The 72089-nt window shown below is 39.3% G+C and overlaps 1 protein-coding gene across 1 annotated transcript; it reads left to right on the forward strand.

Annotated features, from left to right (window-relative positions):
• Window positions 1-8333: 8333 nt before the first annotated feature.
• Window positions 8334-55446, forward strand: nrn1la (neuritin 1-like a). The gene is made up of 3 exons (XM_062420650.1): window positions 8334-8370; window positions 33288-33438; window positions 55152-55446. Exons 1-3 carry the CDS (start codon window positions 8334-8336, stop codon window positions 55444-55446), a joined length of 483 nt encoding a protein of 160 aa, XP_062276634.1.
• Window positions 55447-72089: the final 16643 nt, after the last annotated feature.

The raw sequence follows: 72089 nt of genomic DNA on the forward strand, positions 1-72089 counted from the left end.
CAGGTTTTTTCGTCCTCATCGTCAGTGGACTCTCCTTCCAGCAGCCAGAAACTAGCATCGTGATCTATATTCTATTACATTAGGCATCTGTTGCCTCAAACATGTTAATTATTGTAAATCAATAGTCTGTGTCTCATGGGTAAATGTCAAAAAGGTGGATGGTGGCTGTAATGACTCTGAGGAGAGTTACTAAGGTCATACTTACAAGCAGGGGCGGGGGCAGATCTGGGTATATTTGGTAAATGTTTAAATAACGTGGCTTACTTCTTTCAAAATATATTGATATTGAGTGACTAACAGATCAGCTGGGCCACAGAGTCATAGGTAGGTGATCTCACAATGACCTGGCACAAGTATATGAAATACAGGGGATCTCAAACTCCTTTAATTAATACCTTAGGGTACTTTGAAATTCCCCAGAATCAAAAATTGGGCTAATTATTGCCTCATAAAGTCGATTGGTTGTCTTATTTACACATCAAGCAGACTCAGAGCAACATTCCCAATCTTCCTTTTTACTTTACTATTTGAATCTCTTATTTACACAAAACTCCTTCTAGGCTAGCATCTACTATAAATACTTTGATACTAATTCAGGGTTGTGTTTATGTCCACCTGATGAATCCATATCCAGTATTCACACTCCTTTTAGTTCTGTTTTCTCATGAGAGAAACTCTGTCTCTTTCACTGCTAAATGCTTAACTATGTTCACCAGCTAGTTGCTAACTTTGTCTGTCGATGGGTTTGGGCAGGTAGTGTATAATGAGGTGTTAGAGAGGTGAGTGAGAACCAAAATAGTGAAGTTGTGGGCTGTAAAACCAAAACAATGAGCTGAATAGAACCTAAAATGTTCAGTAACACCTTTTACATTACACAGTCATCTTTTTCTTTCGTGGGATTTAGGATATTTAATTGCACCGTGTTGTCGAGGAGCTGATATAGGCCTCAATTGTTCTGTTGACTCCCCCAGTTGTCATGGAGTGTTCATACTTCCTGTCACACCCTGTTTTACTGTATTTTGTCTGTACTGTATACTGGAGTGGCACATTGGTTAGATTTGCTTTCCACACTATGCTGGTGAGATCAAATTTCACTTTATCTATTTGATAATATCAGTAAAATACTTTCTTTGTTCCCATTAGCTGGTCCTCCAGGTCTGACACCATAGTACTCAGTACGGTGGGCTAGCTACTTCAGGTTGCCTCACTCCAGTTCATGTACCTTGAGGTCCTGTTCATGAGGATGAATTGGACCGTGAGATTGACAGGCAGATTGGTGTAAACTGTGACCGTGTTATTGTACTGTATAGACAATTGTGGTGGAGTTGGTCATGAGTTCACTGATGCACACGGCATCAAAACAAAATGAGTTTCCTCAACCTTTGGGACGAGCTGAGGAGCTTGAACGTCTGAAGTGGACCTCAGAGTAGAACAACTGCTCTTTACACGTCGATGTGGTCCAGACATGTGATTACAGACGCCACCTGGATGCATCCCTGGGGAGGTAGTCCAGGCATGTCCGACTGGAAGGAGACTCTGGGACAGACTCACAATGCTCTTGAGGGATTACACATTTCATCTGGCCTGGGAATGCTTTCGTATCCCCCAGGAGGAGCTGGACCACACGCCTGGGGATAGGAACATCTGGGCTTCCTCACGTAGGCAACTTCCACTGACTCCGACTGGAGAAAAGGAGGCTTATAGTCGTCAGTTCAGGGTTTACAGCATAGCTTTTTGAGTCTATGCACATAGCCACTGTAGCAATGCTTTAGGACGTGACATAGCTCACGTTCGACACTTGTCTAAAACGTAACTTTACGTAAAGGTTACAGTGAGTACGAAGATACCACATGGATGCTGCAAGAACTGTGATTGGTTGGCTTGAGCTGCTTGTTTTCTCTTCTATAATGTTCTTCATGCTGGTCAACACGGCAGTAGACGCTCTGTCACATTTGCTGCTTTTAAGACGTTATACAAGTTACAGACCGCAACAATATTTGTTTTGAAAATGAATCAGTTACCAAGAGGATCATCTTACTCTCTGCTAATGTCAAAAGCCAGTTAGCGCGGCTGTCATAAACATAAACGTAATCTGCTCTCTGTGTCAACAGACGAGGTATCATCTCTGCACAGTATAGTCTGGAGCATTATTTGTGCCATTTCAGTGCTCTCTGATTGGCTGTTATGTAATGTTGTGTATTCCTACACACAAGAAAACTCATAATGCTGCATGGGCACTTATGAATAAAGCAGGCACTGTAACTGTGCATAATCTTGACAGAAACTGTGATAATTATTTTTGGAGCGCGGCTAAATTTGCATAAGCTTTGAGTAGAATCAGAAATGACCGCAGCCAGAAGATTATAAACAAGGTAATTATCTCCGGGTTTTTTGGCGTGAAGGAGTAAAAAACAAAAATCCTACTAAAGTGAAGTGATTCTGCTTACAGACACTTTGTGTTTGTCTTCTTGTGCTTAATGAACTTCCCAGAGGTGAAGTCAGTCAGCTCACATTTTTTTAAATTGTAGATTTAGCAACTAATGTTTTTGTTAGTTTCTCTCTTTTTTAATGTTACCATCAGAGTTTACTTCTCAGCAGGTTGCAGTTTAACACCCACAGAGCCGACAGTCATCAGACAAGACAACCAAAAACAACTGGAATGACTCGGAGAGAAAGTTCACTTAAGTCGTTTTTAATTACCGGTGGTCAAAAACTGACAAAAGGTGGTGCATAAGCAAGTGAGGGTCGTGAGGTCCATGCAGTCCAAAGGTGAGGACTACAATGCATCAGTGATGGTTTTATCTTTATCAATCCAAAAATGTTTTTACTTGTAAGCTCCAAAAAATATCATCTATATTCCATGATGAGATGTACTTTTTCCAAGAAACAGCCTTTGATTTTGATTTTGGAAGAAAACTTTTCCTCATGGCTCCCCCCTGGTCTCCTGTGACCGGGTGCGTTTGTTTTATTGTCAGACCCCGTCCTGACATGCACAGGGCTGATGGGAGCAAGTCTGTTGAATAAAACACCGGTACCGATGTTAAAAGCTTCCTGCCAAAATGATTAGATCCTCCACCTCCTGAGATGCAACAGTCACCGAGGTGTGTGTATGTGTGTGTGTGTGTGTATGGAAAGTTTTTAAACGCCTGGAGGATCCCCAACCACTTTTCGCTAACACACACGCGCCCATGCCTCTTTTGAAAGGTGAACAGACATTCCTCAACAAACGCCATTTGTTCAAAGGTCTTTTTAATCAGCCCAGCGTTGCTCTGAGGGGACTGAAACTCAGGCAATTTGTGTGTGTGTATATGTGTGTGTGTTGTCAGGAGGAGGCCCGTCACTTACTGGGGTGTGTGTGTGTGTGTGTGAGAGAGACCAGCAGGGAAATCACCAAGAACAATCATGGCAACACATCGCTGCCTTCTTTGTTTTAAAGGAGAGATTGACAGATATTTACCACAGCAGAACGACTTTGTTTCCGTCTCATTTTCTGTATCTCTTTCTCTTTCCTTTCATTACTTCTTTCTCTACTCTGTCTTATACTCTTCTGGCACTTTTCCCCCTTCCTTCCTGTGCAGCATTACTAACTTCCTAAAATTCCTCTTCTCTCTCTGTCTCAAGGTGTCCTCTTTACCACCGATCCTACCCCTCTCTCAACCTTTTTTATCCTTTCTTCCTCACGCCGTCGTCCCAACTTTCCCCCAGAGCTCCCTCTAACTTTCCTCCCGTTTTTCTTTGTCCTCTCTTAAAACTCTTTCCAGCTACCCCTCTCTCGCTCTCTCTTTCCGTTTCTCAGATAAGTGCATCAGTCGCTCCCGCTCGGAGGATTGTAGCCCTTAGATCGTCTAGTGTGAGTGTTAGGTTGTACTCATCAGAGTCGGTCTCACGAGGAATCCACTGTACACATGTGCTGCAGTAGTTCAAACTGAGCCTTATACATATCCAAAGACATAACTCAGAATATTTCCAAAAGCCTGATGTGTTTCTGTCCGATGTTATCAGGCTACGATATGTTCAACTCATCCTGCTGAGACGATGCAGATGAAGCAGTACTGGGGATTTTAAGTGGAGGGTAAACTCACCTAAACTCAATTTTTTACTCCCAAGTTTCATTTGTATTTCAAGCTGAGCGAAAGCATCAGGAATACTGTAAATGTATTGTTGATCGGCATCAGTGACAGCATGTTTTATTGACTAAAAGTAATCTATAAAAACAAAAGTTATGACTGAAAATGTGTCACAGAATTTTGGCACCAAATAAAAACTAAATAATAATGTGAAAGTGACAATGGACACATGAACTGGCCTAATGATAATGTTTTAAGGCAAAGTCTTATTTAACCACGTGGGTGCATCTGCAGAGTCACGCATTGTGTTCTCCTAATTAGTAAAACAGTATCCTTCTCAGCCCAATTAACTCCTTTTCCATGTTCAGAATTAATTAAGCTGCTTGACCTTTTGCACTCATGTAAATGGCAACATGTAGCACTCCAGTAATGTTATGTCTCTACCAGAAAATTAGATAATGTTATAAGTTCTTGGGAGGAAAAAAAATCAGGACTGCTATAGGGCTGGGTATCAATTAAAAAATTACGATACCATTACCAATCCAAGTACACTTAAAATGATACCGATACCAATTGAATACTTCATTCAATATACCCATTCCACATTTTTGTTTACTTGCTTTTATCTGGTGTAACAGGCGTGTAGTTAACCTTCGTGTCGTCCTCCCGGGTCAAATTGACCCCGTCTGTTTTGCCTGTTCCCTCTTTCCTCCCTTCCTTCCATCCGTCTGTCCTTCTTCCCTCCCTCCTTCTCTCTTTCTTTCCTTCCTCTCTCTTTCCTCCCTTACTTCTGTCCTTCCTTCCTCCCTCCCTCCCTCCTTCTTTCCTTCCTCTCTTCGTTCTTTCCTCCCTCCTTCTCTTTCTTTCCTCCCCCCTAGCTTCCTTCCTTCCTTCCACCCTTCCTCTTTTCCTTTCTCCCTCCCTCCTTCTCTCTTTCTTTCCTCCCTCCTTTCTTCCTTCCTTCCTCTCTCCTTTCCGTCCTTCCTCCCTCCCTCCTTTCCTTCCTTCTTCCTCCCTTTCTTCCTTCCTTCCTTCCTTCCTCCCTCTTTTCCTTCCTTCTTCATCCCTTCCTTCCTTCCTTCCTCCCTCCCTCCTTTCCTTCCTTCTTCCTCCCTTCCTTCCTCCCTCTTTTCCTTCCTTGACTCGAGGACAACAGGAGGGTTTGGGTGGCATCTTGGCTGCTGAACTGCTGAGTGCGCTAACTCAAATTCACTGCGACTTCACCACTACAGACGGGTTGTAGCTGCTGTGGCAGTGGGCCAATCACGTCGCATTAAATCAAAGAATGCTTGTGTTGATTGGCTGTGAGCAAGTCCATACAAATAGTCATATTTTTTAGCTCTGGGTGCGAAAAGGATCAACTTCAGCTATCGTTTGAAGGGAGACGTTTCCATATTACTTGGTATCGATTTATTCGGTCGACATTTTAAAGGTATCGAGTACCAATACCCAGCCCTAGACTGCTATCTCTCCCGCATTGACCGTTAGACTCACACAATTGATACTTTTCACATGTTCTAATGCCAAATGTTAATTTTCTTACACAGACAATTCATCTGTTAACATGGTGGCGCTAAAGGAGGTTAAAACAATAGTGAGTTATTCAGACCATCAGGGAGAAAGGGAGAAATATACTCAAATCTATTATATTGTAATGTATTCATGCATGCTGCTCACAGTCATCTCAGTCAGCAGCTCTTCTGGAAGCAGCATCTGAGAGGAGATGGAGGAGTGAGAGTGAGTCAGTATAGTCACAAGAACACTTGTGACTATACACACACTTTTGTGATTCACAATTATATATTGTTCTTGATTCATTTTTGGTGTTCATAGCACATTCAATCTAACTAATCTAGACTAGTGCAGGTGGCTGTTTCTCAACTTAATCCAAAAGGTTAGGTGGACTAGACATGCAGGAAATTTGTTTTATATTACATTTTGTTGGGGTGGACATAGACCTGTTTGTGAAATGAGAGTGGTAAATTATACAGTCTGACTGTTCCAGATTTGTCCCTGCTGTTTTTGTTCTTCATATTGTATATATTGTATTCTTTCAGACCTGAGAAACTAAAGTGGGTAGTGTTGGATGATAGGAGCGACTTGGTGAGGGGCATAGATCTGTCTAGAAGAAATATATGTGTAATATCTGGAGTGTGTATGAGAAATGCTACCCAATAAACACAAATTAGCAAAGAGGAAAGTCTTATGAAAAAGGTGTTGGTTCATAAGGCCAGAGAGAGGAATTATGACCCCCCCCCCCTAATCTTCCACCTCACAGGAACAAATCTCACACCAAGCTGAAGTCAAAAGCTGGCAGCCCTGAAGATTTGTGGACATAATTCAACAAAAATTCATCAAGAAGCAGCAACTAAATAGTTGCGACAACCATTAAAACTGCTAATGACCCCAATGATGTTACTTTCAGTCATCTATCTTTGTGTTTATTTAGCTATCAGCAGGGATAAGTGGAGGATTGATTTTGCCTGTCACTCATCTGAACGTTCCTCTAGATGTCCATTAAGGAACTATAACTTCTATAATGTTATGTGATGTTTTGGCAGCTTGTCAGAAGCTAAACTGAACAGTAGTTTAGTGAACAGGTGACTGATGAACCACTCTACTCTGCAGTGGAGAGCACAAGATAGGAAAATTAAAATGTACCACAAAAAGTAGACCAATCAAATCAAAATCAGGTGCAGAAGTTCAGACCAAACTGAGGGTGCTTATTTTCTTTATAAAGGAGAGCATAGTTTTTAACTGAGTTACATGTTGGGTGTAAAAATGTATCCAGGGAGTGAAATGCACCTCATGTCCACAGGCTGTACTAGAGTTGTAGATTAAATCAGCCTAACGTACGACTGCCTTCAATCATTTAAACACATTTTTATCACTTATCTTTTTCCACTAATCAACTTGTAGGTTGGTTATCTGCCAAAAGTGGCTGATTGAGACAGTCAACATGCCAAAATCCACCGGCTGGGTGTTCATTTCAGGCTCCCTCTGATCTGTCCAACTTTGTTAGCAGAGGTGCCGGCCTGTCTGGGCTTCAACCCACCTTAATCACGCTCTCGATGTTTGTTTGTCAGTGGGCAATATAGGTTTGGCAGTCAGTCAGAGTAATTGGCTATGCACCAGCAACTTAAAGCCAAGATAGAGCCTCATTACGCAGCTATTCCTCAGTAAATCCTACACCAAATTGGGATTTCATCCAGTGATAGGGGGATACACAGTACAGGATTTTGTTGTTCGGAATGAATAAGTAAATAAATGCAAAAATTTGCATGCGCATGAATTAAAGAATAGATAAAACAATAAACAAGTACATGAATTGGTAAAGACATAACTGAATACATCAACAGTTTTTTGAATGAGCAAAGGAAAAGGAAAAAAAACAGGAGTTGTACTCGAGGCTCTCGCTCCAGCAGTTAACTCACACTTATTGATCCGTATGCCACAGACATATAGTGTATCGCCCGGTGGAGACACAGTACACCCATCAGCAACATACAGTCACCTGAGTGATCTTTATCGCGCTGAGCCGCAGTCGTTTCACTCTGTTGAATGGCAGCCTAATGTTGTCTGGAACAGACGGGAACGGATAAGACCTCAGTGCAGCAGATTTGCCTGGTGAACTGAGAGGGAGCGCAGAGTAAAAAAGCAGAGAGAGGGGATGGAAGACGTTGCGGGGCTAATGCAGCACAGTGAGTGCGGTGTTAATGGCAGAGAGACCCGGGCCGCTGCATTTGTAAATACAGCAATTTCATCTTCTCTGTGTGAAAGGGACCAGAAACCCTTGTCAATGACGTCATTAAGAGACACTTTGTGAAGCTGCTTCATTTAAATTTAATGACTTCCTGCTCATTCTCTGTAAGAAGAAATTCTTTGAACATAATGAATTAGTAGATAGATAGATAGATAGATAGATAGATAGATAGATAGATAGATAGATAGATAGATAGATAGATAGATAGATAGATAGATAGATAGATAGTCTTCGAGGCATTACAGGAAAGTACATCAGACATCAGAGGAATATCAACTTATTTAATTGGACGTTACTAGGAAGCTAGTCGAATGATATCAGTAAGCTAATGCAACCGTAGCTTCAATGCTCTGCTGAATTTATGGTATGCCTCATAATTGCAAGAACACATTTCAGCTGTCAGATGTTTATATTTCCAATATCTGGATCAACCGACCTGTTTTTGGCCCTGTCCAACCGAGCCAAAGGGCTGTTTTATTCACACAGAGCTGATGTCGGTCTAAATGCCGTTCAAGCCTGGATCGAAGCTGTTAATTGAGGGTCAGTGGCAGTGGAAGAATGGCGTTCCTTGGTCGAGAGCGACAACTAAATGAAAGCGGGTTAAAAGACGTGTTGCACATGTTACAGCAGATCAGAGTGAGACGAGCGCCTGTTGTCCTGTTTAGTCGGCCTCCTGTGATAACTGTGAATAACACCTACTTTACACAACTAGTGCCAAATACCAGCAAAAGCAGAGTTTTGGAGTCGTGGCCCAGAGAGCAGCACAGTGGAGCGGAAAGAGTTGTGACAAGCCACGAAGCAATGAAGATATCAGCCCATCCGTCATGGAAAATATTGACTGACAGCAGCAGAACATCAATTAAGTGAAGTAGAAGCTTAGACTCGGAGTCTAGAGAAGCAGTGAGCCGCCCTCATTTACTCCACAGAGCGAACAGCAGCAACCACCTGCTGTGTGCCTGCATATGTGACGAGACTGACGGTGTTGATATTGGTGGTTCAGGGGTTCCACTTGTTGGCTACATGCTACTGAGAGTCAGTGAGAGTGCAGTAATCGTAACGCACCTGTTTGCAAAAGCAGGTCCAGCGAGCAGGAGATGGTTAAACTGGAGTAGATCTGAGTGCATACCTGGTGTAGAGTGGAATTGATTTTTCTGAGGAAATGTTGCTGTGGAACACAAAGGAACAACTACAACAGCATACAAAGTGGAAGCGGATGTTCTGCTGACCTAGCGTATTGAGTGTAACTATGCATGCCGTAACCATAGCAACATTCATTTTAGAGCGAAGACAGCAAATGCCTCGTTGTAATATCTCGTCCCTAACTTTCTTTGGCGTTTCAGTTGACGAACTCCCCACATATGCAGCGAGTGGAAAATGGCTTTGATCGTTGAGCTTTTGTCATATCATATTATAACATCATATTAAGAGTGTTGAGCTACTGATCCGGAGCTCCTCTGGTACATACTGCAGAGATCATCTGAATCAGCACTTCATGTTCGCCCTGATAGTAGAGTTGTCACTCTGGCTCATTAGCATGTGTAAAGGATTTAAAGTGTCCCATGAGGAGAATGAGGAGAAAACCAGCCATATTTCACTGCAGGGTAAATGAAGCCTGTGTGTTCTGGCTGCTCCGAGGATAAACTCCAGCTGCGACCTCAGATGTGTGGTATATCGATGAATATTCATGCACCTGCAGTCACGCAGCGCCAGCCAGCAGGGGCCAAAACTTGTCTCCTAGTACTTCCTTGTTCCGCCCTTTACCTTCAAATAGAGCTCCAAGTTCATCCAGAGGTGGCGACAAGGGTGAAGAGCATCTGGTTACTGAGCGAAGAGGGGAGAGGATTGACATCAGTGATAAAAAGTCAAACTTTTTTTTTCTTTTCAAATAGTTTTTCTTTCAGAGCACCTGCACTGCACTGCAGCGAGAGATGTAAATACAGCCTCAAGCTCCAATTTGACCAATTTATATCAAACCAGAGGAACACACAAACACTCACACATACACCCACACATATATGCTCAGACCTCCCTGCTATTAAAGCCAATTTAATCACTGATCACAAGCCTTATCAGACTTAAAAGTGTGTAAACTCTGAGACTCATTTCATTTCATCTCTGCTTTAGAAGGAAAGTCGTGCTCATCTGCCTTGTTGGTATTAAACAACTCGCTCCTGCCAACTATCTAATGCACCAGACGTATTAAGATCAGAGCTGGATCTGTCTGCCAGAGCAGTAACTTGCACAGAGTTATGCTGACGGCTTGTTGGTATAAATACAACATTTGGCCCAGTTGTGAGAAAGAAATTCTTCCTGCTGTTTGCGGTACTAATAATATTTCTGGTGGAGAGAGAGGGGAAAAGTGGGATAAAGGGAAGATTTTCAGCAATCGTAAGCGATATTTGATTTGATTTTTATAAGGAGCTCTAGTAAATACACACTTGGCTCCGCTGCTTCAGTGTTGATGGTGTCTGCTGTTAACAAGCCGTTCATCACAGTTTCTCCCCTTTTATTATTATCACAGTCAGTGTTAATCACTCATTTAAAAATCGCTCTGTGGGTAGTCTGCAGCACAGCAATCGATTTTTTTTTTTTTTTTTTTTGAAGGTGTGAGGTTGTTTTCAGCATCTTGTGATTGTGCCGAGTTGCCACTCACAGCTTATTGGGCGATGTGAAAACATGGATACACAGTGATACATATGCGTGTGTGTGTGTGTGTGTGTTGACTGACTCACTGTGATGAAACCACGGCGCAAATAGTTCAATCGACCGCCTGCACTGACAGTACTGCCTGTCACAGAATCATACATGTTGCCGGCTTTCGTTTCGATTGTCTGTGTGTGTGTGTGTGTGTGCGTGTATAGTTGTAGGTCCAATTACCCTTATGCCAGCATGTGTGTCAAAGTGTATCTATTGATTTAGATCCATAGCACACAAGCAAGAAAACTTTATACATCACTTTTTGAAAGAAGTGCTTTACAGGAAGATGAAAAGGAGAAAGATGAAGATAAAAAAGAGATGTATAGAAAACAGGCAGAATGAAGGGAACAATGAGGGTAAAGAAAAGGTATTAAGTAAAGAATAAGCCAAAGGAAATAAAAAAGGTTTTTAGATGGATTTTTTTAAGGTGTGGGCAGGTTGGCAGGGTTGTTTTTTTTATTTTTTACCTTGGAACAGCCAGAGGTTTCTGCTTAAAAGAGCTTCTGTTCTTCCCAGAGGTCAGACAGCACAGCAGCTCTGAGTATATAGGGTGTGACCATGTAATGCCTTTTACTGTATGTCAAGAATAACATTATAAAATCAGTCCTACATTATACGTAACACAGAGACAATGGAGAGAAGATAAAACTGGAGTTTAATCAAGGTTTTCTGGGCAGCCGTTGAGGCGTATTGCAATAAATGCTTTTATGATTCTACATCAAATTTGCATACCGATGCGTTTAAATATTCACAAGTGTTTACATCGCTTCTATGGGTTTGATAAACAGAAAGCTATTGCAAGGAAGGAAAAATGCAAGAAGTTGTCTCCTTCCATCAGTGACCCTGAAGCACTTTAACAAGTAACAGCTCTGAGCAGATACACAAATGCATCATGTGAACAAGCCCACAGCAAAAACCCCAGAACCAGTGAAACAGGTTGACAGAAAGAGGAACTTATATAAAAATGAATAACTATCAGCTTTAAATGTATTTATGTATCTAAGTAACATCACTCATATTGAGAAATGACTTCTTTGGAAGCATTAAACTGTTAATGTGTTCAAGTATAAGCAGCATTGTAATGAGTTTTCTTTTTTTTTGTATTTGAGGAGAAGATTTATTAGATAGCAAGAAGGATGACAGGAAATGAGGGGAGAGAGAATAATATGCAGGAAAGTTCACCTTAACCTCTAGGCCACCAGGCAGCACATACGCATTGTAATGTTGATCCAAGAGGTGAAACTATTTCACAAATACTTGGGCAGTTGTAAAGCAATAAATGTTAAAATCTTAAGGTCTTACAAGTTAAATCTGAAGCTGCAAAGTAACTAGTAACACACTATCAAGTAAAAGTAATGGAAAAACTACAAACGTCTGGTCTTGAAATAAACTCATGTAAAGATCTATCTTTTTATCAATATCATTATACTGTAGCACAATACTAGGTTCAATCAGGAGAGACCAGAGAATGAAGTAAAATAATGTTTATTATGCAGATGATATTAATGATTAGGTATTGTCGTAGTCTTTGGCGCTTGGACTCTGCATCAGCATGATAGATCCCCCCATGGAGTCCAGACACTGGTGGTGGTAGCTGATGACTTCGATCAATCAATCTCGGGCCAAATCACAACTAAGTCATCTTGAGGCTGAAACTGATCGGGCTGATGAAGTTGAAGTGTTGCTTTGAGGAATCTGAAGACTGAGTGGTGATGGGGAGGAGGTGGGTCGCGCAAAAACAGCATCAAGAAAGCAGCTGAGCAGAGAGGGAGAACATTTAAAAAGACAGCTGCAATATGATAGGCTGGCAATGAAGGTGTGTCACTGTGATATTGGTTAGACTTGACCAGGTGATGTGAACAGCTGATGTGTCAATTGATGCTCCAGAAATAACAGCAAAGGAAAATATGAGCTTTGACAGAGATCAATATGAGCTGTGAGAAGGATCAGGATGACTAAAGAATGAGAAATAAAACTATGACGTGAGCATACAAAAAGGTGGTCTTCCTGTCTGAACTTTCGCTAAGCTTCATTAGTAAGAATGTGCTGTTGCTCTGTGATTGGAGAGCGGTACTCTCTACCTTTTAAGGTATCAACCTAAATAAATCGATATCAAGTAGTATGGAAACATCTCCCGTCAAACGATACATGCAATCGATCCTTTTCACACCCAGAGCTAGAAAATATGACTGTTCATATGGACTTGCTCACAGCCAATCAATGCAAGCTTTCTTCGATTTAATGCAACATGTGATTGGCCCACTGCCACAGCAGCTACAACCTGTCTGTGGTGGTGAAGTCACAATTGAAAATTAATGATGTGTATCGAATGAAGTAGTCAGTTGGTATCAGTATCAGTAAAAGAGTAGTTGGATTGGTACTGGTATCGTCATTTTTTAAATGATACCCAGCCCTAATTAATAGTGTAACGTGAATAAAACTTTGGTTCATAGATATAATCAAAGAAACCTTGTGTTTAAACGTACTGGCCCCTTATCTCAAGTCATAGTCCCACGATTGAGCCGGTCTATCTTTGAAATAGTTAACAAAACTCTGAGGGTGGTTTAACATCGCATTGGACATCAGGGTTTTGGTCACCTAGAAAGTAGACTGGTGAGGGCATAGCTGTCACGGTTTGTAAAATAATTGGGAAACCCCAGACGAAGCTGAGTCACTTTAGGATGAGAGATAAAGCCCGGAGCATCCCGAGAGACAGCTCCCAGCCTTTATCTCCTCAATTTGAGACTGAACTCTGGTAGACATTGCAAGATGTCTTTGGTAACCATACTTTTTTTTTTTTTTTTGTTAAAGCTAAGCCTCAAATCTTTTTATTCTACAGTTTAATATTTTATTTGTGTATGTATTTCATTCCCGTAGTTTATCATAGTTACATGTGTGCTGCTTTCATGCTTTGGTGGGCTAAAAAGGGGAAATAAAATTCTGTTCTGTTCCATATGTTGAAGTTGAAGAATGTGTGAAGACACAGCAGAAATACCAAAATGGGATGAAGGCAAAATATTTAAAAAGAAGAGCTTTCTTATTAAACCCTCAACCATGACTACATTCATAATACATTCATTTATACATTACTTTTCTTAAAGTTGTTACAGAACCCTTCAGAAATCCTTTCCGAATCAAACTATCATGTACAATAGAATAAGAACAATCATCAGTAGTCGACAGAGGGAAACTTAAAGGATTCATACGTCTCATTTACAGATATTGGCCTCGTTGACGTCGGTGTGGCTCGATTGGGGTCGGCATAGTTTATACATGAATAACTTTTTAACTCTGCGGAACATTCCTGCGTGGATAAAGCACGAGCCTTAATTTAAACAGTTGTCATCTGAGGAGGAGGAAAGGGGTCCTGTGTGGGAGGAACTTCAGCGCTGCAGAATGAGGCTTCAAACGACTGGAAAATTAAGTTTACGAGGAATCCTCCCCCTCTCTCTGTATCTCTCTCTCGCTATCTTTTCATGTTAACAAGTGTTTTGAACTTTCCCAAACAGGCTCTGCACACTTTTCTCCCTTTTTTCACATTTTACACACCCCTCCAAGCCTTTTACTAATGATGGACCTGCTGATTGGACGCCTTTCTTTCCTTCTATACGTCCTTTCTTTCTTTTCTTTTTCCTTCCTTTCATCTTTTTTCCCTTTCTCACTTTCATTTCCACTCCATTCTACTCTCTTGTGGTAACAACCCCCCCCCCCAACAGAGACAACAGGCACTAGGCAAACACACACACACACACACACACACACACACACACACACACACACACACACACACACACACACACACACACACACACACAGAGGTGTTAATGGAAAGGTACTCTAGAGCAGGTTTCCCAGTCACAGTGAAGAGTCACCTGACCTGGACTGGTCTAATTATAAGGTGTTGTTGTTCACTTCTGGTCCTACTCACATACACACACACACACACACACACACACACACACACACACGCACGCACGCACGCACGCACGCACGCACGCACGCACGCACGCACGCACACACACACACACGTCAGATCATGGTCACTTCTGGGGACAGAAGATATAGACTTACATTAATCTCGTAGAGATTTATACTAACAATAACCACTGACACAAATATCAGCTTTTTTTGGCCGTAATCTGAAATTTGTCCCCAAAAATAGCCTATGACAGACTACACACACACACACACACACACACACACACACACACACACACACACACACACACACACACACACACACACACACACATTATTATGCATGCAGGAATATACTTTAAATTTGTTTATGTGCATATACATACATACATTAATTTGCCCTCTTCTTTGTATTTATAATGATTTACATGATACACACACACAAATGTGCCACACACTAGCCCACACACATATACACATATTGTAAACAGTCTCAATGGGACGTTGTTTCTCACGCTATGAGACCCATCACCCTGAGTGCCGTCATTAGTCCTACATGTGTTTTCAAGTGGATGAGGTATGTCAGAGGCCAAAGTTTCCATAGTGAAAGTTACCATAGCATCACATAAAAAACACTCACTGCAATATAATGTGTGCCTGTGTGCGTGTCTGTTTTTGTGTGTGTGTGTGTGTCTGTGTGTGTGCGTGTGGATGTAGAGTAGGCGGGTCGGGTCACAGGGAGCAGTGTGCATCACTCAGGGATGGATTGACACCTGAAGAAAAATAGCTGCAGGTCTAATCAATTTGAATGTGTTCCCCTGAGATACTGCCCTGTGTGTGCATGTGTGTGTGTGCATGCATGCGTACGTGTGTGTGTGTTTGTTTGTCAGGTGAGGTGAGCAGCAGGCATCAGCAGCATTTCAGTCCAGTCAGCAGTGATCTTGCCAGCCTCTGCACGACCAGACTCATGAATAGATCAGGACAGTGTGTGTGTGTGTGTGTGTGTGTGTGTGTGTGTGTGTGTGTGTGTGTGTGTGTGTGTGCGTGTGCGTGTGCGGTCCAGGTATTGCTAATGTTGTGGGGACGTAAATCTGTTTATACAGTCATGTTGTGGGAACTCGCCTCCCTTATGGGAACAAAAAGCAAATCCCCTTAACCTAAATCATTCATTTTAGGGTGAAGACTCAGTTTAAAGTTAAGGTTAGTTTAGGGTTATAATAAGATTAGTTAAAGGGTTAGGTATGTGGTGGTTAAGGTTTAGATAGGACTGATTAAATGAATGTTAGTCAGTGTAATGTCCTCTGAAGTGATGAAAACAGGACACTGTGTGTGTATGTGTGTGTGTGTGTTTGTGTATGTGTATCTGGATGCCCATGTTTTCTGTGGGACCATCTCATGTATTGGACCATTCAGCATAAACACGACAGCAGCGCTCAGCCATCCTCCGAACACTGTGCTGTCAGCAGGGCATCACTGTGTTCTTGCTGCTCCACTCAGCTGTTTCTTCACCACACACGCACAAATGTAAACAACACCTAAGCTGAAACACGCTATAACACAAACACTGGTAGAGTCTGTAGAGCAGCAGAGGTTTATAGAAACAGTGTGACACCCTGACGTATCTCACTTTTAGTCCTCTTAGCCCACGTACAGGGAGCACCTCCTGCGCTACTGCTCGCCAACAGCACATTTTGCATTCATTCACTAGCTGGTTGAATCACTAGCTAACATGAACCATATTGGTGTGATGCCTTTTCCAACTCCTGCTTTTGGGAAACTTACTTTTTAAAGATAATGAACACTATATCAGGCTTTTTCTTGCAGGAGTTATATAATATTGCCGCTTTTGTCTTGTAAAAGTGAAATACTTAATTTGTGTTGCATGTTTAGTATTGTATGTTGTAGACACTTTTGACTGTTGTTCAATCATGATCGGTCAGAAACGGGTTAGGGTTAGGGTGCCAACTGACCACTTTTAGGGCTGATTAAGTCTGAAAGATACACTAAGAGGTAAGAACAATCCATAATGCATTCCAAGTTAATATAACATGCTCATCCTGGGTCCCCACTAACACATTTCCTTCAAATGTGACTGATATGTATGTCTAATATCCAGGAAACATTGTCCTACAGAGCCAATATGCTGTTTTGCATGCCATATTTAGTCCTGTAGGTCATTTGAAAACACCTGTTGTCGGGGTGCAGTCTTGTGTATTTGTGTCTTGTCAAGAAACAACAAATAAGTTCTGCTCTTCATTTTGACTTTACAGAATAATGATGTGTTTGCACATTGCTATTGTGGGACAGCTTCGGGGACTGCGAGCGAACCAGATGTTCATAAAGCTCAGGCCATGTAGATTGCTATTTTTATTTTACATTATTTTTTGAATCAGTAAATCCATTCCATGGAACTCTGTATGAGTTATGGACGAGGAGCTTTGAGTTTTGCAAACAACTAAACTGTGTAAAGACAAAATGAGCCATGGAGGATTGTTTACAGGCTTCAGCGTTGCCTCAGGGGCTGATGGTGATGCCTGTTGTCTGATGGCTGTAACAGAGATGAGCAGTTAGTCTCATGAGTAACAGAGGTATGAAGAAGCCGGCATCTGTACCAGTTCAGATTTTGTTTTTTTAGTGTGTCACACATCATAGTCATTTTGTGAAATCAATTTGTCAGCTTCACACATTTCAGGAGAGAATTTTCAGGTTGACTGGTGGATTGTCTTGCTTAGTCTGGTGTGAAACACAGCATGCTGCTGCTCGTTTGATCATTTGATTTGTTTCAAATTAAACCAAATGTGCAATTTAGAGTAAGTCTCTCCAGGCAGAAAGCCTTGCTTTGATCAGGAACTTAATTCGATAGATATGCAAACAAAATTAACATTGACCTTCAAGCTTATCTGATCACTCTTAACCACAGAAAACAAGTTTTAATCAAAGCCATTATCATGAAGGTTTCTCATTCGATAGCTTTCTTAAACTTTTTGCCCTGGTAGTGGTGGTGTGTTAGTCTATCCACCTGTGCAAAAACTTGACAACTAGTGGTTTCTGTGAACTTGTCTGTGGATATTCACGGTCCCCAGAGGATAAGTCCTAATTATTTTAATGACCTCTTAATCTTTCATTAAAGCACTGGTCAAAACATCTACTTGTACACAAGAAATGTCAACATCTTGCACCATTGTTATGAAATGAACAAGCATATTCATGTTCCCTAGAGGATTAACCTTTTCTATTCGGAGGCCAGAAATGTCAACTTTCAAGACATCTAATGACTGTATTGCAATAGATGTGGATGTTCATGGTTCCCAGAGAAGGACATCTTCTCATTGCAGTAACCCTCTTGAGCATAACTGTCTATTATAGGCAAGGCAAGTTTATTTATATCGTTAATTTCAACAAGGCAATTCAAAGTGCAAGACAAAATGTATAGAAAACACATTAAAAACACGTTTAAATATAATTTAAAAGAGTTAAATAGAAAATATAAATAAGCTAAAAAGGTTCAAATTAAGAGAATCAAATTTACAGTGCAGTGTACTATATTAATCAAAAGCCTCAAATTTGATTCAATAAAAGGCAGCAGCAAAGTCTTCAGCCTTGACTTGAAAGAACTGAAAGTTGCAGTTTTATGGGAGTTTGTTCCAGATAGGTGGTGCATAAAACCTCTCCATGTTTAGTTTTGCCTCTGGGGACAGAAAGCAGACCTGTTCCAGACGACCTGAGAGGTGTAGCAGTAGATCAGAATTGTATTTTGGACCTAAACCATTTAGTGCTTTGTAAACCAACAGCATTATTTTAAAATCAAATCTTTGACAGACAGGAAGCCAGTGTAAAGATCTGAGAACTGGATATGATATGATCCACTTTATTGGTCTCTGGGCGTTTTCACACCTGTCGTGTTTAGTTCGATTGAATCAAACTCTAGTGTGTTTTCCCCCTTGGTGTGGTTCATTTGGTTCACATATTGGCAGCCTGGTATATGGCCCAAATGATGACCACAACTATACAGAGATGCTAATTCTGCTGGTCCATTTTGGAAAGCTATCCTGTAGTAAAAACAAACTCTTTCGCTGTCCGCCAGATTTCTGACCACTGAACAGAGTGACAGTTCCCACGTGGCTTTTGTTGATACATTTTGGTCCCCTTGAAATTTTGCCTGTGTGAAACCGAACCAACCCAAAGGCAAAATGCAACAAAGTAGCAACTCATCCACTGATTCAGACCAAAGCAAACAAACTATAGGTGTGAAAACACCCTCAGTGAAAACTCGAGCAGCAGTGTTCTGAATCATCTGCAGCTGTCCGATCAACTTTTTAGAGTGACCTGTAAAGGCACCATTACAGTAGTCGAAATCACAAGTCCTTTAATTCTTGGCATATTCCTAAAGGGACACTTTCAACCTGGACCCTGTTGTGATAAATGGGGACAACAATTCTTGAAATTGGCCGGGTATTGAGTGAGATCACTTCAACAGGCTGCAATGTAATCCTTTGGGGGCAGTAGCGCCCTGTCAATGTATGTCAAATAAAAGTGCTTTTCTCTGCCACTGACAGGCTCAGTTATTATTATTATACACTTCTGCCAACATTATTGATAGGCCCATACAGAGAAATAAAATGTTTTTCTTTACCTTTCGATCTGGTCTGTTTGTTATTTTGTCTGAACAAGTCCCGCTCAAAGGGAAGTCTCACACTTCAGGAAGCAAGTGCACGACTCTGGAGACAGTTCAGTTGCAAGATCAAAAAGTCTTTACTTGAGAAAAAAAGTTCAGTACACAAAAAAATTGTCAATCAGTTAAAGTCTAGAAAAAGGCCGAGGCAAATATGTGGTCAAAAACAAGAGCCGAGATCTAGAAAACCAGGAACAATAAACAGTAGGAAAAAGCTGGAACGCTTGACACTAGGGGGCAAAAAATCACAGAAGCGGGAAACAAATGAGGGCGAGACGTGGGGATCTAAAACGAGAGGAGAGGTCAGTAACACAATATATATCGGGAAAATGTGTAACAAAGAAAGAAAGAAAGAAAAAAAAGAAAGAAAGAAAGTGTTGTCTAAAAGATTTTCAAAGACATGGCTGAATATTTCCCTGTAAGGTGATCGTAGACTGACTGTAATAGTAGACTGTTCAGGTTTGAGTCCATGACTACACCAAGATTTCTGCCTTTGTTTGTGTTTTTTTAAATTAAAGATTGAAGCTGGGCACTGACTTTTAATCACATTTTTATCTAATTAACATTTAATTAAAAAATAAAATTCTACCACATTATTTTGTTCCATGTACTTTCTGTGCATGGGGCTCATATGGTTATGTACATTCACATGTCATCTGCATAATTATGGTCAAATATTCTGTAGTTTTTCATAATCTGAGCAAGTGGGAGTCTGTAGATGTTGAACAGAAGTGGCCCCAGAATGGATGTCATTTTTGTCGTCTCAGATGTGTAGTTACTTAAAGACACAATAGCTGTCCTTTAAGTAGGATTCAAACCAGTGTAGACATTATAGATAGAGATAAACAGTATGTATTTACAGTACACTGGACATAAGACAAATTAACGTCTAAATTAGCTTATATGTTTAGGGTTTGCACAGGAAAAAAACCCTTCCAGCTAGTAATGCTATATACTTAGGTGTATATTATCTGAAAATGAACAGCAGCATCAATCCAGGCAGATTTCCAGAGCTCAGTTTTCTTAACTGAAATGGGATTTTTATAAAGACATCACAGCAACAGACTTACAAGCAGCCTACAGAATACATGGAAGATGCACCAATGGCATGTAATTCTAGTTTCACATCGTTATCACAGTGTATATCTATGTCATGGCTTTATGTTGTTATAATAGAGATGTACTCTCAGAAAAATTTTTGCAGAAGAATTTCAAAGTGCCAGTAGAATATGCGAGGGGTAAATGTGAGCTGTCTGGCATCTCTGAGAAAACAAAACATTAAAGAAGAAGATAGTCTCTTGAACAATCATAATAAATGTAGACACCTCACAAAGGGCAGCAAATATGTAGCATTTTTCAAAACAACATTATACATCTTATTGCTCACTTAAATTTAATTGAAATAGTTTTGTTTGTTGATGATACATTCTCACATTGACCCTAGGTTCAAATTTAATTATATACATGCAAAAAGAATACTTTTGCCTTTTGCAATCGAGCCAATAAAAGAATCTGATAAAGTTTAAGAAAAAATGTGTTTGATGGAGTTCAAGAAATAGAGAAGCATATATAAGATTTCCGACTGAGGTCATGTTCAATAGCAATAGTCTATATTTTTCAAATCCCAGTAAAGATTAAAACCAAGAATATATTGATGTATTAACAAGTATTGTCTGTGTATCCACAGCCTGATATGCTTATTTTGTATCTCAGACCTCCACTGTAATCCAAAAACGATTAAAAATGCCTACATTACCCACAATGCAACTTGACTGCCACAGTTTGGTCTGAGATGCTACATAGTAGAAGCTAATGTAGTCTGGAGTTGCTAGCCTCAAACAGAGATGAGGAATGTACAAAAGAGGTCTGGTAATCTAATTGAACAGAAATGAGTTTAGGAACATGCACCATGTATACAATTTCATTAAAAATATTAAAAGGTCTTAAAACTAGATTTTGATAGAGAGACCCTCTTTATGAAAGGCCTCAACTTCCGTTAATAAAGAAGGATCCACCTTAAGGACACTATCATGCTAGTTAATACTATGCTATAGTCATACATTCACATAATCCCAAACAAAGTAACAATTAAGCATATGTCGAAATCCAATCTCCACACAGTGAACCTGAGGCTTTTAGGGCTCTGGGGGATCGGGTTGGTAATCCAACCTTGTCCAAAGAATGTACTGTTTCTCCTTTCTAAGTATCTATTGCAAAGACTAGGAAGAAATGAAACTATGTATTTGTGAGCTCCTTTTCAAGATGTACATCTTCAGTAGGCACAAATTGGCTTGGAGCTGAGTGCCACAGGCATTGTAGGGAAGTCATAAAGTATTAAGAAACAGACTGACACATTGTTAGTATCTTCATCGGATTTGTTGACGATTAGAAAAAATACAGAATCACATTTGTCATATTGATATTATACCCAGGGTGCAGCAAAAGCAAATAATTCCTCACATTACTCCTAAACAATTCTACCAAACAAATACTATTTATTAATGCAATTCAAACCCTTCAGAAAAATGCTTCACTACACTTCATCTCTTTTTATCCCTTTTATCTCTCTCCAATTGCAATCAAGTCGGCAAAGCCTGTAGATTTCTCTTGCTGTCTGTATCAATCAGTCACTCTACCTCTCTGCTCCCACTACTGTCTCTCTCTCTCTCTCTCTCTCTCTCTCTCTCTCTCTCTCTCTCTCTCTCTCTCTCTCTCTCCCACACACTTTGTGGGCGCAGTCTTAGTTCAGATATCAAATATTAATCAAGGCAGGTTGAGAAGCAGTTGATCAACTGTCCCACCATTGATCTGCCTGCTTCTCTCACCACTGATATGTCCCATGCAGCTGGAGTTATACATAAGCATTTGTATTTTCAAGTCTCTTTATTTCTACTTATGTCCACATTCCAGCCTCTTCTCTACTGAACATATCTTTCTTTTTTTTAGGCCTATGCATGTCTTCATCCTCCTCATGTCAGAAAGCTTAAAGCTCTGATATTTAAATTCCAAAATTCAAACCGGCCATCTGCAGCTCAGCTCTGTTAGTGTTGAAGAAGTCCATTCAAATTCAGGCCAGTGAGCGCACATCTGGACTAACCTTGACAGATTCTTGCCACTGACTAATGGGAAAAGTCCTGCAAGAGCTTAAATAATTCTCTATGGACCCAGATTATTTAAATTCAGAGTTGGCAACGTCTTGGACTCATTCAATGATTTATTTTCTTTACCTGCTTATCCCCCTCTAAAGGGGCATGGAGCCCATCCCAGCATGTACTAAGCAGGAATCAAGGTCAGGCTCTGTGCAAACTGAATGTACATCACAGGAGCAACAGATTTAACTGTTGGCCCTTCATGATCCCAGGAGATTTTCCACAAACCTTTTTAGAAACTTGGTACATTACCTGCGTTTTGAATGCATCAATCTAGTCAAAGTTTTAGGTCCTGGGTCAGAGTGTTTACCCTAAAAAAGTTTGTGCTCTGGAGGCAGAAGTTTTTGATAACTCAGGAACGTTCATTTAAGTTTGACGATCTCTTAATTTTTCAACTAGTGCCAAAACTTTGGTTCATTACCAAATAACTGCAGAGCTAATGACAGCTTCAGCTGTTCTTTGCATTTACTATTAATCATGTTAAATTCTATACTAAGATGGTAAACATTATACCTGCTAAACATAAGCATATCAACATTGTGATTTTGAACATGTTAGCATGTATTTAGTTCAAACCACGGCTGCTAGTGTGGCTGTAGTATCTTTTCTTTATTAATCCATAATCAATATAATTTGCCAATGTCTACAGTTCTTCAGAACTTAAGATTGTTTGTGTTTTTTGCTGCTTCGTATGCACTCCTAGTTGTGTTTTGTGCGCCATATATTCATGTATTGTTGAGTTTTGCATTTTAATTGATATATTTGTAATGTTGAATTTTATGCATTTTAAAGGCCCATCAATGGACAGGCATTGCAAACGAGCTTAGGCTATAAATGCTGTGGTATGTGGCATATGTTCACTCTATATACTTGTCCCTATACAAATGAACAATTAAATAAACAAAACGTTGACAGAAAATGACTTTTTGTTCTTGAGTTTAGATCCGAGGGCTGTTTGGTTAAAAAGGCTCTAAATACATAAATACCTGTGGCTTGTTTACTGGCTCCAGTTCTGATTTGCAAAGTGAAAGGAACCACGATAACATATAAAGTCCACACAGTAAAGGCCATTGGACTGATCCTGGGGATTCCTCATACTGTGAGGCCACAAATTTAAAACACTGAGCCATTAGTGTTAAACCATGCTGTCCTGTCAGACCTTCTGCTGACCTCAGTGTGAAGTAGAAAATGTTCAATCAAGCCTTTCAATGTAAAAGTAACTATTTGTGATTTGAGTTATGTACTGAAACTATTTCTTGTTGAACAACAGCCAGGTTGTTCAGTGACTGTGCCCAGCAGAGACTTGTCAATACAGTGAGCTGCCAGGGTTGGTACAACTGTGCCTGGACAGGGCTGACTGACCATTTGTGACAACCTGCACTTTAGTCAGAGGCTACACAGAAATGGTGGTTAGATGGATAAACATCACTTCATGAAGGATTTAATTTAAGAGATTTGGAGAGAAATAAAACCAGATGATATTGAATACACCTGTCATTCTAGCACTTACTACATATTGGTATCCCCAAATCAACTATGTCTTGCTCTAAGAAGCATTGTGCTCAAAAATCAAAGATTGTCATCTCTGACCATGCTCCAGCATCTCTTATATATTCTGACACTAAATCAATAAGTGAAACAATGGCGCAAGCAACCTAACTGCATGCAATGACTGCAAGATACAAGTTTTAAAAAAATACATTGGACAGCAAACTGACCTATACTTTTCAATGAATACAACAAATTCAACTTGTAGCCTATTAGATGGGAAACATTTAAAGCCTTCATAAGAGGTCAATTTATAAATTTCACCAGCTCCAAGTCAAAAGTTACACGTCAGAAAATGATGTTACTCAAACTACAATTACAATTCTGGCGTTGATCGGCTGCCCATTGACATCTATAAGGTTTAAAAATAAAACTTTACGCCATCCCTCTTTGAAATGTCAACTCCTCTTGGATTTGGTGATAGCTTTTGTAAGAGGATAAAGATACAAATCCTACTGCACAGATACTTATGAACAACATAGTATCTACATTTTTTGACATCAACAGAGGTTTTCGGCAGGGCTGCTCTCTTTCTCCTCTCTTTTTTACCTTTGCCATGTAGCCTCTTGCTACTGGGTAACATCCTAATATTTCAGGCATCACAATAGATCAGATGAACCATAGAATTTCTCTGTATGCAGACGATGATGTTTTGTTTTTTCACACACACGCAGTTCCATCCCCGCACTTCTCGACCTGTTTGGTACATCATCACATTATGGCAGGGTGGGGCTTCTGGGCTCTGACCTGCTGAGTAGGACACAAGCATTTGTCCCACACAGTAATACTACCCGAGAGAATAGAATAGATATATGATTGGCTTGTGGCACTGTATTTTATCTGAAATATGTACTACATTGAACCAATCAGATCAGACCATTGTAAGAGGTCATTTTGATAGTTTTGTGCTTCTGTACTGCTACTGTTTTGCCTGAAATGTTCCTTTTTGGTTTTTATTATTTTCCATTTATTTATTTTATTTTTCTCTATTATAAGTAATATTTTTTTTTTCTTGCAGTTATTTTGTTATGTGGTTATTGCCATTTAACGTAAGCTGATGTTGTTGGCTGGCTGACCAATCTCCCAAACATTTCAGAGATGCCTCTACTCATCATATCTAAGTGTTCTTGGTCACTTTCTTTGTTGTGTTCTTTCATCATTCCCAATTATGCGTCTCTTCCTCCATCTCTCATCATCTCCATCTCCACCTCTTTTTCTCTTACCCGTCTTCCTCTCTCCCTCTCTAGCAGTTTTTCCTCCTCAGGTCTTCATTAAAACTTGATGGAGAGCAGTGAAGCCAATAATCTTCAGGCCCCTCGAACAACCCTGCCTGAAATCAATAGGTTTCCTAGAGAAAAAAAACAGCACAAAGAGAAAAGGAGGGGTGGGAGAAGGACTGGTTTATTAAATATTAAACAGCGGGTCTCCGGGGAGAGGAGGAAGAGTTGTGGTAATGCAGTGTCTGACCCAATTAGCATCTCCTGTTCACCTGCCAGGCTCCAGCCGGGGCTCCATTCTGACTTTTACTCATCACGACAAGCCTCTTCTGGGACAGTCACACTTTTCAGGAGAGTCATCCTTGCTGTCTTGTACACTAATCATGACATGATTCATCTGTGCCCGTCACACCCTTGAAGAGGGCCATCTTAGCTCAGTGAAATATCAGTCTCTACCAGTTCTAAAATGATCTCACTGTTCAAGAGAGCCTGTTGTCAACAAGTGACGATGAGGCTCCTCTGGGACCAGCTAACTGTTTTATAATGTTGTCTCAGCTTCTGTTATCAGTCAGGAGGTTCTTCTGGGACTGTGCTACTCTTTCACTGCACCCAAAATGTTTACAGTTTTGGGAACATTTTGTTTTAATTTTTTAAAAACCCATATCTCTTAACTCATTTTTCTTGAGATTTTGTAAACTGCTTGGTAAAGTGCAGTTTACTAAACATTTGTCTGGGTTTGTGAACATAACTGAGTATTGTTCAGTCACATTTAAGGTTATGCAGTTGACACCCCCAGCCTCTAACAGAAGCCACAGTGGAAGACAGAAAACATGTTACTCTCTTTCCTGCATGTAAATACATAAAAATGACTGCTGAGGTACAGAAGCTAGTTTCTAATCAAATATATTCTCTGTTATGTCAGAGATATAATTGTGCAATAAATGCACAAATTGAAGAAATCAAAGTGGATTTGATCATATTTCTTCAATAAACGTCGCTAAGATTAATGAATGTCAGCAATTTATTTTGATAATTGAGTTGTACTGGAGGAGAAAACTACAGAAAAAAAAACAATTTGGGGGGTATTTTCTGGGCTAAACTTGAAGTCTACAAGTTCTCAAGACTTTGCAATGGTCATGTTTTAAGTGGCTTTCATATTTTAAAAAGTTAATTGTAGATTGTAGGTGTTATACAACGAGTTAGGAAACTTAGACTATTCATGATGTTGCTAAGGTAACTTCGGTTCAAACGTGAGCTACACATTTTACACCGGATCTTCAAGTGTGGTTATTGTAAACATTGCATTTGTCAAATGTCTTTGTCACTTAAGCTTTGTTACACTATGTTCATAAGAAGCCTGCAGCAAGATGGATAACATTAGCTGCATTTTCTAATTAAGAAATTGACTGGTCGAGGTAGGTTGGAGGTTTTTATTTGTTGTCACAACAACATTATAATGTTTCCCAATGCCATGGCCTTACTGAATCATTGAGGATATTAATAATCTCCCTTTTTGAATGTTTTTGTTGATTTCATCTACTACTGACCGATTATTCTCCAGAGTAATGACTACACTCTTTCTCTCTTTCTCCATCTCAGGCATTGCACATGTATTTGCGACATGACAAGAACTGACATATATATGACAGGCAGTCAAACCTTTAAATATTATCCAACCTGAGCCCAACCACAGCCTATAGTTTTGTTGTTTTTTTTAAACACTCAAACCCAACTGGACATACAAATTAGATTAGTTGAACACTAATCGAATTTAATAACAGCTTAACAAAAAAAACAAAAAAACAAGGGATAAGTGATGGTTGTATATGCTACATTGCCTCTCTTCTTACATATGACACTTACCACAAGAACATCACATTACTACAGGACATCAATATGTATTTTCTGGTACTTAATATTTAAACTTTTGAAACCCAATTCACCTCTATATTGTCCTTGTAGTATGGACACCACACCTCAGTGTTAATGATGGTTCACCTTCACTCCTCCAAGCAAACCACAAATAATAAATTATAACAACAGACTTGGTAACATTATAAGCAAATAAATCAAATATGCTCATAAATATTAGCTTGGCCTGATAAATAAATGAATACGCTGAATAAAATAATAAGTAGAAAACATGTTTGTCATTTAATATGTAATTCATCATTTAACCATGTGGACTGACCAATATGTCAATCAAAGGCCACAGCCAATTACATTTTGATTTTCTCTTGTCTTGATCATTTTATCAATCTTTCTCATTACTAATAAACTGACCAGTTCACATTATCAACAATGAAAGCAGTGCAAAGACTGAATGATTTTAATAAACAGAGTTGTGACGGACAGTAAATATGTGTGGCTATTATTAACAATGGATCTGTTTTCAGATTTCATCAGCTCTTTTTTTTCAGGTAGAGTGAGTTCTCCTCGTTATCAGCCCTCTCTTTCATGTATATGCAGTGATATCTATTCAAACTGTGTAATTCAATAGGCAGGTAGTCATTGGTGTGCACGGCTCGTCACGAGACAGGAGCTTCGATATGAATGAGTAAAGAGATGAATTCAAATAGAAGAAAGACAGGAATAAGCAACAGATGGCGAAAGAAAGAAGCTGCCAAACTTTTTCTGGGCCTCTTTTATCTCCTCCATCTCCATCGCTCATCCCACAAGTGAGGGGATGAGGTAAGGATGGAGCCATGTATCATCCGTGAAACCTGTAGTCCAGAAAGGTTTGCATTAATAATTTACTGAATGTGTGTTTGTGTGTTTCTTTTTGAGTCCATCATCTCATGGCTGTGAGGAAAGTGACAGCTGATGATTCACCTATTGATCACTTGTCTCTCGACCATGTGAAGGCAGTGTCTCTTGTCATGAGGACTTACGGAACAGAATATGCACATGTAAGAGCCGCTATTTCTGTAGGCTGCCTTAGAACAACCTGTGCAGCTGTGTTGATTTCATATACCATCTTTACGGCCTTTTCCTTACACTGTTTTTCTGGCTCTAGCACAGGAAGGTTGGCATACTAGTTCTTAATCCTGCCTACACCAGAATTAATTGAATCACTAAGGAAACATGTGGTGATTGAAGGGTCTGGAACCAGGTGAGAAATGTTGAGGAGGATGAAGATGGTTTGGGTTTGATTAAGAGACAATAGTTCTATTTTCATGGCACTTTACCATTGTTCGGAGTCTTCTCAACGCCTTTGATTCACAGCCATTTTCCTGCTGCTTAAAAGATGAGAAAGGATCATCATCCTAATTAAACAGTGGTGCCTGCCTCCCAGAAGAGAGCTGGTCATCTGCAGTGTGTACATGAAAGCTTAGTTAGCTGTCATTTCTGTAGCCTCTGTAAATGGTGCTAGAACACACAACATGAATGACTTATTGCTAATAATTAGGTCAAAACACACTAACCAAACGTTCATCTCGCTGGAAGAATTTTCTCCTCCTCAAGCATGACTCAACAAACAGCTTTGGGTTTTAGTGAGATGCTGTAAATAGCTATGCACAAAGTAAACAACTTGTGAGACTGGTTTCTTGGGGATATGTGTGTGTTTGTGTGCATGCATGCAGCATGCCCTTTAGTGACTTGACTGGGAAATCCTGGTAGAAGCTTTAAGGGAGACAGAAGGTATAAATAAGAAGTGATGAGTGAATGGGTCTCTTGGTTGGACTTGACATGATCAATCATCTCTCTGTAACTTAACTGAGTTTGAGCAGTGTTTGAAACCTTTTCTGATCACTGATGTGATTTACACCTAATTTTAACGTCCATCTTATATAAAGAGAGTGTCTGAATACAGTATGACTGAAAAGAGCTGCTGAATATTTAAAACTGAACATGTGGACAGTTACCATCACCATCATTATACCGAAAAAGGCCTTTTGATGTTACTGTATGAAGCGCAAAGTACTCTGTCTTAATTAAAACTAAAAATATGATGAATTCTCCTGGCTTAAAATGTATACACCGAAAAGTCTAGATGTAAGTAATGTTCATTAAGTCCTGGCACCTGTCATTAAAATGTATCTCCAATATAAAAATAAGATCCTCTGCCAAAACATAGATTGTCACTTCCCTCCCAAATCTTTGTACCTATTTAAAACTGAGAGTTAGCTTCTCATCATGCTTGTTCTCAGACAGCTAGTGTCTTGACAATCCATACTCACAACTGACAAGACACTTGAGCTTCTTGACACCAGACAGATTTGTCGTGTTGTTGTTACTTATGGTTGGATTTTTGTCTGAAAGATTTGGGTTTCTGCACTTTAGTGCATGTAGAGTTTAGAGGCACTGCCCAATTCAGACCCTCTCACCTCACAAGTCATTACACAGGTTCATTTCATTTGCAGTCAGCCATTCCCAAACAGTTGCAGACATTAGAACACGGCAGGGTTACAAAGGCAATGTTTCTTTAAAATGTATTAATTAATTTGTTTCTTTGTCTTTGAGTTATCATGGTTGTGGGGGGACGTCCCTCCTGGTGGATCTTCTTTTGTTGTTCATTGGCGATTGGCAAACAGCTTTCAGCCAATTACTGTCAACTACTGGACTTTATCAGCTCCACAGTGTGAACTATTTACAGTGTTCACCCAAAGTGCAATTCTCCATGCTATAACCCCGACCCATTTACCTGAGTTTGTGCAAATACTGTCCTCAGTGTTATATCCAGCTCCTCTCCAGAAATGTCCACAACATTGAAGAGTCTCCTGGCCACATTCAACATTATCTTAATCCTTTCTGACTTCCCCTGTATTAACAGCACGATTGATAACCATGGCAATAAACACCAACACCATTCCTTGTCCATGAATAAGTTTTGTCTGCTCCGGTTCCTTTTGAACTTCCACCATCTTGTTGTTTCTCTCACAGACTGTATATAAGAAATGGACATAACATCTGTGACGTCACCCATTGGTTTGTGGACTGCTGCTCGGAGGCCTATAGTTTCAGATCGAGCAGCGGCAATCTTGAAAATTTCAGGTGCATGCCGGGAAAAATAAAAACACGGATTCTACTTATATGGGCATCAGGAGGAGCAAGAGGACAGAGCAGGGGAGGTTGCGAGGGCTGAATCTACCACAGTCTACACCGGCAACCTGGTGATGCTAACCAGGTTAGCTGTTACAACTAACTATGACCACAAAACTCTGGAGAAAACTGTTGGTGCGAAACAAGTTCGACTATTTCCATAAAGTCTATCTGTCCGCGCTCCTGAACCTGTGAATTAATCAACCTGTCAATCAAGATGTAGCCACGCCCTAATGCATACCCTGCTTTATCGTCAAATATAAAATCAGGGAGGCCAAAATTTCACAAATGAACATCATACTGCATTGAAGAAGGCTTTAAACTAGCGATTGAGACCATAAACACATTTGAAAACGTTTACTGAGGTTAGAAATCAGGTGAGAAGTTGGTGAATTCTCCATTGACTTGTATAGAGACCGAAAGTCCTTTTGACACCAAAACGGTCGCCCCCTGGTGGCCTTTTGATAGAATGCAGTTTTAAGTTACTTCCGCGTTGGCCTCATTTCAGAGGACCGGAACTCCCCTCCTGGTTTCTCTCCACTCTCTTAACAGCTTGGGCACAAGACCTTTTCTGCCCTGATCTTCCTCACTTTCACTTCTTAAATACTTTTTGGACACTGTCCTGACCCCACATGGTGGTACCCTTCACAGTGCAGGCACTTTACCTGCTCTTTACAATCCTCCATTTTACAGTTGTTCTTCTCACTTGTGCCACATCTTCTAACTCCTCTACACACTCCAGAAACATGTCCATACTTCCGACAGCAGAAACACCTGAGGGGATTCTCATATGAACTCATTTTGTAGTAGACATAATCCAGACACACTCTTTCTGGTACTTCTCCTTTAAACGGTCAAACATATTGACTTACTGTCCTGTTTTTTTCCTTGTTTGAATCTTTTCATTCTTATTGCTTCATACACACCTTAAACATCCTCAAACTGCTCAGCGTTGATGTTCTAATATCCAGGGCTTTTAAACCCTAGGGCTTGGATACACTGAATATTACCATCTCTTTTGTAGTTATCCAGACCAATTTAACAGCTCCAACTTTTTCTTCAACAAACTTTCGAACCTCATGTGAATTGTTGAAAATGCCATCCGTTCTTGTCACATTCTGACCATTCTTTTTTTCCCTGGAATCAGTTGACACACTTGGTCAATGTGTCTTGCGTTTCTTTTTCTTTTTAAATTCTCTCGTATCCTAACTTTTAATTTAGCTTCTTCTTCTCTGACGATATTGCCACCATAATCAGCCACACAGTGTGCCTGACGGCTGAGGGGTTTTAAATCCTGACCTAGCTCATCAGGCCAAACCATGTGCTGCCTTGTCATGGGAAGATTTGGGTTTAATTAGTTTTGCTTTGTATTTAGTTTTAGTAGGTATCCATATTGTCTACACCTTGTGTGTTATTTGGTTTGGCCAAGCCACTATTTACTACATGTTCCCTGTGTCATTGTGTCATTTATTTCAGTTAACATCTTGTTTAGTTGACCTTGTATTGAGTACAGTTATATTCTGTTGACCTCTTTTACAGGCCTAGTTTTTGAATTCTTTGTCTATAATGTTTTACCATTTTCTGGAGGTAAATAAAAAAACAATTTTTACATTATTTACTTATTTCCTCACTGCTTGAACCCTAACAAGAGCTTTTCTAAACTGTGTATCTGTATCATGATGATGACGATGAGTCAGGTCATGTCATGTGGTGACTGTGGGAATTTAGTAGGAAGGAAGGCTGGGTGTTAAAGACGCTTCAAACATCATGGATAACAAACAAACAGCACAGAGGAGCAGCAAAGAGAAAAATGAAAAGAGACATTGAACTTTGGAAAAACATACCGTCTCTCTCCTCTTTTTTCAGAAAGTCTACAAAACAAAGCCTGGAGAGGACGATACTAACAGTGAAGAGCAGGAGACAGTAATGCAGCGACTGTTAGTTCAGCTGAGTATCAACATGAAGCTGCTGGTGGGCAGGTTACCAGTTTAGCAGCCCCATGATTTATCTATTACTTTTTAACTATTTCAACCATCCAGACCAGGTACCAGGACGAAATAATTGAGGTTTTTTTTTTTAATTCAAAAAGCTTTTTTTTCTTCTTCATAAAATAAAATAACAACAACATGAGGGATTGTGTCCATACAGTGTTTATCTCTGGCAGAAAAACTGATTAAATCTCATTATTCACACATTATGGCCTATCCTAATTGAAGGTAATCTACATATTATTGTCTCCACTGTGTTAATACAATGAGAAGCAGTTGACTGGTTGTTTATGGTAAACATTAGGTTATATTATTACTGCGTCCTTATGCCAGGATGTGATATGGTGGAAATCCTGTATGATGTAGGTTACATACAGTATTATTTGTTATAAGTCTATCTATCTTTCAATGTGTGTGTGTGATTGATGGAAGAATCTGAATCGTATGCCATTAAGCGACACACTGTAGGCTAATGCATTTATATTGTTGCTGCTGGCCAAGGAAAGTACTTGAAAACATGCTCTAAGCACTAACCTGTTATTGATTAGCCAACCACCACATTATTTGGGACACATCATCAGGTGTGAACCTCAGCGTTATCAGGCCTTTTATTCACAATACACCCTTTGCTGAGGGAGGCCAACCACAGGCTGATCAGACTTTGCAATCATGTGGTATTAATCCAGTATGATGGAAGATATCTACAGGTGTTGATGGTGTCCTTCTGGTTGTGGGATTGTGTGTGTTTGGAGTGGGGTTGTGGGGAGGCGTGGCTCCCATACTTGGTGCCCAGGGGCCTCTGCATTCTTAATTCATATTGTTGTATTCCTGGTCGACGACTCTTGACTCGTCTCATCTTTAATGTGAACAGTGGATTGGCAGCAGACTTTAAACACTGAAAGTCTGAAAAGGAAAAAGGATTGACGAGGGACTCGCAGCAGTCTGTAGTTTTGTGGATATGATGGATAATGCTCAACCTCTGAGTCCATCACTGAAACAAACAACTGCAGAGACAGCAGTGGCACTCTGCACAGATGCTCTTTTTTTAATCTCCACACTAAACAAAGAGAAACAGAAGTACATTTATTGCCAGCTGCTATTTCTGTTCAGATATATTTTCCATTTCATATTACAAGGCAAGTTTAGCTGTGCATTAATCTTTTCTCTGTGTACGTGTGGTTTTACACTTGTGGTTATACACTTTGTGTGTCTTTGTGTTTTCCAGTGCTGAGCCCTTGCCCTGTCGCTGCAGCTTCAACCAGAAGGTGTCACTCCATCTATAAGGGTTTCGCTCAGTGTCTGATGGCTCTGGGCGACAGTTTGACGGACAACGCCCGCAAGGATGAAGACACACATGAGATACACTCCATCTGCAGGTTAGTGTGCGCTTCAATATGAGAATATGAAGCGCTAACACATACCATCAAATGCAAGTAGAAACTCAAGCAGAAACTCAGCTGAATTTCAAAGACGTTTCTGTATTCAAATATTCATCTCTAAACCTCACAGAGCAGTTAGGTTTGTATTAGTGAGTATTCATTTACTGTAGAAGAGAGGGTTTAGAAAACAAAGGCAGAAGTTCTCTGGGGAAAGCAGCACATTCTCTGAGCTGGAAATAGGTATGCAAGTCTTTTGGAAAGAGAAAAGTTTAGACAAGCATTTTACAATTCCACAAAGTCAGTCTACTATCCGATATCAATAGGGCACATCCAGGCTGTACACCTGTACAATACCACAGATCGAATTCTTGGCTCCTTAATCCCTCACTCATGAGCTGTTCACATGCAGTTGTAAGAATAATATTTCCTGGAATAGCCGAGTGGAAGCATTCATAAATTCTGACAATATTAACATTGTCACATCAGTAAATTTAGCATAAACAAATCAAACAGTTTCACTAAAAGTTTATTGGCAACTGTGGAGAAGAGTCAGCACTGGAGAAAGTGTTCACTGCAGTGTCTGTTCAACATGGTCAAAGCATTAAAACCAACAACGTCCATCTCTTAAGACTTTCTGGCTTCCTAACACGGTCTGATAGCAGTTCATTCCCCCACTGTTGCAAACAGAATTTTGATTTGCCATTGAGAATTCCTATCGTGAAGCACATAGCACAGAGCAGTGAATAAAATAAAGAGAAGATGTTATTGACTTGGATTGTATGAGTGTAGTATTGAGTCTGTCATTCACACCAACAGTTGAAGGACCAATCACCTCCAACATGTTTATCTTGCTCAATGATTTGTTGTTTTATTCCAAGGTATGATTAGTCAATAGATAAATTAGTCGATAAACCAAAATCAATGCATAATGCATTAAAGTCATTTTGATACAGACAACACAAGTCAAAACAAACACTAAAGGTATACTCATTTCTTAGCAAAGGAGTGTGATGAAAGAGGTCTTCAGATCCTCTACTTAACCCTCCTATTATCTTTGGGGTCAATTTTACCCCATTTAATGTTTAACGTCTTTTTTTTTGTTTCATATTTAATGACTTTTCCTGATTTAATTGGGACAACCGGGTGAACCTAAAGTTAAATTAACATAATAAGAACCTGACTAGCACAGTATCAGGCTTCAGGTGGACTGGGCAAGGTTTCCACTCCATTTCAATCCTGCACACTAAACTACCAGTGGTGGAAGAAGTACTCAGATTCTTTACCTAAATAAAAATACCCATACAACAATTTAAAAATATGACAGGCATGAAAAATCCTATTTAATCATTAGATTATTAATAGTGAAGCATCAGTGTTAGAGCAGCATGTTACTGTTGGAGCTGCTGGAGGTGGAGCTAATTTACACTACTTTATATACAGTTAGCTAGTTTAGTCCAGTGGTTCCCAACCTAGGGGTGGGGCCCCTCCAAAGGGTCAGCAGATAAATGTGAGGGGTGGTGAGATGATTAATGGGAGAAGAAAGAAGAAAAAACAAAGTTCTGATACACAAATGTGTTTTGAGTTTTTGGACTTCTTTTCTAATCTTTTTGCTGAAATATTGGATAATTTGAACATTTATTTAAATGAAACCATGTGAGAAGTTTAGAGGGGGAAAAAAATCACTATTTAGTGGAGCTGTTAACAACTCATAGACATCTGAAATGTGAGCCTGACTACACACTGCTTTTTGTAAGACGTCAGAAGACAAAAAGGTTGGAAACCACTGGTTTCATCTTTAACAATGTGTTGTATTTTAAAAGCTTGTTATATTATCCATTGTGTCAAATCATCATCTGAAAAGTAACTAAAGCTGTCAAACAAGTGGAGTGGAGTAGAAATATTTCAATACGATGTTTTATTTTATTTACATAACTTGAGTAAGTGTACTACAATGAGGAATTTTAATTTCAGACTTTTTTTAACTATAAACATTTACTCCTATAACGCTGCCTCAGCTCTACTCCCAACCTACCTTCACTCTGCAGCTCTCCTTTTAGTCTTCCTTTGTTTCGACTGGAGGCCTGATGACGCTGATTAAAGATGCAGAACATCTCACCACTTCATTTCTCTATATCCTGTATCCATCCGTCATTCCTCCCACTCTCTCTGTCATCTCCGCTCACCGCTCTATTTATACATACCTCTGTCATCTATCTTCTTGTGGAGTTGTACCCTCTCGACCAGGGAAAGGATCCATTAATGTGCGAAGGGTCTTAGAATAGGATTGCTGATCTGAGAGCAGTGTTTCTGTCAAGTAAAATTTATACACAACTGAAATCATATTGAATTCATCTGGAGTACACAAACTCCTCTCAGTGGACTACAGATACTAAGAACAGCAGAAGTCAACCAAAGATGTCAAAGTAGAAGTTACACTCAAACGAAGTTGCTGTGCCGCAGGGCTAAATATCTTCTCAATGCAAAAACAGCAAATGTAACTAGTGCTCTTCTCTCAGTGCACTACGAATAAACTAAAGGGCACTTGAACTTGGAGCGACACCATACATGCTCTATACAATATAGCTTACACACTTTACAAGCTGTGTTGTCACCGAGCTTGCTATGTGTGACTCCCTGTAGGATTTACCCTTTGTTCAAGACACATTTTTATTGAGATCTACAAAGCATGACATTAAAGTCCTCAAGGAAAACCTAATGGAGTTATTCAGAGTATCCTCCTGTGAGTGTGAGTGTGAGCGTCCACTTACTGTACTAAATCAGTCACCAACACCCATGCTTTTAGCTACCTAGAAGCATAGCTGCAGGGATGGCATTGTCAGTTGGTGCCCTCCCTGCACCCCTATCCCTTGGTCTAGATTCAAATATCTCAACAACTATTGCTATGAACTTTGTTACAGATATCCAGAAGATGCATCTTAATGACTTTGGGAATCCCCTGATTTTCTCCATGTAGTGCCACCAGCAGGTCAACATTTACTAGATAGACTAGAACTATATTTAGTACCAGACTTATCCGCTCACATTATGAGGTTGACATAATTATAGTTTGTACTAATTAGCGACTGTTGGCATGCCGACACGCTAAAACGTAAAACGGAGGACGTGAACATTTTACCTGCTAATCAGCATATTAGCATTTCATACTCTCTCGCATCTTTTGCTCACTCTGTTATTTCCGCTTGCCTTCCTTTCTTTAATGCTTCTTCCCTGTCGTACATTCACTGTTCCTGTCTTCTATGCATCATTTTTATCCCTTCGGCAGTGAGTATTGGTGTGTGTGTTGTGTCTAAATCAAAGTTCTTTTTTCTTCTTTAAATTATAATAACCGTTTGGTTAAATTTGTGATTTTAAAAGACAGCGACTTTTTATTTAAATGCTGGTAAGGGAATGGTTCAAGTGAATTTCCTCACAAGTAAAATAACAACTAGTGTGTGTGTGTGTGTGTCACCATGGCCCTGCAGCCCACCCGTGGTACCACTCCACTGTTGTTAAGCCTCTTTTATTCCTTGAGGTACCAATTAAACTACTAATCCTGCAACCCAGCCACCTTAGTGTGAGTGTTGCCTAATGCAGGGACATAAGAGCTCACACACACACACACACACACACACACACACACACACACACACACACACATTCCCCAAATCTACACTAACTCCGTGTCCTCGCCTCACTTCTTCTTTCTTTTATTTTTCATTCTCTCTCTCCATCTCTACATCTCTCCACTTCCCTCTCTCTTTTTTCCACCTCTTTGTTCTTTTCCTCCTTCTCTCCTCCCTCTCTCTCTCTCTCTCTCTCTCTCTCTATCCTGTCTTCTTTCTCCCACTCTGTTCATTTTCTACTTCCCTCTCTACACTCAAGAACATGGTTTTAGCGCTTCTATCAGAGCCACCTAATGAGGAAGTAGTGTGGCGCCCCCCCTCTGAAGATCCGCAAGCACGTGCACACTCAAACGCGCACGCACGCATACACACGAACGCCACAGTGTAAACTGAATAGGAGGCTATGATTTGCATCTAGGCCAAGGCTGCACCGTTGTCAGAGCTATCCCAGGAGTGCAGCACTGCTTTTATTCCTCATATTCACGGTAGACATTATGCAGCTGCAATCATTCTCTGTGAATCCAGAGTAGGTAAGGTGAAAAGGAAATATTTGGGGCTAAAGTTACGGAGGAATTCGGTACAATAGAATTAAACAGTAACCTTTTGGCTGGAGCTTTAAAAACCACAGAGGAGGTTCAGATGAAAAATAGATACCACATTAAAACACTGCAAAGTTATATAGGGTTTACAGGTTATATTACAACTATGATTAAATATCACATTATCAAAGCCTCATATAATGAGCAATAATCCTTTATAATCCATGAATTAAGAGAACATTAGGGTTGCGGGGTTGTGAACTGTCAGCTTTGCTTGCTTTTGTCTCTTTTATCAATCTGTAAGGTCCCCTTATGATTGCATGCTATGGAAACTTAGCTTAGGAAGGTTCCTAGGGCTAAAACCATTTTAATGATTGGTAACTAACCCTCATTGTGATGCGTATCTCTCCTCCTGAGACGCTTTGATGCCTTTGTATAGCTATAGCTCACATTCAGATTCAAAAATGATTATGTATGTATATATATGTATGTAATGTACATACATATAGTTACCAGTTGTATACACAATCAGTGATACACTTTTTGAAAAGTTTGTAAGGAGAATGAATTTTGCTCTGTAATGTTGCTGACTCGGGAAGAAAGTAGGGATGCACGGATTCAACTTATTCAGCCCTGAAACCGACTCCTGGGCTTTGGGTATCGGTCAATACCAAGCACCAATCCAATACCATTGTTTAATTAATAAGCTGTGTGCCTCACTATGTGGAGGAGACCGTGATTATTCTTTTATGTGTAAGCCAACGTCAGACTTGACTTTTCTTTCCTCACTTTGCTTTCCTAACTTTGTAAAACAAAATGTAACTCATAAATATGGAATTTTTTTTTTTTGGATTGAGTCAAGTGAACCTACTGAGAGTTGGTGTTCACAGAAACTTGAAAAACATTCCTACACTCCAAGGCAACTGACAGTAATGCCAACAGGAGAAAACACCCAAAGTGAGCCTAAGGAGCAGAGCTAATGCTAACTGCCAGTCCTTGCTAAATAAAAACGGAAACTCGACTTTTATTAGTCACTTGCTTTGATTTGAGCAAACTAATGTTAGCATTTGCGTTATAATTTCACGTCATCAAATTATCGTCATTAACCGTCATTAACCCAATAAACCTACTGATGGCTTATATCTGACAACAGTATAGTGGTGATTAGGGCAAAAAAACAAATGTTTAACTTACATTTGTATAACGCAGTGATGTTTACTGTAAGGACAACATCCTCGCCCGCCATTTCCAGTTTGAAAAGTGTTCCCTCTCTTTCCGCTACGTAGCCAGGATGGCAACTGTTGAGGGCAAGAAGTGTCCATAGTACACTCAACTTGTTGAGCCTTCTGAGTACACAATCCGGGTACTAAGTGCATTGCATTTAAAAATATATATATATTAAGTGTAAGTACATCAATTTGAGACACAGCAATAGTGTTATAAGTTAGTATACACTAAACCCTTGTGCTAACAGTGCTGAAACAACTGCAGCAACCTGGTTCTGGCAGGAGAAAAACATTTAACAGCAGCACCCTGCTGGTGTGTCTTCCTTTCTAGATATTAGACCAGCCAACATCAGCCCCATTGTCAGTGATACCCGATTCAGCTATTTGAGTCGTTGTGGCCCCCAATATTAGGGTTAGGGTTGGGATCTGTTGGAAGTAGGATAACTTGCTTCTGGTAGCGTTACCTATGTTGATAGATTGCTCCAGTTATTCGCTTTTGCTGTCAGCACAGACATCTCCTTAAATTTGTGGCATGGTCTGTGGTGCCATTGCCATATTTTGTGAATCTGTTATGCAGGAAACGTTTTCAGCATTGTACACAATAGTAAACATTTCTGTCAGTACATGAATGCTGTTGATAGCTTAAAGCAAGTTTGTAACGAGCATAGCTGACAGGAGAGGGGCTGACTGTCCACACGGACAGACATGCTAGAGAGCAGAGAGAAAGTAATGTGAAAAATCATTTCTTTTGACCATTGTATTGATTTTCGTCTAAAATGAGTGGAGACTTTGGGTCAAATTTGGTGTCATAGGTAATTGTGAGGTGAGATCCCCCAAAACTTTATTGATAACTGTGATTCCTGGAAGTGTGAATCCAAATTTAACTAAAGTCAAGATGCAACAAAGATCTTCTCTTTTCACAGTGTGTGTGTGTGTGTGTGTGTGTGTGTGTGTGTGTGTGTGTGTGTGTGTGTGTGTGTGTGTGTGTGTGTGTGTGTGTGTGTGTGTGTTTGTGTGTGTGTGTGTGTGTGTGTGGTTTAGTCATGTTTATCTATCTAGAATAGATCTTGGTAGCACAGATCTAAGCTTCATATTTTGAATTTTAGTGTCCAATTCCGCCAATCCAATATGAGCAACCTGTTTCTTTCACTTGACTTTAATTTTTAGATTAGATTTGAGCTTTGAGCAATTTAGTCAGACAAAAATTCAGACTTGTGGTTTTCAAAGAAAAATACTTTGGTTCTAAATGTAATTACGTTTCAACAATATGTATGCAGTAGTAAGACAACTTCACAATTATGTATTCAGTTGCTTATAGAATTAAAATCTTTCATCGATATCATTTCATCAAGTGTTTACTACCTCCGTAATGATTTGGTAGTTTTTATTGAGCCTGTACCATTATTAGAGATACAGGGCAATGAGAGCATCACCTATTAGTCATACAGATACATTACTGGCTTTGGATTCATGGACTATTCTCTGCTGATATTTTTGTACTATGCACAAAGTTTCTGAAGGACAAAAAAAAAATACAATTTAATCACAAAACCTAAAAGCAATCCAAAAATGAAACATTATTTACGACAAGGTCCCAATCAATAAACAGTTAAATGTTACTCACCTGAATGACAGGATGTAATCTCAGCATAACACAGAGAAAGCTCCTCGTTCAGATCTTTTTCACTGAAGAATTTATGAAAGATAAACAGAAGCAAAAATATGGCATTTGTTTCCTTGGTTACAGTCATATAAACAGAGGCAGAGTCTTCCAATCTTTAAAACGGGTGTTATCAGAAAACTCACAAGGTTGAGTTTTCTTTCATAGCAGTCTCTTTATTTGCCTTCATATTTTTTTATCCTCCACAGGTTTTAGATAAGGCCATCCCTGCTTTCATTGCATCTCGTTGCGGCACTCTCTGTTCCTGTTCCTGTTCCTACCTCAGTTTAAAGTCACTTTCAGCTCTTCGGCTCATTGAAGATGCAGCAGTTAGGATTTAAACTGCTGCCGATCAAAGACGCCATATTATTTCCAAATTCTGCATCGCTCCCTCTTATCCTGTTGTTTTACTTTTTTCATATTTTTACAAAAAAAGTCAAAAATAACAGTGCGAATGTAGAGCTATAATAACCTCTGTTGCTCACAAACTTCATGTGAAATCTTGTATAACGCGTATAAAAATTGTCATTTTACTTCTTAAACCTTTGTTGCTGAGATACTGCGGCTGCAAAATATAGATCAAGCCTTGTGCAAGGTTCTTCAACAAGGTGAAGGAAGCCTTCTTAAAGCACGTCAACCTGGTAACCTCGATGAAGGCCGCTGCAGCTGAAGTGTGTTGGTTTTAATATAAAAGCTTTGTCAACCTCCTCCCCAGGAATAGCTGAATTCTTTTCATTTCTTTGGTTCTTTTCAATTCATAAAACTCAATGGAGCTGAGAGGTTGTGACAGGTGTTTTGTTTTAGTTTTTTTTTTACTTTTAGTACATCAACCTTGGACAGAGTAGTCACGACGCATTCTGAGGTTTTCACAGCATGTGGAAAAAAAGACCTATATATAGGGTTGGGTATATTTCACATTTGAACTGATACAGGTACCAGTACCGGGTGTTCTGTATCAGTACTCAACGGTACTTCTTTTGGGTACTTTTCTCTGAATCTGTAATGCCTAGAGTATGAACCAAAAAGTGTAATTACTGAAGTAAAAAAAGTCCCAAACTTCTTTTTGCAAATTTCTTTGCCCATTTATTTTGAACATTTTAGACACAATATAAAATGTATCCACGGTACAACTGCCGCTATGGTCTGATATATGTCATATGTTTCTATCAAATAAAATGCTGGGGGCGCCAAATCATAAATAACAAAACAAAACAAAACACACTGCCTAACACAACAGGTCCCCACTGACTCACTACAGCTGAAAAACAACCAAAATAAACGAAATAAAAACCCTCCTGGATGCACTATTCTTACCTGTCCAAATAAAACATACTCAGACTAGACAGTCAAATTACTGCACAGTGCTGAAATATTGAATTTATGAAAATAACAGTAAAGTAAATCTTCTGCCTAGATCCCAAAACCGATAAATTAGTGCCTCAGACACTGACTAGGGCGTGAACAAAGGTGAGGGTCAGGGATTCCCCCCGGAGAAACATGTCATCAGGGAGGATTCCCACCTGATGACGTTTTGACCGGCCCTAACTGATGGAGGAAAAGATCATAACAATATAAAGAGCTGTCATCCAAAGACTAGAAGGCATGCATGCACCATAATACGTTCATTTGTTTGATGAAGTTAGTAAAAATGTCCTGTGACCATGCTAGTTTGTATTTCTGAATCAGTTTTTTTCTTTTTCTTTTTTTTTATCCTACCATTTGTGTTTTTGTGCAGTTTGGCATTGCTTTGCTATAATCTATTTGCATATGGAGATGGTGAGGCTCTCTCAGGTCAGTAGCTGCCGGTGTTCATACTGTTGGAAAGCTTGGAACAGAGCAAAAGCATCTCTCCTCAGATGGTTCCCATTTATAATAATGTATATCAATTGGAAACAATAACAGATGGAAAATATAACAGACGCACAAATCATAGAGTGCGACAAAAAATGCCCGAAATGGAAAATCTTACTACAGGTGATAATAATGTGGGTTGTCTGTGTTCCCTCAGCCCTACAGTATGTTCCCCCAGTGTAATAATAAAATAAAGAATTTCACCTGACTTTCAAGCATTTTCATAGATGAAAAACAGCAACACGTTATGTGCATTAGGGAATGGCCATACCCGTGCTGTGGGAGTGTAGGCCTGTGGGAACATTGGGCCTAGTTTTGATGGGAAGAAAATTTCTTAAAAATGGGGGAACATAGGGCTGTGGGAACATGGGGCTGACTCTGGTCAACTTTTCTTGAAATGTCTTTCTCAAAAAAGGCTTTGCCGGTGGCTATCCACCACCAAATCACTTTTTTCTCCTTCAGCCATTGTGCATTAATAAATACAGAAGCGTATTGCTGTATGTAAGCCTAGGTAATATATTCATTTTCAAAATTTCAGCTTTGCCCCATTGAGATAGTGGTAAAGCCGTCAACCTATTCATTTCATCCTTCACTGCACGGAGGACCATTCTGACAGAATATTTTTGAGGATATAATGTTGATAATTGTTATGATTCTTAAATATTTAATTCCATCCATTTGTCACAAAAAAGCTGCAACCTGCAGATGTATTTATGTGGGAATTGAGAAGCATCGCCTCGCTTTTATTCCATTTAATCTTACACGTTGAAGAACTTCCAAAGGTAGTGATTCATTTAAGAACTGCTGGTAAAGAAGATACTGGTCTATCAAGGGTGAATAATATGTCATCTTCATTTCAATTGACTGTATCCATGTAGGTTGACACCATGTATATCCATTCTAGGACAGATCGCAAAAGGCTAAAGGCTAAACAGCAAAGATGAAAAGTATGGGACTGACAGGGCATCCTTCACTTACTCCACTTTGAAGAGGAAACGAATGAGATCATGAGTCCTGACTGATGAATGCGGGGCCACAATTAAAGGCTTTAACCCAACTAATGAACCTTGGACTGAAGCCAAACTTTTTGAAAGTGTTAAGCAGATAAGGCCTTTCCGACGCCTGTTACGCATTGACTGATGCCGCTAAAGCCGGCTTGTTAACAGTTCACGAGTTCACTCTTCTGACAAAATGAACAAGGTACAGATTGTATCATCGGAGCTGCACATACAGAACCTTTTTGTTCCTTCCTTTTTCTTTCTTTTCTTAATTTCTCTTGTGTGGCTTTACTGTTTTTCACTCTCCTGTGAATCCCCAAATCTACTGCAGCAACTTTTCAGATACCTGAGTGAAATATTGTCACAGGTTTTTGTTACTGTGTATTCATTGTGAACTACAGCAGAATCATTCAACTTCAAGTCAACACCCAGATGGCCATAATGCTGTATACATTCATTTCAAGGATAAAAAAAAAAAAAAAACCCACAACTGAGGTTTAGAAGTTTTCAGATGTCAGCAGTAGCATGTTAGCAGCAGAACACGAGTAATCTCAGGAGGTTTTATTATTGCGAAAGCAGCTGGTTGTCTGTCAGTGTCCTCACAGTGTTTCTGCTATCTCTGCACCACCTGTGACTTGAGCAGAGACCAACGCATCTACACCCAAACACATACACACACACACACACACCAACGCACACTGCAGGAAGACACAAATAAAGACCCAGACATAAAACTCTGCACCACTGCACATACTGTAACAGCATTTCTTTCTGACTTTGTCATCCTCTTGCCATGTCTTAGATGCACTCTTATAGAAACACACACTCGCACACACACATGCAGGTACACAGACGATAGCCAGATGCTGCTACACCACAGCCCCATAGCCCTCCCTCCCCTCCATCAGCTGCTCATCCCTCAGCAGCAGGCAAGCAGCACTCCTCCTCCAGAGGTGGACCGCTGGAGTGTTTAAGTCCTGGACAAACGCCAAACACACACACACACACGCACACACACACACACACACACACACACACACACACACACACACACACACACACACACACAAACACACGCAGAGTCATCAAGGGAGACCAGAACTGCTGTGGTGATGGTGCCTGTTCACTGTTAATTTTAAAAAGCTGCTGCATGTGTGTGTGTGTGTGTGTTTGTTTGCATGTGTGATTTTTGTTGTATTGCCACCATCACAAATTTCAGTAAGTGGCTAAAGATAAAAAACGCTTGCTTGCTTTTCAGTGCTTCTAACCATAAACACATGTCATCAAAATGACACATAGTACAGATGAGAAAGGTCCTCCAAAATGAGAAAACATTTGCACTTACTTCTTTGAGGGGATTTTTCTATGCTTAGAGCTGTTAAACTTATGATTCAGGAGTTCACTTAAGGTGAGAATTACAAATACACATTGCAAGATTACTGATGATTTAATCCCATCAGAAGTTACCTTACCAACTATAGTGATACATCAAAACTGCTCCATCCAGAGGCAGCTGGACTCACCAGCGTCTCTGTCTCTATTGTGTACTTTCCTTTGAAGCATCACTCAATGATTTAATGATGATGTGTGCAAAGCTGCCTCTGGCACTATAATGGTAAAACATAAGTGTAAAGGGTTTAAAGTTCACGTAAAGCAGTACTAAATTGTTTGTCACACCACAGAAAAATGTGTAATTATCCTCCCAGCCAGAATTAGAATGATTGAAAAAGCTGAAAAGTATATAAAATAAGATTTCAGAATTGTGGTAAAAAAAAATAAGCTGTATTCTCTGCTCTGAAATGCAGGGGGCGTGTTTGTTGAAGGCACTTAAAGCATGGCACAAGTGAACAGCCTCTGAGTTAATAACACTCATACCAAACTCCTGTATAAAAATACACAATCTAAAATAGGCCTTGTTTGTAGCTGTAGTCAAGAAATACGGATGATATTTAAAAAATAAAGTAACAGTAAGAGCCATAGACATATTTTGTAGGTAAATGTGGGCTTGTTTCAGCAAGAAATGTAACTTAAATGACTAGTTAACCAGCGAACCATCACCAAGTCATTACTGACTACTCTGCTGAAAAGCGGCTTCATCGCGGCTGTCATCCTTGGAGCACTTGCCTCTCACGCTGTGCTTTTTGGTAAAGTGCTGCCCGGCAAATGCTCTCCCTTTGGCCAGAGACCTCCCAGCTGCAAAAGCAGCACTGAAGATTTTAACAGATGCTTTAACCGGGTTTAAAAAAATATTTTTAATGCTGACATCCACTGAAAATGGCCCCATTCACCAGTAACAGCATCAACAACATCTGAAGTGAATCGTAGTTGTGTCTGATGAAAATTTATAGTGTAAAAATAGCAACTATGAGTACATGCGCCCTAGTATTTATATAGTGAGGAAAGGGGGTTCATTCTAGTAGCCCCTCTACATCATGGAGCCACCATTTCAAGCCCACCCAAAAAATGTGTGAATACAGAAATGGCTTAGCTTAGTAAAACTCTCAAGGATTACATGGTAGACTGACAGCACCAGTTGAAAGAGTAGGTACTTTTTCGATAGCCTTGCTGGCTAGGCTGCTCTTTCTACTTAGTCATAAAACTCTCTACAAATAGGAAAATGTGGTAAGGTTTAATAATAACCTGCCATGTTTCTTTATTCTTATCTCTTTTTTCGCATGAAAAGACACGACCATGTCTTTACGATTTAACAATCATTGAAAAAAAGTGAATATATTGTAGTCATTATTATGAGAAAAGTCAAATAAATAGTTTATTTAGTCCAAAATATATTAAATTGTATGCCTAATGAATATTCATCCAATTATCAATTTTACCAGTGCATTAGTTACTTTTCTATTCTCTGTATTACAGCTTTATTATCAGAATCATCCCTCAGATTCTTAAATATATGGTCCACACATGTTTATCCAGCTCTGTTCAGGCATGGCCAGATAAATATCTGATAATGAAGACACCAAACGTCAAACAATATGCTGGTGTAGCCTAATCAAGGGCTGACAACCACCATTATTAATGATCTTTTTATATTGAAATGTATACTTTTTTTTTTTTTATTAACAAAAACCTTAACATGATCAAGCCCACAGCCTGTGTGATGTATAGCTTGTAATAATAACTCACAGCCAGTGGTGAGCAGATTAGCTCACAGCGTTAATCACTTAGTCATGACCCTTGTCTTGCATATTATAGCGTTTCCCTAAAGTGTCTCCAGTAGAAAGCTATTTTGTGCATTTAGCTTGTGAGCTAGCAATACATCCAAGAGTCACTTAGGTTTTGTCATTAGGACAGTGCATCAATCTGGCAGCACCTAACCTTTACGGAATTCGCTTCTAAAACCGTAATGTCTTATTTCCTATAAACATACTCAACACATGAGACATAAAACAGACAAAAGACTGCTTTGGAGATGAAAAAGGTTTGATGGAGCTGGGCCAGCAGCGTTCCCTCTGCTTCCAGTGTTTGTGTAAACGAGTCTAATCACATCCTGGACCATGTTCTGTTCTGACCAGACAGAGATGAAATCGATGTCAATATTCCGATCGGCTCAAAGGTTACGCTGCAACCAAGAGTATCTCCCAAGATAGCAGACTGTTCTGACACTTCTCACAAGTACAGGATAAAATTATGTATTATGTGTGTGTACAGCAAATTTACTGTTCTGAAGGTATTAATTATGAAGACTTGTGTGTTTTTAGTGTTTACATGTTTTAAGTGTTTAAACGTTGTTTATCAGTGTTTTTCGTGTCAGGCAGGTTTTGAACAGAGCCATCTGTTACTGCTTTGTCCACAAGTACTCCCTCTCTCTGTGCCAGTATTTCCTCAGAAATATATTGAAGAATTAGCGAAGGCAGTTACAGTCATAGATTGAGCTCTCGATGCAGAGCTTGAAGGTTATTGGAATAAAGTTTAATGCTGAGCTTCATTGAAAAAAACAGTGAACCCTTTTTAAGATTACTTCTGTCTCTCATCTTCCTCAACTCTTCTTTCCTATTATCATTCCTCTCACATCACAGTGTGTCTCAAATGTACGTTTTGCTACTGATGGATATAACACAGCAGTAATTCAACAAACACCCAGTTCATGACAGCTTTACCACTTTCTGCGAACTGATGAAAGTTTTTCCACATTTCGATCTAATCCACAAGATGACCTTTGCCCTCAAAGTGGTGAACATAAGCAGATGGTCTCTTGGCAACTACCAAAAGAAGTCAAAGGAGCAAACAGATCGAATTTGATTTTCTCAGTGAAGACTAATGCTTCATGGTCTCTGCATCTTCATCAGTTATTTTTCAGATATTTTCAGTGTGATCATGTGTCTTGGCTCAGGTGAATTTTAAATGCAGCTACATTGAATATGCAGTCAATATGTTAGACCTGTCCACACAAGTTGAGCAAAGAAATTGCACTTACTCCGAAGCTTTACGGGTCTAACTCATTAATGCACTTAGGCAAAAGAAGAGTGGGTCTGAAGGAAAATAACTAAAAGAACACATGACTCATACCTGGTGTGTACATTGCTACTTAGCAGCAAAAATAACACTTTATAACCATAATAAATAAATGGAAACTAAATTTTTGTTAATGCTTATTACTGCTACCGTCCACAAAGAATTAAATGATGTTTACTAATTATTAGTAATACTATAATGTATATTATTTTCTCATTAGTTTGTGTAATATAAAATCATATTTCAAATGATATGTTGTATCATTGCTGATAAAAGATGGTAACAATTACATTCTGATTACATAAGTAAACTATATACTAACAGTTTATTGTTGCACACATTATAGCATGGAATATACTATATTAAGTTTTGTTTGCGTGCGTTTTGCGGGTGATCTACTAAGAATAAGTGTGTAAATGAAAACAGGTGCAACAGGGTGGAGACAGCAGTATTTAAATGAGGGTTTTGTGTCTTTATGGAGAGTTTGGACGAGCAGGAAGCTGCAAGCGCAAAATGAAATGTGATCAGTTTCTAGTGGAAGAGGTTAACTAATATATTGAGTTATAACAAAAACTAATATTACCAGAAAAAAACACCATATGGAAAAGTTTTTGTGACGAAGTCAATGCTGTTAGTAAAACCACAAATATTCCACTTCAAAATTATTAACACAGGTGGAAAAACTCCGTCCTGTGTGTATTCTGTCATTGTGCCTCCGTCTCCTCGTCTCCATAGTAACAGAAGTCATTTGTGCGCAGTGAGCAGCCGGTTAATACCTGTCCTTCAAAGGTATTATTTATAGATGCAGTTAGCGTCAGAAATAATACCTTCAGGTTTGGTAAATCACAATGCACGTGCTAAATAACATATTAGCATTTTCTCCTCCCTGTATTTTGCACACTGGGGTTGAAACATCTCATATTACATATTCATTATGGCAAACGTACTAAATGGACAGTGCGTATTATTTTGCACATCTGAAATACGCAAACCTCAGTGCGCTTCGTTAGTAGATCAGTTTGCACATTTTTTGCGGGTGATGTCAAGTTTGCACACGTTTTTATACACGCAAACCTTTACTAAATAAGGCCCTTGCTCTCTTAAACAAAAACCTTGAACACAAATGCAGAAAAACCAAGCGAGAAACTTTTCAGCTTGCATGGTCTAATAACCTGCTTGAATTTAAACGTGCTCTTCGTGCTGCTAGAGCATCTTATATTCTCTGGCCTGACACAAATTAATAAAAATAAGCCACAATTTCTTTTAGACACTGTAACTAAACTCACTTGTAGACTGTCTTCTAGCTATATGTAACACCGCCCTTACTGCAACTGACTTCATAGAATTATACACCACTAAAACTGATTAAATCAGGAAAACAATATCCTCCACTCTCTCAATTCCCACTCAGGACGGGACGATTACATCTTAACACCCGCTGTGAGATATTCTCCCTCGATACACTCCCTAAACTGGTTCTCTCCTCCAAGTTATTACGACCTTTTTCTAATTCTTGGCCCACTATTGGTGCAGATAATAATCAGCTGTGTTGATCCACAACTACAGACCCATCACAAATCTGCCATTCTTTTCAAAACTCCTTGAAAAAGCAGTGGCTCAGCAACTCATAGATCACCTCTCATCCAATAACCTGCATGACCCTCATCAATCCGGCTTCAGAAAATTCCACAACATAGAAACTGCTTTGATGGAAGTAGTAAATGATTTACTACTTGCTTCAGACTTCAACTCAGTTTCAATATTGGTGCTCATACACCTCAGCACAAATTTCAATACAACAGATCATGGCATTCTATTAGATCAATTAAAAAAATGATATTGGTATCAACAACACTGCTCTCTCCTGGTTTAGGTCATACTACTGACAGAACAACTGTTAATCAGACCACAAGAAGGTCAGTTATGGTGAGTTACAGGGATCTGTGCTCATTATTATTGTTTTCTTTAATTACATGTTCCTTCTTGGTACATTAATCACTATGCAGATGATACTTAGCTTTACATCTCCATTAAGGCCGATGTCTGTCTTTAGCTGGTCAAACCGGAAGAATGCATATCAGAAATGAAACAGTGGATGTAATCTAACTTAACTGTTTTATATGCAGAGAAAATTGAAATGCTAATTCTTGGACCAAAGCAGATTAGAAATAAATTGTGTGATCTTACTCTGAACCTAGCTCGCGCCACCATTTCACAAAGCTCTTGCATTGGAAATCTCGGGGTCCTATTTGATCCTATTTGATCTTAAAAGATGTTTGATCTTTGATGCTAGATCTGACTTCAAGATTCTACTTTTAACTTATAAAATAATACATGAACTTGCACCATCCTACTTATCATCTGTAGTCATCCCTTACCAGCTAGGGCTCCAGGATCTTAAAACGCTCATCCTCTGACTTTACCAAAAAAAAAAAAAACATTAGTAGGTGGTAGGGCTTCTTTTACCAAGCCTCTCTTTCTTGAATTATCTTCCTACCCAAATTCGAGAGCTAGTTTAGTTGACTCATTCAAAAGTAAACTCAAAACACATTTTCAGATCAGCTTTCAACCTCACTAAGTCCAACCCAAGTTCTAAAGTTCTGGTATCCAACTTATACTCTGTCTATGTGTGCATGGTTATGTGTACGTAATGTATGTTACACATTTTTGTGCTCATATCATTGAAGCAGTTCAGTACATCATTAGTGTTTGAAAGTAAATGTAGAGATTCAACAGAGTTCTTAAAGAATGAGGAAAATCTCAAAGTCCTGCTCACAATGTTCACATCCATAGTTCACAATTATGAATTTTGAACTTAGTCCACTGTCCCAAAAAATAAACTAGGGCATGTTAATTTCCTCTGGGTTTTTTTTCCCTTTTTTTTTAATGAGCTGCTCGAAGCTATTCTTTTTGAATAGAACCTCTTCCTACCCATCAATCCCCAGCCCCCAATCAATCCCACTTGCCAGACTGAGTTACTGTATAGAATCACATGTTTTACCACTGTACCACTTACAATGTGCCATAATATGCAGAAAGTGAAAAAAAGAGAGTACATTCAATGGACATTTTATTTAACCTGCATGAACCAAACTATATAGCAATTCAATAACATAAAATAGATTCATATACTTCAGAACAAGCTTTTATAGGCGCCATCATTGCCTTCATTACAGTCGCAAGCTGAAAGATGTGCTATGATTTCAGTTCAGAGCACAATTTAGAGAAAGCAATAATGGGGAAAAAGACCATGGTTTGCATTAAAGAAGAAACCTCCATGAGAATATTTTGAACTCCAGAAAATGCCAAGTACCAACAAGATCCTAAGTACCAACACAGGCAAAAATTGTAAGAAAAAGAAAGGAAAGGAAATGTAAACTAAAGTGTAGCCTAGTCTGTTTAGGGTGCAGTATTCAGACAACATATTTCAACATCCTCTAAAAAGAAAAGAACTGAAAGTAAACAATGAGTAAGTCATTCTCATTCAGTTTGATTTTCTATTTCACTGACTTGTTGTTTGCCCTTACAAAAAAAGCACAGCTCTTAAATCTCAGAAACACACAGCATCCAGCTTTTAACACACATACAGTTTTCAACACAACTCCATTTTAGGGGCAGATTTCCCCTGTGTACAAGTCAGAGGCTTTAGCCAAAGCTTTACAGAGCAATATTCAGCCAACATATTTTAACATCCTCTAAAAAGAAAAGAACAAAAAGTAAACATTGAGTAGACAAACATAAAAAAAAGTAATTAATTCTCTGTTGTTCTCATGCAGCTACACCTCTGCACACCAATACATTCATTCCCGATATGTTGTACCACTTCTATAGCCCCACAAAAAAGGTTACAACAATAGATACTGACAGTACAACCCACCAATAAAAGGAGTTTAAATCTTTTTGTTGGCATTCAAGAGCAGTTGCTTCTCAAAGTTGGCATCACCAAGCCTAAATATTTAACCACCAGTGCTGAAGAGCGTCTCCACTGTAGCGCTTGAGGGGAGTGCAGTGTTGTACTTTATTAACAGCTTTTTTGAGATTAGGCAGCAGCATGAACTCAGCAAACCCATCTGTGATTGGCGCGCCCAAATAAATCTACTTACTTTTTTCTGGGATTCTTTTAGATCTGAAATATGATGCTGCATCGTATTTCTTGTCAATGTCACCACAGTTTTAATTTCTCCTTTTAACATTGCTCTGAACTGCAGGTGTGAGCAAGCCTCCCAGTCTTGCATGCTGTTCTTTATGAGGGGACTGCATGTAATCAGACCTTGTGTAGGAGTAGGCTTTGAGCACTCAACCAACAGGCCATTTACATCACTTAGCAGTTGTGCAATGGTTGCAGCCAAGTACCCAAGAAAGATGTTTTTCTCCCCCTGGAGGATGTTCAGTGCACATCATAAGGGCCTCATTACATCCACAAACTTGTGTATGAAGTTGATTTCCTCTGGAGAGAATCGACTCATCACATGCAGTGTGCAGGATAAGTTTGTCAGATGCAGGAAAGGCCACAATATCAGCTTGGGGCTTAATGTTGCAATGTGAAAATGTTGCTTCATAGACAGATCTGTAGAGTTCCATTGTGTGTCAAAAGCCAAGCTTTTCCTTGACAAAAGATGAGATGCTTTTGGGCTTTGTTTACCCATTCCACAGAGCAGACACCTGTGCAAAAACAGCCTTTTTGTATAGTCTTTCGATTATCTTTTCCACATCTTTGGCAATTAGATTCAAGGTGTGAGCCATGCATCTTCTGTGAGAGGGACAACAGGGATCTTCCAAAGCAGAGAGATGCTTAGGTTCCATTTCATCATCTTCATCTGAGCCCTCACTAGTCGCAGTAGATGAGTTAGATCATGGTTTTTGGTCTTCATCATTGTTAACACCTGGTTCTGGTTCATCAACAGTAAAGAAGTAAAGTTATCCACAATTTGGATATTTCTATTATCAACCAATAGTCTCGAGCACCAGTCACTTCTGCCCCCACCTTCTCATTCTACTGTCTCCTCTGCTGCTGCTGCTGCTGTTTTAGTGATAACTACCCCAAAGTAATGGGACTAATGTGAATAGATATAAACATTTTCCATAGACTTTCCGCTGTTTTTCCACTGCTCTGCCAGAGAGGCTGTTTCATGAATTTTCTTTGCCTTTTTAATTAGTTACCCTGTTGGAAAAACACACAAAATCTAAAGAGATAGAAAATAACACTGTACAAACAGATCTGCAAACACATACATAGTTAAACAGATGCTTATAGCAGCTACATATCATCTGTCTTTATTTCCTATCTCCTTACATCTAATTAGTATGAGCTTGTATATGATGTTTCCAGGGGGAGTTTGTCTTCCTGAGAGTAATAAGAGCAGAATATTAAACTTCCTGCTTGATAAACCTAAAAAAAAAAAGTGATGAGGCCAGATGCCACGACTAGCTCCAGCTAAACTCACTCATTTATCAGTTAATATGAACCATTTGATATTAAACCTATCTTGGTTACCGGTTTTGACTTAGCAGATGTGGAGCGCAACTCCAACTCCCTCTCTGGTTTTCGAACACCGTGTCTATCAAAGTCCACATCTCTGTGACCAACTTCAATTACTAAAAACATGATTGCTAGTAAAAAAAAAAAAAAAGGTCTTTGACAAAGACATGAGTTGTTTAGTAAGGTTTGCTTGCTTGGTTCATTTTGTGGATTGCTTTAAAGATATGTGTTTTGATTATTATTTTGATTAACTGATTCTTACAGAGTCTTGATCAAGATGTTCCTTGTGGCCAGCATTTGATAGCAGTTTAGTGTATGCTTTGTGACCAATCCTGTTGTCAGACAACATCAATCTTGGGCAATTCTGCAAAACCACAGAAATATGTTTTATGATGTTTTTAATGAAAATGTTAAATGGCAACTGAAAAACTTGGTTAAGGGTAGGGAAAGATTTTGGTTACAGTTCATAAACTGACAAATGTTAATTACAGATCTGTTTCATGTAGGCAGTCCCCTACCTGAAAAATCATCCTAAATTCTGAGGTTCATACCATGTCCAATACGGACATAACTCCTGGGGATACTGGGCTCTACAGACGCAATGAAATAAATATGCTACCTATACAATTTTTCTAGCATCTGAGTGTTTTTTGTCAGGCAGGTTTTGAACAGAGCCACTTGCTTCTCGAGCTTGAAGTTTATTGGTATAAAAATGTAATGCCGAATTTCATTGAAAGAAAGAGTGGGCCCTCTTCAATATCACTTCTGTCTCTCATCTTCCCCAACTCTTCTTTCCTATTATCATTCCTCCCACATCACAGTGTGTTTCAAATGTACGTTTTGCTCCTGATGGATATAACACAGCAGTGATTCAACACACACCCAGTTCATGACAGCTTTACCACTTTCTGTTAACTAATGAAGGTTTTTCCACATTTCGATCTAACCCACAAGATGACCTTTGCCCTCAAAGTGGTGAAGATAAGCAGATGGTATCTTGGCAACTACCAAAAGAAGTCAAAGGAGCAAACAGATAGATCGAATTTGATTTTCTCAGTGAAGACTAATGCTTCACGCTCGCTGCATCTTCATCAGTTATTTTCAGATCTTCATTTGTTAAATCATGTTAGTATGCACGAGTCAGTGTGATCATGTGTCTTGGCTCAGGTGAATTTTAAATGCAGCTACATTGAATATGCAGTCAAACCTGTCTGTACAAGTTTAATGTTCAACTTGAGCAAAGAAATTGGATTTATTCCTAGGCTTTAATTCATGAATGCATAAAGGCAAAAAAAAAAAAAGTAGGTCTGAGTTTTTCATTGAATATGAGAAAGTCAGCTCAGTCAAAGAACTGAAAAACTTGACACATACTTCATACAATGCTGGTGTCTATGTTGAAAGCGAGCAGAAAATCAAGACTAAGCAAAACAAGACTAACCTTTTACAGCCAAGGTAGCAGCTCTACATCGTACTCTTTCATTTACAGAGACCCAACATTCCCCCATGAACAATCACTTGGCGACAGTGGCAAAGAAAAACTTCTCTTTAATGGGACAAAACCGTGAGCACAAGTGGGCTCTAGGTGGACGGCCATCTGCCTTAACTGGTTAGGTTGAGAGAGAGGGAGAGACACAGAGAAGCACAGCAACAACAATAATATTATTTGTGGCCCTATCTGTGGTGAGAAACCTTGTCCTGTCGGGAAGTCCTCACCCCAATAATTTGTCTTAAAAATGAAAACGGTAATTCAAACCGTCAGTTGTTTTTGTGCCAAATTGGTCAAACTACCAACTGATTTTGATGTCATGTCTGAGAAACATCTTCTCATGTGTCTCTATGTTCCTTTTCATCTTTGTTTCTTTAGGTCATGGGATGAGTTCCACGATTGTGCCAACGTGGCGATGGCTGGCTGTCCGGAAGAAGCAGCAGCTGTCTGGGAGTCTCTGCGTCAGGAGTCCAAGAAGATGCAGTTCTCAGGGAACCTCTACGACATGTGCTCCAAACGCAACAGCCTCCCAATAGCTTCGGTATCCCCACACGGCTCGCCCAACCAGGAAGAGATCAACCAAGAGTCCCTAAGAGGGCGTGCCGGTCATTTCTTCCCCCACTGTCTCATGCTACTGTCTCCTCTGCTGCTGCTGCTGCTGTTTTGGATATAACTCCCCCTAAGAAATGGGACTTATGTGAATAGATATAAACTTTGTGTATTTTTTCCTCCTCAAGTCGATAGACTTTCCACTGTTTTGCCTCTGCTCTGCCAGAGAGGCTGTCTCATGCATATTCTCTGCCTTTTTAATTAGTAACCCTGTTGGAAAAACACAAATTATCATACAGAGATAGAAAATAACACTGTACAAACAGACCTGCAAACACAAACACAAGCCCCTTTCACACTACGTGTTCAAGGTGGGAATGTTGCGCTGTTATTTAGCCTGTAAACATGAATTAGGGATGCATTATTGTTCCACCATTAGGCTGGCAGTGAAGGTAGTCACATTGTCAGATTGACATCTGTGCACTACACACACTAGACACTAACGCTGTTTTGTTACACATCCAGCCTCTGAGTCTGAAATACCGGCATGCCATCTAGAATGACACATGGGAGCGGCATGTCAGCTTTGTTTGGTTCAGCGTAAAAAAGCAAAGTTTGGCATAATGACGGGTCTTCTTCACGGCAATAATGTGGGATCCCTGAATAATAGGGGCTACATGTCATCTGTCTTTATATCCTATCTCCCTATGTAATTAGTATGAGCTTGTATATGATGTTTCCAGGGGGAGTTTGTCTTCCTGAGAGTAATATTAGCAGAATATTAAATTCCCTGCTAAACCTAAAAAAAAGTGATGAGGCCAAATGCCACGACTAGCTCCAGCTAAACTCACTAATTTATCACTTAATATGAACCATTTGATATTAGACCCATCTTGGTAACTGGTTGACTAACTCCAAATTCCTCTCTGCTTTCCGAACACTGCGTCTATCTAAATTGGACAATTCTGCAAACAAATGTTTAATGACATTTTTAATCAAAATGTTAAATAGCGACTGAAATATTTGGTTAAGGGTAGGGAGAGATTATGGTTACAGTTGATAAACTGACAACAGATCTGTGTCAGGATGCAAACTGCAGTTGCCTGTGTGAAAGTCAAACTTGCTTCAAGACCATCCAAACCCTTATTTTTCGCCTCAGTACATAAAAGACACACTACTTCCTGCATTGGCAATGAACGTTGGCTTTCGTCCTGAATTGTGAGGTTCATACTTGTCCAATACAGCTAAATTCCTGGGGATACTGGGCTGTAGAGACACATTGAAATAAAAATAAAAAAATGTTTCCAAAATCTCATCTGGAGTCCTGCATTAAAATACTGTTAAGTCTTGCAATTCTGTCAAATCCATCAAAAGAAGAAAGAAAGCATTTTTATTGAACAACTTTTTCAACATCTGAGTGTTTTGTGTCAGGCAGATTTTGAACAGAGCCACCTGCTTCTTGAACTTGAACGTCCTCCATTAGCATTTTTGCTAAATTGCACTCATCAAATCCCCGAACAATCTGGTCAAATCCATGAACCCATCCATCTATTTCACTCAGAAATCCATCAAATTACATTACACATATTGGCTCTGATATTTCATTGTGTCTTTAAAGCCTATATGATTTGGATTGGTCCTAGAGATTCAAACATCCTTGAATGTTTGTTTGTACCTGCTACAGAATGAGAGTGGGTTCCTCGAGGCCTTTCCTCTCTGATAGCATCATTGTGGTGTAGTCATCAGCCTGGTTAAACACAAGAATAGAGGTTTTTCAATTTGCCTTGAGGGTAAATATAAACTAAATAAAGTCTCTCTCAATGGTCCTGGCTCAATATAATGAACAAACAAAAGCCCAAGGTCAGAATTATCAGAACAATGCTTCAGAAACAGAGAATGGAATAGTGTACTCTATTTTCAAAAAAGGAACTATTTTGTGTTACAAAGTCTTACTTTGTTTCTCTGATTGTAAAGGTTCTTAGGAAAGGCTTGTGCAGCACTGTGCGTTATGGACATCGTCACAGCTCGTATTGTACAGACAGTTAGTGTTAGTAGAAAGGCATATAGGAAGGAAACACTGAAGAAATGAAAGATGATTTAGATTTGTGTGGGTCTCAGCTGTAGTGCTGGGAAGACATTCATGCATATGAATAGTTTCAATCAGAGAACAAAACATATGGTCCTTTAATACTCTAGTCTTTTTTTTTTTTAGACAATGTATCAATGTATACAATTCGACTTTGGCTTTATTTGCTGAGAAAAGGGTGTTATCACAAAGAACATACAGTCATTTCTCTTTTACATATCAAACCATGAAAAATGGACTGTCATGGATTCCAGGAAGACATAACAGCTTCCTGTGCAGCAGCTGCAGAAACACGACTTTTCAGCTGAAGTTTAAGTGAAGACAGAATGTGCTAGAGTTGTTTTTATTTGGTGCTTGCCCAGGTATGAAATCCTCCAGGGTTCCTCCTTGGCATCCTATATTGTAGCCCTACAGTATGAGACCAATATGTACTCCAGTTAGACTCACAATCCTCTTGCATGCCAAATGTATTTCATGCTCCAGGAATCATAGTTTTGGCCCTGTAGGCCTGCTGAAGCTGCTTATTATTCTAAGTGGTTGTGGGTAACAGTTGTTTCTGTCTGGCCCAGGATCAGAAATACCATCAGATTAGAGACAGACAGAGAAAAAAGGAGAGATGAGTACACCTGGAAAACAAACACTGTTCTACCTAGTTGAGAAGCAGTAGATTGAATCTATCTGTCTAGCAGTAAGTGTGTGTTACACAGGGGGCTTTAGGTTGTAGGTTTAGTTTTCTTTCTTCACAAAAAAAAAAAAAATCAAAGTAGCCCAACTTTAAAGGGTTATGCTAGAATGCATTGAAATACAAAAAATCCTCAGAGGCTGCAACGGTATGCTGACTTTAAGAGAGGTGAAAATAAATAAAGACAGGTTACACAAGTAGAACTGATTGAGCCTGTCAAATTCATTAGACATACCCACAGGGTTGAATTAATTGTGGAAAACAGATCTGGAGACAGTTATAAAGATGTGAGATATGTTATGTCTTATTCGGTTTGGGACATATATATCAAATGTAAACTTTTCATCAAAAGCTTTTGTTATTCTTGTCACACACAAGTTAAAACAGAGGTAAACCCTCTCTTTTTTTTTTACTTTCTTTTTTTTACCAGTGTTATGTACATATTGACCCTGGATTTACACACACTCACTAAACCCAGTAGCAATACTGTGAGGAAATCTCATAGGCTAAAGGAACTGAGCAGAAATAAAGAGAGTAAGCTTTCAACATGGAAAAAAAACCTCCAATCAGCCCACAGCTATTTTTTTTTTTTTTTTTTTACATAAGGGAAATCCAGAGATATGCTTGGATGGTTTAAAGAGGCTGCTGTAGTTTTGCACTTTAATTAAACTGACAGAATTAGCAATTAGAGGCCTCAATGGCTAAATCACTATGGTGCAACAATCTGAAAAATATCCCCATGGAGCTCAGATAAGGATGTTGTCACTGGAAGCTAAATCTGAGTAAATCATAAACATGTGGCTACATATGTTTGAAAATGAGATTGGATGTGTTGGTGTGTATATCCATGTCTACAGTGAGCTCAGTCCTCATAACCTCACCAACATCATTGTTTTTATGGGAATATAACTAGTTCAGATTAGATTTTAGAGGTGTTACTTCCACAGTGGTCTAAAACACACACACACACACACACACACACACACACACACACACACACACACACACACACACACACACACACACAAAACCTCATGAAAACTCTTTTATGAGAAGATATGTTTCATGTAAGGCAGATGGACAAATCTGATTTCAAGAGAGGTTTTCAATAAGACTGCAGTGAAAATGCAACGTTATTGACCAGAGCAGAGCAGGGAATTCTTCTCCAGCACTGCGTTTGAGACTCTCTTCGCCTCCAGCAAAACCTTGGCGCTCTGACAAATAGGTTCAATTGGACAGGAAGGACTGCAGGAGAAACATGATTAAACACCAATGTATCATTGTCACATTAACGGTACAGTACAGTTGGTGTTATTATTGTGAGCAACTGGCAGTGATGCTTATATCATACTATTGTTAGTGCAAATGTCCACTAATAATAGTATACTATAGTAAAACAACATTTTACATAAAGCCTTTGCTTCGTGTCACAACGATGTTCCCGCTCTCTCTCCACTGGAAGACTGTTGGTTTGCTCTTGCTCTACACATAAATATGTTTATGGTTGGGATTCGATCACATTTTATCAACTTTTTCAACCCCTTTTTCTCCCACTCCTAAAATTCACGATATGATCCATTAGACTGTTCCACTAGAGACATCTCACCAATGTTTTAGTCTTGTTTAGCAGCAAAAACACAGTCCTCTAGCTAGTGTTTCTTTCGCTAAGAGACTATTTTTGGCTACAGAGTTACTCTAGAGTCTAGACACATTAACCAGGACCATTAAAAGTTTCCTTGTGGCCATGTCACTAAAAATCCCTGCTATTATTACCCCAATATTTTCAACATTTTTCTCTTCTAAAAAAAATAAAAATATGGGTGACAGATAAAGGGTTTGGTAAGAGATTTGTTAGCATAGCAGTTTAGCAAATCCAGGTATTTTTCCAATCGGGAACCAGATCCAAAATGGAACCGGCTTTTCAGAACGCACCACGCTAAATATGTTGGAATTAAAATTGCCCTCAACATTTAATTCCTTACATACTTAAAGCATATTTAAACCTATAATTTGTTTGCTGTGGTCCGAATCAGAGGACGAGTTGGTAAACTTGTGTTTTCCTCTTGGAATAATTCAAACAAACCATAATGCATCACTAAAAGCCACATGAGAACATTCACTCAGCTCATTTGTTAGTTCTGTCCTGACAGGAGAAAGTCACATAAACACAGGAGGAAGGTCCTTTGGCTAAGTATGAGGAAGGCAATGTATTTTGTGGCTAGTCCAAGGCGGATCTTAATTCACTCTGGCTAGTGAATGGGAGCTGTTCAGCTCAAACTTGCAGAGTACTTCTTGTAGTTTGGTTGAACAGAAGTAGGGATCATGTTCCCGCCACAAGCCAACTGTTCCAGGATTTGTTTTGTGACCGCACTGAGACCAGTTCCTCAAAGGATCTTTGTACAGTTGTTTAGGTTCAAACCTAAGTTCAAATGCTGTTTCAGATTTCCCTAAACACACCAAAGTCTGACTCAACAACAGTTAAAACAACACTTTTGAAAAACCTTAGCTTTGTGATTTTTTTCTCTCTCTCTTTTTGCTCTGCAGTGTGGTCTGGTTTGTGACACAAAGCAGTCCAATTCATTTCACTCCAAATCCAGACTGTTGGTGATGTAGAGGCTGATAGACACTCCATAACTTCTCAGCAATGGTCTCAATTCTTTACTCTAAATATTTCTAATGCATTTTTATAATACAGTTATCAAACATTAGTTTAGATTAGAAGATTAATAGCAATCTAATGTCTGTGTCTTATGCTGACAAATTAACCCATTGTATCCTTTTAGTTTCCATAATAACAATAACACACTCTTAATATATACATAATGGTGGATGAATCAAGAAAATAAGTGCACACTTTACACACTGCAAGACGCTTACCAACTCTGACTAAACATCGCTTTTAGCAAGCAATTGAGCGTGAATAAACATGATTTAGGCTGGGAGAGACGTGGCAGATGGCAATGTAAAAAATGCATGACATTTTGACCAGATGTTTAGGTGGAACAGAGGGGGGGGGGGGGGGGGGGGATCTGTGACAGGACAGACAGACAAACTCTCACCTGGGTACTACATTCATATACTTGCGTCCAGCCAAGTGGCTGCAAGCACAGCTGTATTGTCAGAGTTGAAACCTGAGGAATCCCAGTTTTAATTACAGATAAGACAAATTGAAAAAATTGAGACTGTAAAGTTGTGAAACTGAAGATCAAGACAACTATGGCTTTGCCCTATGTATGTCATTGAAGATTAAAGAGAGTGATGATAGGAAATAATTGTACTTTTCCTTTTTTATGCTTAATTTATTGTTGATCTAGAGGAAGAAAAGCATATTTAGATACATCTGAATGCCTCCTCTCTTCATGTCACACACACACACACACACACACACACACACACACACACACACACACACACACACACACACACACACACACACACCACTCAAATAAGTTAAAACAGCTATTTCTGAACATGGAGACTCTTACAACTTTTCGCTTCATATGTTGCATGACAAGAAATGCACAGATTGACAATGAGTTTGGTCACTTAATATATAATAACAGCTCCTTAAATATGAATGTATATAGCAGTAATATATTTCATGTGTATATAGACAATGTCATATATACCCTGCAAGTGCTACTTTTAAAGCTTTAACATTTTCTATTAGTTGTGCTGTATTTGACACCTCACAGGCCAAGCAGAATACACACACACTGTGTTATTTAATGACTAGTCTAATAAGAAGTTAAAACCTCTCACGTACAGGATTTCCACCTTTAGTCAAATGCACAGTAAACTGTAAAAAAAGAAAAGAAAAGAAAGCAGATCCACACAAACTCTGTGGAAATATTTAACTTGATTGTTTGTCCTTTCTCTCGCTATATTGTAGTCTTTGTACCGCAGATGATGACTGTTTTGTGTGTTCAAGGTTGTGCGCAAGTGTATGTGTGATAGAGAGAGACAGCGAAAAAGAGATCAGATCTCTCACTGTGGTGTAAATTAGCTTGTTGAATTAATTGTTTATCCACACAACACATTGTACATGTCATTGTTACTGATTAAATCGCTATCGGACCCCTTGCTTGTTTCTAGAAATAGCATGCCGTGCTGAGATTTCGTTGCCTTTCTATGTGTGAGAATCAGAACTAAAGCCAGTGTGTACATGTATGATCCTGATACACATGTGTTAAGTCCATACATTACATCACACACCTACGTGAAGCTGAGAGACAAAGAGAGTGTGTTCCTGCAAAAAAAAAAAAAAAAAACCCCAAGCTGACTTTAAAGTGGCGCTGCTGTTGCTCCTCTGGGGCTTCCCATCAAACAGAATGGAGATCCAAAAACATCTGGGATCATGGATGAAGGGTGGACTTTTTCCACGGATGAAAGCAGGAAGCTACACAACAAAAGCTCTGTGCATAAAGATCACATGGCTGTATCTTCTGTGGACAGCAACTATAAGCTCCGTGCTGTACATCTGTACATACGGCTAAGCATCTTTTCAAAAAAGGTGCCGACACAGCATTTTTCTATTCTCTAAAAGAACTTTCACTCTTTGTGAAAAATCTTCTGTATTTGTCCTTGTCAGTCTTTTGTTATGTCTGCTGGTCTCTGCTCTCATCTTTCTGCTCTTGTTGCAGGTATTTCATCCATCCTCCCATCATTATATCCATCTATATGTAGTATGTTTTGCTACCTTTATAGAAAATGATTAAACTGGTGCTGACTGACTAATTGAGTGTGTTCACGTTACTCTCTCTCTCTCTCTACACTATATATAATGTATGGTGGTGGTGTATTATATTGAATGGTGTCCCTAATATTTTGCCCCTTTCATGTATGTTAATGAAGTAGACAAAATATAAGGAAGGGAATGTAATGTCCTTGCTACAGACATTACTTCTGTAACTGCTCACGTTACCATCTATAGCTTTTCGGTGTGGCCACAACGACACGTATGGAAGTTCACTAACGACACCACTATTGAAGGAGCACAAGACACATTTGAACAGGAGTCAATTTGCAAGTTAACATTGGCGAGCAGGGACAAGGGTACGTTTTAAGAGAAATTCTAACTTTTATTCATAGTTTGAGCCAGCAGGACTCTGCGATTTATTCAGTAGACTGGAGACACCTCGGCTTATATGGATTTTATGCGCTCTCAGTTTTAACAGTTTGTGTTACTTGCTTGCCAATTTCAAATGAGAAAAGAGTTTCATTCTTTGGAGTTGACCTGAACATAAACTTTCATCCTGTTAGACCCTTCTAGTCAAAGATATATTTTGGCCATCATTTCTATCGGTAATAACAACAATATCCTGGGAACACGGCAACATTGGTAAAGAAAGACCAGAGAGGGAAAAGTATATTAAGTGTATTACAAACATCACAGACTGATGCAGTTTTGACCATAGTTTTGCATGTTTTCCTGTTCACTACGGGGATTAATATTGATATCCAGATAAAGTGATTTAGATAATCAGGCTAAACTGTTAGCAGAGCAGAGAGGGTGGTAAAGGTCTTACACTGCTGAGTGCAGCTTTTTCTAGACAGTGCTGCTCTCTCCGCTGTGTGGTGAACAGATGGGATTTTACTCTTAAAGTGGACCTATAATGCTTTTCCTTATTTCCAGATATATATGTAATGTTACAATGGATGTTTATATTAAGCATGGCCAAAAATATGTAAAAGTATGTAGAAGTAATCCCTGTGAGTGAAAAGCACTGGCTTAAGACTGCCTTGAACGCTCAGTTTCTATCAGTTATTTCTTTATATGGTCATCTGCTCCAGCATTTTTTCATTGTTTTGGGGTATTCACGCTGAGCCATGACTAATGTCAAGCTGGCACGCTGTGAGGGATTTTCCATTACGGAGTAGGGCAATGTAAAATAAGTAGTTTACCTGTTGAAGGGTGTGCTGGTTGTCTGCAGCTCTTCATCAAACATCATCATCACTGTGGCTGTTCATTATTTCTAACTGATCTACGGAGCAAAGAGCTCCATATGTTGATGTGTTGAGCGCTTTTTAGTACCGCTAATAAAACTTTGCTAATACAGTGAAGAGGACATTTCATTTCCTATAAATTCTTCACAATAAAAGTCTCCCATTATTTAAATGGTTCATATGGCTGCCCCCTCAGCACAGATTCCTACATGGATTTGGGTACCGGACCTACACATTTAGATGAAACAGGTGAAAAATTCCTTACTTTGTAATTTGCAGGTTTGGGTCGGGTTGGACACATGCAACAGTGCAATGCTTAAGCTATTTTTAAAAGGTAATTTTTGCAAACATAAAAATATAAATTTTTAGTAACACATCCACAACAATATGCCTACAATTCAAGTTGATAAAAGCTTTTTTATATCATGTAGTTTATTCGTGCATACGTCCTTCCTGAACTTACACTGCAGTTGTTGAAATGGATCCTGAGGAGCTGAGAAAAAGAAAAGCAAGTGGAGATTTTTTTTTTTGTATCCGATGTAGTAGACTGATTTTCATTAGGGTGCGGGTCGGGTTTCGGTTCTACTGAAAGCAGGTCGGGTACGGAATTTCATTAGTGATGCTGTTGGATAACTCTGCCTCAGCCGGCCTCCGTAAAGCTTCTCCTATCAGAACAGAATCGGCCTTATCAGGAATGCAGCCTTAAAGAGACAGAAGCGAAAACTGCCCTTTAACTTTGAATCATGCAAAACTACTCTAGTAAAGTCCCAGAATAAAAATATATAGCTGGACAATGAGCATAAAAAGTCCCCTTTAAATTTGTATTCTTCGTTTCCTGCGACCAGAAAAGTGAACACGTAGAAAAGTAGAATTTTATGGGGGCAAGACACAAGGGTCTGCTGCAATTTACAGGGATTGGACACACTTTTTGTTGCAGCCACACACGATTTATTCTCAAGAATAAAGGTATATTTGTCACTTAAAATCATGGCTGGTGCTTCACAAAATGCGTTTTTGTAAGTAATGTGTATTTGAATTGGCCTTACTGCATCAAACCTTCAAGGAGTTCTAGCTGAACATGTTCAGAACAAAGTAAAGGAGGTGAACTTACAGTGTGTGCCTGGCAATAATGAGTACCACCATCTAAAAGGGAAAATCTTCTGCTGCTTTCTGTAACAGCATCTCAATATCAGCCCCCATGCTGAACAAATGGCCTTAGCTGGACTGAATTTCCTCTCTTGCTTCTTACTTCGTGCTTGAGTGTTTTCTGTGACTATCTGAAGATGTCATGCGCAACATGATGTGTCATTCCCTTGAAAATAAAGGCTACGGTTCAGTGTTTTTTTCCTTGGGTTAAGGCTTTGAGAGTGGATTCCAGGAAAAACTATTTTTGCACATTATGGCCATTATGTGAAATACGATTCAGGATACTTACACAACTGGCTCAACTCCTCATGTTCATGCAAAACCACCACAGGGATAGTTTTACCCTCTTGAGCCTCTGAAAATATCTCTTGTGTGAATGTGGTAACAGATGTTGTCCTGCACTGGGCATTATGCCTTCTGACCTTTTGCTGCTGTTTGCATACAGTGAACCAAAGATATGGATAACAATAAGGACCAGAACAAAAAATCTGATATATGTTATAGAAATTACACAAATAGTGTATTTGCTAAGATCCGAAACAAAGTTACATATATATAAGTTAGTATAAAGTATAAAATGTCACATTGTCAATTTCAGAATGTCAATTCCAAAAAAATCAGATATGAATACTGTAGATTTTTTAAAAATCAATTATACATTCATCCACCCAGCCTGCTGATAGACTCAAACCACAATACACAAGATATAAATGTTTCTTATACGTTCCACATTTTATGAAAATCTAACGAGTGTCGTTGAGATATTTCACTGAAAACCACAAATTGATGGAACAAAGTTATTAGAGAACATCCTCTGAGGATCATGAATGTCTGTAGAAAATGTTATTGCAATACATCCAAAAGTTGCTGAGATATTTTGGCCTGGACTAAAGAGATGTCTGGCCTTTCGTTCATCCCTGCACTGTGCTTCATAATCACAATATGGAGGAGGAGATGGTGAGTGAGAGTCTCAGGGTCTCAGGTGAAAGCCATGCATGTTATGCAGGAGTTGCTCCAAGTTATTTGGATGGTTTTTTTGCAGATGAATATTTTATTACAGCCGGATGCTTCAGTAAACAGAGATGCAGCAGCAGTTTATAGAGTGAAGATGAAGTCCCAGAGCTCCTCGGGTTTACACAGTAAGTGCATAAGCACGTGTAAACACACACTCCAATAGTCCGGGGCACTGACACACACACACACACACACACACACACACACACACAGTAACAGCACACAGACACTTGCAGACTCAAAAAACTATGCTTACACTTATAGTATGGATAGTGTGAAGGTGTTACAATATTAGTTTGGACTCAAGGGCCACTGTTTTCTATGTTTCCGACAGGCAATAAGCCGCAAACATCCAGCTCCAGCTGCCTCAATTATGGAGAAAGCTTCTTCTCAGGGTTGTGTTCAGAGAAATGTGGGTATAAATATGTGTAAGTTTGTTATTTATTCATTTTGACCTTGAGGTGCGAATGTGTCCAACACGGTGGCGGCTCTCCTGCAGACAGCTGTAAAAGGCACGATTATACACACCCGAAAACTGCAGCAAGCTGTATTGTAATAGCAATTAATTGTGGATGTTTTAAATGAAGTGAAAGCATACTCCTGACTCCTTTAATGTAAAATGAATCAAATGCATCTTTGTTCTGTGCTGCCTTTGTTAAGGGAATCAGTTGAGCTGTTTTTAAAAGAAATCACCAGGAGATCTAGTTAAAGAAGAAATGTTTCACGATTTTCGATGATGAGATCCCTGGTTTCCAATTCAACTCAATGTTTTTTATATTGATACATTTAGCTGTTTTTAAAAAAAATGAAGAATGGAACATACAATATGTATTTTTTTTAAAGCTGGGGATGTAATTAAAGGCTTTTGATCTTGTATTCATTGAAACATAAAGACATTTTCCATACTTGCCCATCCAGTGGAGCATCACAGGGAGTTGGAGACTCTCCTTGCATGCAACTCGCAGACATATAACACACACATTCACACTCAAATTCTTGTGGGAGTAAATCCTCACAGAGTCAGAGAGAAAATGCAAACTCCACGAGGAAAAGCCCAAGATGAGATATTAAAACTTAGGAATTGACTTGATTAATTGCTTGCGTTAAATGAAAAGCTGACTAATTACCTCAACAACATTTTCATCACTCACTCACTCACTCACTCACTCACTCACTCACTTACTCAGTTCACAAGTTCCAGTCATTTTGTAAGGTTACTACAGTGTCACATTTATAAATTGGTGGATATCTAAATTGAAATTATAGTGTTTAATTAGTCTATTAGGATATATGACATATCTAATAATTACCCAGAAATTACTGGCTGAATTTGTTAATGGTTTGGGGTCTGCCATGGTGCGCCTGAGAAACCTCTCTGTACTTTCCTTTCACAGCCACAAAGAGAAGATTAGATGAACAGGGTGATACTTTTATTGTCTATAAAATTAACCTAAAATGTGAGTTATGGAGTTTTGTCTTCAGTGTAAGGTAAAAATAGGGACTTATAGTAATCAGTATGTACGTATGTAATATGTACAGTAGCTACATACACATGTGTGTTACTTTAAAGGTTCAAGTCACCTGATGGATCTTGTTGGAAACATTTCTGTATTGCTGTAGTCACTTAGCATCAATTTAAGGGATGGTGTACAGACTATAGGGGGTATTACACTTTCACACATGTTGAAATTACTCATATTTCATGCCTATACTCAATGAATTTTATTATTTTTAAATCTAGAGGAGATTCATCAAACTTGGTCCCCTTGAACCACCAAATAGCTCTGACACATCGATGCATGGACTCCAAAGGACCTCTGATGGTGTCCTCTGGTATCAGATCCTGTAAGCTGTTAGATCGGGTCTCCGTGGATTGGACTTGTTTCGTCCAGCACATCCCACAGATGCTCGATCTGACTTAGATCTGGGGAGTTTGTTCCTCAAACATGTTTCTCAAACTATTCCTAATCTTTTTTTTTTTTTTGCAGTGTGGCAGGGTGCATTATCCTGCTGAAAGAGGCTACTGCCATCAGGGAATACCGTTGCCATGGAGTGGTGTACTCGGTCTGCAACAGTTGGAGATGCTCCGATCTAGTCATCTTGCCATCACAATTTGGCCCTCGCCAAAGTAGCTCAGATCCTTATGCTTACCCATTTTCCTGCTTCCAATATATCAGCTTCAAGAACTGACTGTTCACTTTATGCCTAATATATCTCACCCCTTGACAGATGCCATCCTAACAAGAAAATCAATTTGCATATCAGTGTTTTTAATGTTTTGACTGGTTGCTGTGTATATAAGAGTAAACAGATTCTTAACAGAGAGAAATGGCCCAATAGTAGTTAATAAATGAATTATTAAACAGAGCTCCAAACAGATAGTTTAGTACATTTTATGAGACTGAATCACTAAAATTGGCTATAATTTCTCCTCTTTAACAGCAGGACCCAAGCTGGATTATGAATTATTTCTAATATTATTAATTATTTCTGATAGCCAAATTGAATTAAAAACTCCCACAAAAATGGTGCATGCATTACATAGACATTAAAAATATGACACATTGCTAACAACACAAGAGTATACAAAGTGTGTACTGCTTTCTAGCCACTGCTTTAGGGTTAATAAGTCAAATAATAGACTTCTCACACTGAACGTCAACATTCACTGCAAGTAAAACTGAAAGTATGAAGAAAAGAAGTAGAAATAATCCAAAAAGTGTTCAACAGTACCGATGCCACAGAGAGAGAGAGAGAGAGAGAGAGAGAGAGAGAGTATTGCTCCTCTTCTGCTCAGCGTATTTGCTTTTAAAACAGCATTTATTGTTTGAGTGTAGAGCAGAGAAAGTAAAAGGAGAAAAGATAGAGTGAGAAAGCGAGGTGACAGAGAAAAGACAATAAATCGAGAGAGATAGAGAGAGGAAGAAAAATATGCAGACTTGAAGGACAGATTATGAAGATATATGCAAGGGAAGGGGTGAACATGGGGGAAAGAGAGAAAGAACAGAAAGAGAGTGAAGGTTATACTAATGAATGGTTATACTGGGGAAAACAGAGGAGGAGGAGGAGGAGGAGGAGGAGGAGAGAAAAAAGCGAAGAAGAGGGGAGAGGGAGGTTAGAGAAGAGAATGCGTGGGTGTCAAGGGATGTTTAAAGAAAGATGGTTTGTTATAAGAAAAAAGAATATGGTCTCTTTTTGTGTCTGTGTGACCTTGAGCGACCAAATCAGTAGCTACATGTAATTTGAGCGCAGATAACAAACACGCAAACACACCGTCCTCAAAGGAAAACGTCAGAATAGCAGATGCCTAATAGAATTATGACCCAGAGAAGCGATACAGTTCAGATGAAATCAATTTAAAGTGACAAAAGTCGATAATCGGAGGTGGATGGCGGGATATATAGATGGCAGAAGATGGACTTAGCTGCAGGAGACCTCGCAGCCCCCAACCGCAATGTGTCACGTTATTAACTGCGAGTTCGGACAGTTTTTAGTTTTTAAAAAAATCGTGATTATGAATGTTGTGATGTTGACTGTTTTCATGACAAGTGATCATTTTAACCCAAGCAAGATGTGAGGTTTTGAAAAGCACTGATAGAAGTGACATATTAGAAAACACTACTATGTGTCGTTCCGGAGTGAACGGTACAATCAACAATGAGGATGATCAACAGAGTAGTAAATGGTCTGCAAGGCTTATGTGGAGGGATTGATCGAATGTTCGGAACAGCAATCAGATAAGCGGTAGGAGGTGTGTGTTTTTGCATGTCTCTGTGTGTGTATGTGTGTGTGTGTCTCAGCTTGAAAATAATGTGTCATGGACATTACATATGTTTTGTTCTTCTGTCTCTATTTCGACGTATGAGTCTCTGTGTGTGTTGGTTTACATGAGATCACTCATGTGTGAGATGCAAGTGTGTGTGTGTTTCTGCAGTGTTAGTGCAGCAGTAATCCCAGTGACAGTAGCCTTATTGCCCCAGCTGTGGCCTGACCTTTTCTCTAATTGACTCTAATCAATTGAGCTCCATCCCTCTCTATCAATCCGCTCTAAAGGGGAATGATGCTCCTCTTCACTCACTGCATGTTCCAATCAAGCCTTTATCTTCTCTTACAAGATGAATCCGTTCTAATTTACCATTCACGTGTAGTACTTCTGCTTCAGAAAACGGAGAACTCCACATTAATACACCGATGTTTGAATCTGAAAGCTGCCGGCGTGCTCTTCTACACACCGAGTCCTTTATAATTCTGCATTAAATTGTACAGATGCAGTGAAGTGGTGAGTTTATTGTCAATTCATGTGTAGAGATAGTTAGACTTTCTTTTACAAGTAATAAAAAAGTGACTTTCTTCCCCTATTTTGTTATTCTATATTCTAAACCTTTCTACAGTATGTTTAAATTAGTTCACAGTCTCTCTTCGAAAGGGAAGTGACACTAATTGCGGTGCAACTGTTCAGTTATTTCTTTCAGCTCTGCTTTTGAGGACAACCAAGTACGGTACCCACTCTCCTTGAAAAATCTTTTATCAATATTAATTAAATTAAAAGTCTCAACTCAAGGTCCACTCACTCATTTGTTGTGGAGCTGTATCTCATGGTATTCATCAAGTTCAACCTTGAAAGATCCCCTCCAAACATTTTTATGAAATATGTTATTTGGAAATAACAATATTTTTGGAATAGTTGTTTCTGTCTGATTTATTTTGTTTTTTTCACAAGGGTTCAATGACCTTATTTAAAAAAAATCATAGGACAACATCTCTTCCTTCTTCCTCATTGAAAAACCCAGAATCTATGAATAGCGATGGATTGTTTATTATGGATAGCAGTTTGTTCAGTGTTGTGTTTCTCACTGTTCCAAACATCTCCAGTTTTTAACCAAGATAATTTCAGCCTTGTATGTAACTTTGTTAATCCTGTTGCTGCATAAATGGCAATCACAACCACAGACTCGTAGAAAATCTCCATTATCTTGTCAAACACCATGATTCTCAAAATGCCACCACTTTCATCCATGTGAGAGTGAGTGCACTGCAACAGGTAGATAACAGCAATGTCCACTACAACATGAGACCAGAGAAATGTTCACCTGTGGTCCAAGGTATTCCAGAACCAGTTAGTACCTTCATGACATGACGTTTCCATAGCACCAATATCCTTTTCTGCATCAGATTCAGGTTGAAGATGTGATGCAGGATACCAAACAGCTGGTTAGCACAGGACTTTAGGAACCTTGGACTGATCAGATCAGAGCCTGCAGCCTATTGGTGAAGTCTCTCTAGCTGTCCTAAAGGTGTCTTAATCACTGAGAGTGTGAACAAAGAATAACTGATTCAGAAAAGGCAAGGCTAAAGGTGCACATTAAGTAAGAGAAGTCCAGTCCACTGCTCCCAGTGGAAGCAAATGTATCAAAGACCTCTCAGCAGCGGCAAGAAGCTCCTTAGGAAAGAGAAATGTCATAAGTTACAGGCAACGGACTAGCTGTTTTTAATTTGTTCTGAGAACGAAAAATGCTTTGTAGCTTTCATGACAGGTAGTTATATATTGTGTGTTTCACTCTGCCTCTTCCTGGGGTGGCTGTGGCTCAGGAAGTAGAGCGGTTCACCTACTAATTGGAAGCTTCTCTAGTCCACATGTCGAAGTGTCCTTGGGCAAGATACTGTTCCCCATATTTCTGGTGTTAGTGTGTATGTGAATAATTAGATCCTGCTGGTGATCACAGGGCGCATGAATGTGCATGTGAATGGGTGAATGTGGTTTGTCAAAAGCAATGAACGACAAACACAGGAATTCCAAAACCTATAGTCACAAACTGGCAACACAAGGAAAACTGAAGAACTTATCTGGGGGCTAAAGAAAGAAGTTCTACACTGGATGAAACATTCAACAGAT

The sequence above is a fragment of the Scomber scombrus genome, chromosome 6, assembly GCF_963691925.1.
Source record: "Scomber scombrus chromosome 6, fScoSco1.1, whole genome shotgun sequence".
Classification (NCBI taxonomy): Eukaryota; Metazoa; Chordata; class Actinopteri; order Scombriformes; family Scombridae; genus Scomber; species Scomber scombrus.

What these genes read in the sequence shown, in the direction of transcription:
- nrn1la (XM_062420650.1), top strand. Translation starts at nt 8,334, where the DNA reads ATGCCGTTCAAGCCTGGATCGAAGCTGTTAATTGAGG. An exon ending in ATCGAAGCTGTTAATTGAGG is followed by an intron (nt 8,371 to 33,287) that starts GTCAGTGGCAGT and finishes TGTGTTTTCCAG; the next exon opens with TGCTGAGCCCTTGCCCTGTC. An exon ending in GAGATACACTCCATCTGCAG is followed by an intron (nt 33,439 to 55,151) that starts GTTAGTGTGCGC and finishes TTGTTTCTTTAG; the next exon opens with GTCATGGGATGAGTTCCACG.